Source organism: Equus przewalskii, chromosome 16 (genome assembly GCF_037783145.1).
Source record: "Equus przewalskii isolate Varuska chromosome 16, EquPr2, whole genome shotgun sequence".
In the NCBI taxonomy this organism is placed as follows: Eukaryota; Metazoa; Chordata; class Mammalia; order Perissodactyla; family Equidae; genus Equus; species Equus przewalskii.
This window is the reverse complement of record NC_091846.1, coordinates 1,922,099-1,987,761: the sequence shown is the minus strand read 5'-3', so window position 1 is coordinate 1,987,761 and position 65,663 is coordinate 1,922,099. Positions and strand designations below refer to the sequence as shown.

The 65,663-nt window shown below is 38.1% G+C and overlaps 3 protein-coding genes across 4 annotated transcripts; 1 reads left to right on the top strand and 2 right to left on the bottom strand.

Moving 5' to 3' along the window:
* Window positions 1–17,981: 17,981 nt before the first annotated feature.
* MRPL57 (mitochondrial ribosomal protein L57) lies at window positions 17,982–20,113 on the bottom strand. The gene has a single exon (XM_008536642.2). The coding sequence runs from the start codon at window positions 20,111–20,113 to the stop codon at window positions 19,805–19,807; it is 309 nt and encodes a 102-aa protein (XP_008534864.1). The 3' UTR covers window positions 17,982–19,804.
* A 338-nt stretch (window positions 20,114–20,451) lies between these two features.
* Window positions 20,452–39,212, top strand: SKA3 (spindle and kinetochore associated complex subunit 3). The gene is made up of 9 exons (XM_008536640.2): window positions 20,452–20,689; window positions 23,746–23,807; window positions 23,917–24,082; window positions 26,952–27,363; window positions 30,452–30,546; window positions 35,178–35,263; window positions 36,691–36,894; window positions 38,626–38,756; window positions 39,070–39,212. Exons 1-8 carry the CDS (start codon window positions 20,587–20,589, stop codon window positions 38,752–38,754), a joined length of 1,257 nt encoding a protein of 418 aa, XP_008534862.1. The 5' UTR covers window positions 20,452–20,586; the 3' UTR covers window positions 38,755–38,756; window positions 39,070–39,212.
* A 5,317-nt stretch (window positions 39,213–44,529) lies between these two features.
* SAP18 (Sin3A associated protein 18) lies at window positions 44,530–53,162 on the bottom strand. Of its 2 annotated transcripts, XM_070578583.1 has the most exons (5): window positions 52,639–53,162; window positions 52,167–52,528; window positions 51,886–51,995; window positions 46,812–46,934; window positions 44,530–46,550 (listed from the first exon to the last, which is right to left on the bottom strand). In XM_070578583.1, the coding sequence occupies exons 2-5, from the start codon at window positions 52,293–52,295 to the stop codon at window positions 46,394–46,396; spliced, it is 519 nt and encodes a 172-aa protein (XP_070434684.1). In that variant the 5' UTR covers window positions 52,296–52,528; window positions 52,639–53,162; the 3' UTR covers window positions 44,530–46,393. The 2 variants fall into 2 exon arrangements, with proteins under 2 accessions (XP_070434684.1, XP_008534861.1); XM_008536639.2 differs by having other exon boundaries at window positions 52,167–52,719.
* Between the last annotated feature and the right edge of the window lie 12,501 nt (window positions 53,163–65,663).

Here is a 65,663-nt window from a genome sequence, read left to right as displayed (position 1 = left end):
CACTGGGAACATCTTTTGTTCTATTGAGGCAACTCTGGGTGGGCTCCTGGATGGCTCCTGGATGGGGGCTGGTCACCAGAAAGACAGAGCCATGACTAGAAGCTTGGAATTTTCAGCCCCAACCTTCATCCTCCAGAGAAGGGAGAGGGGCTGGAAATGGAGTTAATAATTATCACGCCTAAGTGAGGAAGCCTCCATAAAATCCAATAGGCAGTTCGGAGAGCTTGCAGGCTGGCAAACACATCCACACCGAGAGAGCAACACAGCCAACTCCACGGGGACGGAAGCTCCTGCACTCAGCACCCTCCCGGACCTCACCCTGTGTGTCTCTTCGTCTGGCTGTTCATCGGTATCCGTTATCCTTTAATAAACCGGCAAACAAATGTTCCCTTGAGTTTTGTGAGCCGCTCTAGTAAATTAATCAAACCTGAGGAGCGGGTTGTGGGAACCTGCAATTTGTAGCCAAATCAGACAAAAGTTATAGGTAACCTGGGGACCTGCTCCTTGCAATTGGCATCTGAAGTGGAGGGCAGTCTCGTGGGACTGAGCCCTTAACCTGGGGATCTGCCGCTGGCTCCAGTAGACAGCGTCAGGATTGAGTTGACTTGTAGGACATCCAGCTGGTGTTGCAGAGAATTGCTTGGTATGGGGAAAGACCTCCACACGTTTGGTGACAAGAAGTGTTCTATGTGAGTAGTAAAGTGGACACACAGGAGAGAAGTATGGAAGGGAACAACTGGGTTTTTCCCTATATGGAAAGAAAGAAAGCTGAGTTTTTTCCTAAACATAAGGCTAGTTGTCTGAGACTTTTTTCAAAGCAGTAAATAAGGAAAACCAATGTCCATCAATAGGAAATTGGCTAAATTCTGTTACTCTCATCTAGAGACTACAATGAAACCATTTAAAAGAAGGTTTTGTATAGCTATATTCATAAAAACTTGAAGTATCTCCACGGGAATTATCTTGAGGACATTAAGTGAAAAAAATCAAATTGCAGCAATCCACATAGATAGTATGATCCCACTTAGGGGTTAACAGTACATGTTTTGTATGTGTGTGTTAAAACAGCCTACTTATTGAGCACCTGCTCCAGAGGATGGGCGAGTGCTGCCACAGCCAGCCCTGCCTTCCAGGGCTGAGCCAGGAGTGAGGCAGCAGCTGCCCCTGACACTTCCAAGCCCCTGGGGGCACATGGGCACCCCCCCACCCCCAAGCTGAAATGGTGAGATAAAGTCCTCAGGCCCAACTTTGCCAGGCCCAGGCCACCCTTGAGAGAGCCCAGGACATCAGCAGGCCAACAGGGGCCTCTGGGTGTTCTTGGTACAGAGAGCAAAATCTCGGGCTTATGATGCGCCTCATTTGGCCACACGGAATGACGACCACCTGTTTGGAAGATGTACCAGCTATAAACCTGTGCATATAATATGGACAAGCCACTGTAAGCTTTTTCCTCAGCCTTTTAAAATAAACTTCAAGCCCTTGTTTGCAACATTTAGCCTTTCTAGATGCAGAGAAGTCAATGAATGCTAAAAGTACAATTAGAAAAACTACTTGTTTTGTAATCATCTTTCTGTTAAAATTCACTGGAGAGAAACATGATCTGGAAATGACTTGGAAATGCAATCTCTGCATCACTTCTTGGGCTCATGTCCACGTTTGTTTCCAGAGTTGGAGGGGAGGGCAGAAGGCAGTGAGGGAGGGGGACCCTTCCCAGAATGTGCATGTTAGGACCATTTTTCCATATGTGCATTGTTACTCAGGACTCCTGTATATGTAGTGTATATACTGATTAAACTGAAGTCCTTAATTAAAATATCTAGCTTTTCTAGACATTTAGACGTGCTCACCATATGTTAAAAGTAGATGTAGTAAAATACGGTTAATATTTTCAGTATTCTTAAAGAGGCTGTATTTCTAATATAAATGTTCAGCCGCTCTGAAAATACGTTTATCTGTACTTTTCACTGAGTAGATGAAGGAGAGAAGGGAATTATACACATTCACTCTAATGTTGCTGTATATGTAGTGTATATAATAGAAAAGTGCATGTCCTAATTTCATGACAAATATAGTTAGTAGATACATTTTTGTACACACTTTTGGTTAAATTCATAAGAAATAATTTTTTTTTTTTAGATTGGCTCTGAGCTAACATCTGTTGCCAATCTTTCTTTTTCTTCTTCTTCTTCTTCTCCCCAAAGCCCCCCAGTACATGGTTGTATATACTAGTTGTAGGTCCTTCTGGTTGTGTTCTGTGGAACGCCATCTCAGCGTGGCCTGATGAGCCGTGCTAAGTCCTCGCCCAGGATCTGAACCCGGCAAAACCCCGGGCTGCCAAAGTGGAGCATGTGAACTTAACCATTCAGCCACGGGGTCCCATGAGAAATAATTATAAACATTACTTTTAAGAAGTGAAATTCTTACTCTATCTCTGTAGTACAACCTGCCTCTATTTGTCCCTTAGGTAGGTGGGGAAGATAAAAAAGTAAGAAGGAAAGAGTTTGCCAAAATATTCATATTTAGGAGACACTTGCAGATTATAACCATTATGTACTATGCATTTTATTCCAAACAGCTGTGTGTGGAGTGAACATTTTAGGTCCATATTTTAACATCTAGTCTTTCTAGAGGCTTTGAAGATATTTGTTACAAATAGTAAAATAACGTTTTTTTATACTTTTTGGGGGTTGTTAAATTCAAAACCTAGTGTCCTTTGGTGGGGTTTATAGAAAAGGACTGTCTTCTGGACCTGATGTTGTTAATCCGTCTCTTTGAGCTACATCACATTTATGAACTCTTTACTGGAAAAGTTACAACAGAAAGTATAAAAGGAAAGGTTCTATGCCAGTCTGTGCGTTTTTAGAAAATACTCCAAATTATACTTAGTTCCATATGTGTATTTTCCTTAACATGCTTTTGTTTGTAGTGGATGAAATTAATTTCCTTGTTTTGAAACATCTGGGGATTTTAGATGTTTTGAGGTGAAGACGTGTTATAGATAGTAGAATAACATTTTATAAATATTTTTGTTTAATTTTATATGAAATTGGAAAAACATTTTATAGGTGGAATAGTTAGACCACCTTTGAGAAGTGCACATTCAGTGCCTGTCCACTGGTCTGTGGGTGAGGGAAGAGACGGCATGGGGGCAGAGTTATGCAGTGCGATCAGGTTAGATTGTAGCTGCAGATCGAGCTATGCCCGCATTTTATACACTGTACTATGTAGAGACATCATGAAACAGTGAAATGGAAAACACGCTTTATTGCTAATACTCTAGTAGTATAGATTAAATAATGATGTCTTACAAGCATTCAGTTATATATTCTGTGCTTTATTGCTTAATGTCTTTTTTATACTGATTATTAAGAGAGAAGCTTATTTTTGAGGAAGACTGGTCCTGAGCTAACATCTGTGCCCATCTTCCTCTACTTTATATGTGGGACGCCTACCACAGCATGGCTTGCCAAGTGGTGCCATGTCCACACCCGGGATCCGAACTGGCAAACCCCAGGCCGCCAAAGCAGAACCTGCGCACTTAACCACTGTGCCACCGGGCCGGCCTCAAGAGAAGCTTTTTTAATTGAAATATTTCCATAGGCCTGATGCTGTTTTCTGTTTTTAAGATGAAATGTTTTGCCTCCAGAGACTGCTAGACTCCCTTTCTTTAGTGACTGGGGGTAATGCTAACTCAAACTAACAGAAATACCAGTGCTTTTGGACTTTGACGTAGGGAATTATGCATGATAAATGAAAAAGCAGGTGCAAACCCACATGTATGATCTCAGTCATATAAGGAGTATCCTGGATACTGTGCTCTGGTTTTGTGATTTTAAGTGGATTTGTTTTATCTTTTTTTTTTCTATGATAAGCACATATTATTCTAAAAATTGAGGATAAAAATAAACATTATAAAAGCATTGAAGGAGACTGCAAGGAAACACCAACATGGTGGGAGAAGGGGGAGTGGTAAGTGGACTGGTGGCGAAGGGATCTTTCATGTTTTGCCTGTATGTTATATATTACATGAATATTTCTATTCATATATTCATATGTGTATTCATATACATAAAAATAAAAACCAGACAAGAAGCAAAAAGACCAAGTTCTTTGTGGGAAAAGCTTGTAACACTCTCTCATTTACCATTATACCCCAGTGCCTATAATAGAGCCAGACCTGTAGTAGATGCTCAGTAAATAGTTTCGGAACGAATACTGTAATTCCCTACATGTGAAACAATAACTATGCAGACATAGAAATTTGGAGGGATGTATACCAAAATATTAACAGTAGTACTTTCTGGATGGTAGACCTTAGGGTAATTTACTTTCTCTTATTGTTTAAATTTTCTACTGCAACCACATATTATCAAAGATAATCTTTGTTTACAAGGAGAGTAAACAGGAAAAAAAAAGTTCAGTAGTACGTTCTGTCTAAGAGCGTGAGTGTGGTGGTGTAAATTGGTACAGTCTTACTGGAAAGTATTTTGGCAATACCAGTGCCTACCCATTGACCCCAGTTCCACTTGGAGGAATACAGATATAGATACAGAGAGAGAGATAGGGCTGTACACAGATACACATGGCAGCATTATTTGGGACTGGACAAAGAAACAAACTAAATGTCCACAATTAAAAGATGTTAAATAATTAATGGATAAATCCATTCTCTGCAATCTCATGCATCTTCTAAATAAAAAGAAGTAGATCTACATAAACTGACGAGGAAGATCCATGATAGATTGCTGAGTGAAGAAAAGCAAGTTCAGACTATTGACACATGCGACAACTCAAATGGATCTCAAGAGAATTATGCTGAGTGAAATAAGCCAATATAAATAATTCCATTTATATAACATTCTTGGAATAACAAAATTATAGACATGGAGAATAGATTAGTGGTTGCCAGGGGGTGGGAAGTGGGGAATATAGTTGTAAAGGGGAATATAGTTATGAGTGAGCCTTGTGGCGATAGCACGGTTCTGTACCTTAATTGTGGTGGTGGTTACACAATTCCATGCATGTGACAAAATTGCACAGAAAACTATATATACACACAAACAAGTGAGTGCATGTAAAACTGTAAAATTGAAATAAGCTCTGTAGATTGTACCAAGGTCAATTTCCTGCTTTTGATATTGTACTATAGTTAAGCAAGAAAGCAAGATGTTACCATTGGGGGAAACGGTGAAAGATACACTGGATCTCCCTGTACTTTTTTTGTTTGCAACTTCCTGTGGATCTATATTTGAAAATAAAAAGTTGGGGGGGAAAAGCAAATTGCAGAATAAAGTGTATAGTATGATTCCATTTTTTAAAAGTATATGTTATACACACGTGCATATGTGTAAATATATGTATGTATGTAATTTTTATATACATAGAAAACTATCTAGAAGGATACCAAATTGTTAGTGCTGCTTACCCTGGGTGCAAGGAGGGCGAGTGGAAGTGGGCAGACGGGGGGGAAACCTTAGTTCTTTCTCCACATGTTTGTACACTGTTTAGAATTTTTTTCTCAGTGAGCATGTGCTACTTTTATATTATTTTAGTGACCAATAAGTGCTTGTCAGTAGTGGTTTTTAAACAGCTGGAATAGAGGCTGTAAGAATTCATGTAAGATTCACTACCATGAATTTGTCACCTCCCTTTCTAAATAATGAAATCTCAGCATCACAGCAGTCAGCTCAATTAAATTCCTACGGCTTTAAAATAAATACAGAGTAACATCTGCTTCTCAGAAATTTTAACAAACTTTAGTTGTCAAAATAAATGAAGAGCACAGTCAATAAAAAACCTCCCTCAAGAGTGGAGATAAAGCTGCCTGGCAGGAATCAGCCCCACGTGTCCTGAGGCTGTCAAGATCGTACTAACACCACAGATGAGTCTTTGATTTCAGTCAGGGATAATTTATTGAACATAATTTAAAAGTAATTTAAGATTGTGATTAAAAATAAAGTTAACACGAAACATTTAATAATATGTGTGATCTTTATTGTGCTGCTCCTACAGATTACTTTCACATGGGCAAACTGTCCATTTTCAAGCTAAGGTATGAAGAAGGAAAAAGAATTGTTAACCCAAAAGAAGTTAAGAAAAGAACTGACACGCACACACAAAAAATGAGGCTAATAGAGAACAAATAGCAGACCTTACTCCTAACTTAAATGTAAATGTATAAACACTACAATTCAAAGGCAGTGGATGTCAGATCAAATTATTTAAAGAGAAGTAAGACCCCATTATATAACTATATGCTGTCTCTAAGAAATCCATTTTAAACGCAAAGACACAAACAAGTTAAAAGTAAAAGGATGAAAAAAATATAATGCAAATATTAGCCATCAGAAAAAAATACTTTCATAATGATAAAGGATCAGTACTTCAGGAAGGAATAACACTTGTATATTTGCCTAATTACAAAGCTTCAAAATACATGTAAAAAGAGAACTAAAAGGAGAAACAGACAAACCTTGAGTCAAAGTTGGAACATTTAAAATCCCCCTCTTTATAATTGATAAAACAGCTGTATCAAAAATCAGTAAGAATGTAAAAACATTTGAATGACATTATCAACCATCTTGACCTAACTGACACCCGGCAAACCCAACACCCATTAACTGCAGAATGCACAGTCTTTTCATTAACACGTGGGACACTTTTAGGACAGACCACATGGTGGACCATTAAACAAATTTCAGCAAATTTCAAAAGACTGAAATATTTTTAACTGTTTTTTGACCACAACAGAATAAAATTAGAAGTCAACAGCAATAAAATATCTAGAAAAGCCTAAATTATTGGAAATAAATAGACACGCTTGTTAAGTGAAGGGTCTAAGATGCTAATCTACTTGCACAGTTACATATTTATATAGAGGAATTAGCAGAAACAACAGTCACCTTGGCCAGAGATCAGACTAATTCACATCAAGAAGAGCCAGAGTAACATTACAGTGTCAGTCCTCCATGCCTACACCTTGCAGACAATGCAGTAAAAGCCAGACTCCATAAACTTACACATGTATGGTGGGATTGTACTGTTGGAAAGGAATCCCAGAATATGAATTTGTCCACTTATATAGAAGTAGGAATATCCACCCCTCCGCCTAAGAAAGGAGAAAGGATCCTGTGTCCTTACTCTTTGGAATGTAAATAAATCTCTCTGGAGAGGAAGACTAGTGCCTGAGTTTATAATTCAGGATTTTCTCTCTGAAATATAAACACATAGGAAGATAATGCTCAAAATCACTCCTGAGGTCTCTGGGTTACTCAGTCACCCTTGTCATTAGCCTAGGTCCCTCCTTTGGAATGTAACCATTTGGCTCCCAGGGATATAACAGAAGATGTATTATTCTTCGGATGGCAGTAATTAGCTCTACCTTTAGAGGACAAATGGCTGCAAAGTGATATTGAAAATCTAGTGTTTTTAGGGGAATTAAAAGCAAGCATCTTAACAGATCATTTTCACAGCTCAGGAAGCCAAGACTTTGCAAGAACACTGAGAAATTCAGGAAGGATTTGTCTTTTCATAGCACTTCTAAGTATTAATGGGTCAAAAAAGAAATCACAAAGGAAATCAGAAAATATTTTGAACTGAACAATAATGAAAACACAAAATACCAAAATTCGTCTTGTGCAGCAAATGCAGAACTAAACATGTAGAACTCTGACCACCATCCAAGGATAATGAAACTGCCTTCACCCCGTCCACAGTTACATGAGAGACTATGGGGGAGCAATAATGAGGCAACAACCAGAGGTGTTGTCAGCGAAGACATACTGGTGATTTCAAAATACCACCTCTGCCCAACAGTAATGAGGTACCTTCTCTCCCCACTGGAGTCTCAGAGGAGGCCAAATGCAAAACCTGGACTTTCACACCCATTTGGCAGAAATGAGATAGCCACCCCCCCGACCCCCGTGGGGACAGTCTCAGAGGAGGGCTGCTAAAACAGAAGATTTAAATAAGACCCAAGTTTTCATAATACCTAAACTGTCCAGGATACAATAAAAAATCAATCATCATACCAAGAACCAGGAAAAGCCCAAATTGAATGAGAAAATACAATAGGCACCAACACTGAGATGTTGGAATTATCTGACAAGAATTTTAAAGCAGCCATCATAAAAATGTTTCAATGAGAAACTACAAACATGCTTGAAACAAATGAAAAACAGAAAGTCTCAGCAAAGAAACAGAAGATATAATTAAGAGCCAAATGGAAGTTATGGAACTGAAAAATACAATAACCAAAATTAAAAACTTACAGATGGGCTCAACAGTAAAATGGAAGGAACAGAAGAAACATTCAGTGAGGTTGACGATAGAGCAATAGAAATTAGCCAATCTGAACAACAGAAAGAAAACAAACCAGAGGCAGTGGGGGAGAACAGAGCCTCGAGGACCTGTGGGACTACAACAAAAGGTCTAACATTCTTGTCATTGGACTTCAAGAAGGTGAAGAGAAAAAGTGTGAGGCTGAAAAAGTATTTGAAGAAACATGGCTGAAAATTTCCCATATTTGGCAAAAGACATAAACCTACAGATTCAAGAAGCTATGTCAACCCCAAACAGAATAAATACAAAGAAATCAAAGCCAAGACCCAGTTAGTTCTGAAAATTAAAGACAAAGGAAAAAATTCCTGAAAGCAGTGAAAGAAATGACACCCTACCTACAGGAGAAAACCATTTGAATGACAGTGGATTTCTCATCTGAAAACACCAGGTCAAAAGGAAGTGGCAAAACACTTTTCAAGCACTGAAAGAAAAGAACTGTCAATGGAAAATCCTATATCTGGTGAAAATATTGTCCAGGAAAGAAAGGGAAATCAAAACTTTCTCAGACAAAGGAAAATTAAGTAAATTCATTATCACAGACCTACCCCAAAAGAATGGCTAGACAGAAAAGAAATGATACAATAAGAATTCCTGCAACATCAGAAAGAAAGAATAGGGGCTGGCCCCATGGCTGAGTGTTTAAGTTTACGCACTCCACCTCGGCGGCCCGGAGTTCGCCAGTTTGGATCCTGGGCTCAGACCTACACACCACTCATCAAGCCATGCTCTGGTGGCATCCTGCACAGAAGAACTAGAATGACCTACTACTAGGATATACAGCTATGTAGTGGGGGTTTGGGGAGAAAAAAAAAAAGAGGAAGATTGGCAACAGATGTTAGCTCAGGGCCAATCTTCCTCACCAGAAAAAAAAGGCAAGGAGAGTAAGTGAAATGCGTAAAGAATAGAAAAAGTAAAACTGCCCCTATTTCCAGATGATGATTCATTAGAAAATTCCAAGGAATCAGTAACAATGAAAACTACTATAACTAATAAGCAAAGATTAGCCAGGGCTCAGAGGACAAGGTCAATATAAAAATGAATTGTTAGGGGGCTGGCCCCGTAGCCGGGTGGTTAAGTTTGTGTGCTCTGCTTTGGTGGCCCAGGGTTTCACCTGTTCTGATCCTGGGCACAGACATGGCACCGCTCATCAAGCCATGCTGGCATGGCATCCCACATGCCACAACTAGAAGGACCCACAACTAAAAATACACAACTATGTCCCAGGGGGCTTTGGGAGAAAAAGGAAAAATAAAATCTTTAAATAAATAAATAATAAAATAAAAATGAATTGTATGTCTATATTCTAGTAACAAACAAAAAAATTTTATATAGATATTTACAATAGTATCAAATGCATATAATAGCTATACTAAGTTGAACAAAAGAAATGAAAGTTTTCTACACAGAAAACTACAAAACATTGCTGAGACAAAGATTAAACAAATGAACAGATATATTAGTGGAGTGGAAGACTCCGTATTTTCAAGATGTCAATTCTCCCCCATATTTATTTATAGGTTCAGTACAACACCAATTGTAATCAGCAGGCTTTTTTATTTTTAAGAAACTAAGAAGCTGATTCTAAAATTTATATGGAAACACAAAGGACCTAGAAGAGCCAAAACAACTTTGAAAAAGAACAAAGCTGTAGCAGTTACACTATCTGACTTCAAAATTTACTCTAAAGCTAAAATAATTGAGACAGTGTGATATAAGCTTAAGGATAAACAAACGAATGGAACAGAATAGAGTCCAGAAATATACCCACACTCACATAGTCTATTTTCAACAAAGATGCAAAATCAATTCAATGGGGATATTTTCAACAAACCGTACTGAACCAACAGAGTATCCAAACGCAAAACAAAAATGAACTTTGATCCCTATCTCATACTAACCCCAAAGGACTAGGAGACAAACCCTGGAGCTAAATATACAAGCTAAAGCTAAAAAGCTTTTAGAGGAAAACATAGAAGAATGGCTTCATTATTTGGTTCAGGTAAAGATTTTTTAGGATATAAAGCAATACCTCCCACCCAAAACAAATGATAGACTGTCAAAATTGACAAATTCTAACCAAAAAACTGAAGAAAATGAATTGACAAGCCTCAGTCTATGAGAAAATAGTCACAAAATCATTCTAAGAAAGGATTTGTATCCAGAATATATACTTTAAAAACTATAACTTATCAACATTTAAACAGGCAAAAGACTTGAATAGATACTTCAGAAAAGAAGCTACACAAATAGCCAAGATGTGTGTTGACATGCTGAACATCATTAGTCATCGGAGAAGCACAAAGTAAAACCACAAATAGATACTAGCACCCAACCCGCCAAATTGCTAAATGAAAGAGACTGATAACTCCAAGTGTTGTCAAAAAAGCATAAGCAACAGTAACTCTGATACATTGCTGGTAGGAATGTAAATTGCTTTAAAACACTTTAGGAAATATCTGGCAATTTTTAAAATTTTATTAGGGAAAAATTGACATACCATAGAATGAGCATACATAAAAATGTGCATTCTGATACGTTTTGACATATATATACAGCCATGAAATCACCACATCAATATAACAAAAATATCCATCACCTGTAAAAGTTCCTCATGCCAGTGTGTGCGCCCTCCCTCCTGCATCTCCCTGCCCATGCCTCCCTAAACCCAGGCAACCACTCATCTGCCACTATAGCTTATTTTGCATTTTCTAGAATTTTATGTAAATAGAATGTACTTTAGTGGGTCATCTGACTTTCACTCAGCATAATTATTTTGAGATTCTCTCGTTACTGTGTTTATCAGATCATTCATTTTTATTCATTTGCATAGATATACCACAAATTGTTTATCCACTCATCAGTTGAAAGTTACTTGACTTGTTTCCAGTTTTTTACTATTACAATTGACCTGATATGAACATTTAGGTATAGGTCTTTTTGATGGACACAGGCTTTCATTTGTCTTAGGTAAATACCCAGGAGTAGAATGGCTGAGTCATATGATAATTGTGTGTTTAACTTTTTAGGGAACTTCCAAACTGTTTCCAAAGTGGTTGCACCATTTTACATTCCCATCAGTGGTATATAAGAGTTCCAGGTGCTCCATATCCTTCATAACACTTGGTATTGTCAGTCATTTAAATTTTTAGACATTCCAATGGATATGTAGTGGTATTTCATGGTTGTTTTAATTGGCATTTCCCTGATGACTAATGGTGTTGAGCACTTTTTCATATGCTTTTTTGCAATCCATTTATTTTCTTTGATGAAGTATTTGTTCAAATATTTTACTCATTTAAAAAAAATTAGGTTATCTTATTATTGCATTTTAAGAATGATTTATATATTCTGGATATGAGTCCTTTATTAGATATTTTTCTTCCAGTCTTTGGCTTTTCTTTTCATTCTCTTAACAGAGTGTCTTTCAAAGAACAGAAGTTCTGAATTTTGATGAAGTCTAACTTATCATATTTTAGTTTTATAAATCATGATCTTGGTACATATTTAAGAAATCTTTGCCTAACCCAAAGTCACAAAGATTCCCCCCCCCATCTTTTCTATGAGAATTTTTATATATGTTTTAGGTTTTACAATTAGTCCATGATCCATTTTGAGCTAATTTTGTATATGGCATGAGATACAGATCAAAGTTCATTTTTTTTTTTTTGCATGTGAATACCCATCTGTTCCAGCACCATGTTTTGGAAAAGATTATCCCTTCTCCACTGAATTACCTGTGTGTTTCTGTTGAAAATTGATGAACTGTTCATGTGTGGGTCTGTTTATGGACTCTCCATTTTATTCAACTGATCTATTTGTCTATCTTTGTGTCAACACCACACTCTGTTGATTACCGTAGCTTTACAATGTCTTCAAATCAGGTAGTGTAAATCCCCCAATTTGGTTTCCTATTTCAAAGTTGTTTTGTCAATTCTAGTCCTTTGAATTTCCACATGAATTTTAAAATTGGCTAGTCAATTTCTGGGGAAAAAAATGCCTGTTGGGATTTTAATTGGGATTGCATTGAAACTACATTGAAATTAGCTTTGGTAGAATTGGCATAGTTATCATATTGAGTCTTCTGACCGATGTACACAGAATCTCTCTCCATTTTTTTAAGATTTCTTTCTCTCAGAAACATTTTGTAGTTTTCACTGTCCTAGTATTGCACATCTGTTTTCAGAATTATCTCTAAGTATTTCATATTTTTAATGCTACTGGAAATGGCATTTTAAATTTCAATTTGATTGTTCATTGATAGTATATAAAAATACAATTGCAACCTTACTATTTTTGTCATTTTCTACATAGACAAATTTTCATCTGTTAATGGACTATTTTCTTTCTCACTTTCCAATCTGGATGAATTTTATTTCTTTTTAGTGCTTTATTACACTGACTATAACATCCAGTACAATACTGAATAGAACTGGTGACAGCAGATGTCCTAACCTTGTTCCTGATCTTAATGAGAAATAATTAGGGCTTTCAGAATTAAGTAAGATGTTAGCAGTAGGTTTTCCACAGATGTACATTGTTAAGTCAAGGGTTTCCTTCTAACCATACTTTTTGGAGAATTTTTGTCAGAGTTGGATGTTAGATGTTGTCAAGTGCTTTTATCTATGTCTAATGAGATGATCACAATGTTGATGTGGTAAATTAGAGTGATTTGTAAATGCTAAACCCAGCTTGCATTCAAGGGATAACCCTTTGGTCTTGAGGTATTAATGTTTTTATACACTGCAGGGTTTATTAAAATTTTCTTCAGAATTTTTTCATCTATGTTCATGAGGGATATTATTCTGTAGATTTACTTTCTTGTAAAGTCTTCATGGTGTTGTTCTCAGGGGAATACTGGCTTCATACAATGAGCTGGGAAGTAGTCCCTCCTCTTCAATTTCTTTGAGTTTGTGAAGAACTGGTGTTATCTCTTCCAAAAATGCTTGGTAAAATTCACCAATGAAAACTGTTCGGGTCTGGATTTTTCTTTGTGGAAAGGTTTTTAACTACAAATTCTATTACTCAACAGATAGAAGGCCACTCAGGTTATCTATTTCTTTTTTTAAGCGAGCTTGGTAGTTTGTGTCTTTCAAGGAATTTGTCTATTTCAGGTGAGTTATCCAATTTATTGGCGTAAAGTTGTTCATAATATTTATTATCTTTTTTAAATTTGTAGAAACTCTCTGGTGTCATCTTGCTAATTCTTGATGATGGTAACTTGTGTCTTCTCTTTTTTCCTGGTCTGGCCAGAGGATTATCAATTTTAATGATTTTTAAAAAGATCCATTTTCTCCATTGTTTTTCTGTTTCCTATCATTGATTTTTGCTTACTTTAGGGATGACAGCTCTTTTTTTTAACTTTCAGTACTTTAAAAGTGACATTGCACTGTCTTCTAGCTTGCATTGTTTCCAACAAGAAGTCTACTGTATTCTTATCTTTAATTCTCTGTACATTTACCCTTTTTTCTGACTTCTTTTAAAATTTTCTCGTGATTGGTTTTAACCAGTTTGATTATGATGTGCTTAGTCTAGTTTTCTTAATATTTTTTGTTTGTTGGGAGTGTAGGTTTATAGAATTCATTACATTTTTGTTTTTATTTTTTGCCACTATTTTATAAATATTTCTTGTGTACCTGCTTCTCTCTCTCTTCCTTTGAGGTCTCCAATTAAATGTATAATAGGCCACTTGAAGTTGTTCCACAGATGACTTATTCCTTTTTAATTTATTTTCATCTTTTTTTTTTCATTGTTTCATTTTACATTTTGGGTAGTCTCTGATTCTGCGTCAAGTTCACTAATTTTTTCTTCTGCTATTTCTAATGAAGCTATTGATTCCACGCAGTGTATTTTTCATCTCACACATTGTCATTTTCATTTCTAAACATTCAACATATATTTGACAAAGGACTTGTATCCAAAGTAAAGAACTTTTATCACTCATTAATAAAAAGACAAACAACCAAATATAGAATAGGTAAAAAAAACTTCAACAGACACTTCAGAAAAGAAGATACAGAATAGGTGATAAACATGTGAAAACATCAACAGTCATCAGGGAAATGCAAATTAAAACCACAATCAAGTACTGTTACATAATCATTCAAATGGCTAAAATTTAAGAGACTGACAATATCAAGTATTGGAGAGGATTCAAAACAACTGGAAAGGCGGTATAGCTCAGGGGCAGAGCATTTGACTGCAAAACAACTGGAACTTTCATACATTGCTAGTGGAACTAAGAAAGGATAAAACCTCTTTGCAAAACAGTTTGTCAATTTCTTCAAAAGTTAAATATACACTTTCTATCCAACACAGAAATTGAACTCCTGGGTTTTTACCAGGAAAAACGAACACATATGCCCATACAATGACTTGTACAGGAACGTTCATTAACAGCCTTATTCATAAAAACAAAAAACTGAAAGCAATCCAAATATCCATCAATGGGACATTGTTAGATAAACAAATTGTGACATATTCATATATTGAACTACTTCTTGGAAAAAAAGAAAAAAGAATAACTACTATTACACAGGAACAGGGATGAATCTCAAAGTCATTATGCGGAGAGAAGCTACCTATAAAAATATACATATCTTATTATTCAATTTATATAAAAATCCAAAAAAGACATCTAAGGTATAATATCAAAAAGCAATGAATAGTTGGGACCAAGGTTTTTTAAATATATATATTTTTTGCAGGAGTGGGGCAATGAGGTTGAGGAGGGATATAATTGACTAAGAAAAGGCAAAAGAAACCTTCTTAAGTGATGGGCGTTTCCTATACCAGGATTATGATGGTTACATATTTGAGGTCTCACTGAATTGTACAAGATAATAAGTGAATTTGATAGTATATAAATTATACCTCAATAAGGTAAGGTTGATTTAAAAATCTATTCCAGCATTTTTAGTTGTTTTCAGTGAGTAGGCCTTGTCTGTCATAATTCCAGAAACAGAACATCCAACATAATTTTTTCATTTCTTTTATTATGTATGATACTACTTCCTGATTTATCTGTTTTAGACCTTATTCATGCGTTTTCCACCATGGTAGTTACCCCCATACAGCTACCTTTTCACTTCCCGTCCCCCATCTCAACATAACTATCGCAATTTAAAAAATCAAATAGTGTTTACACCATTTATGACTATGCAAATGTTGTTCAATGCTACAAAATAGTGTACTATTATCACAGCTTCTTTCTTATGCAATGTAATTGTTTTTCCTCCTGTTAATACTTGCCTTTCATTTTCATTAGCCTGGTTTTCCATGTATCTAAGAATTATTTTTCTCCAAAGCTTGGACATTTCTGCCATATGTATATCATTGATATTCTCCATAAACTCAAACACATAATTTCTACTATTTTCCTGGAGACCTCTCTTCCTGAATCCTTCATCTTTCTGCTCCAGTCTGGACCCATTGACTTGGAGACTTCAAAGCAGTCGTGTTGGTACTTCCCTTCTCTGCTCTCCTATCTTTAGTTCCATGCCTTTCTCATTCTTGTTTTACTCTTCAGCTTTGGGGGAGTTCATCATCCAGGTGCCTCCCATTGGAGCTTTTTGGGGGGCTCTTTGTCTCTCTTCTATATTTAGACTACAACTTTCTTCCCTTTATTACGTCAGACATCTCTCTTTTTTTCTTCCAAAATATTCATTGAAATCTCGTCTATTGTTTTCTCTCCCTTTCTTGTCAAGGGTTAGTAATTTAAAAAATCTTTTTACTGTCATCTGACCAAGGTTTCAGGAGAGGGAAGAGAAACCTATGTTCTCAATTCATCATTGTAAACTGGAACCCAGGCATGACATTTGAAATGAAGGACACATTCTTGATTTTAACAAAGGAGAGAAAATGAGTACATATACAGTAGATTTGGTGCTATGAAGATGAAGGGATTCATATCAATGGGCTTCAGTTTTATCAGTGAAAGATGAGGCTAGGTCACTAGCTCAGGGTGATGATGAAGGAGGGCCTGTAGGCAGAAAGCTTCTGGAGAGAAGAAAATGTAAGAGTCATCTTACTGAACAGAAAATTACACCCATCAGAGAAACATATTATGAGCTAAATTGTGTTCTCCCCAAATTCATATGTTGAAGTCCTAACCCCCAGTACCTCAAAATGTAACCATATTTGGAGATAAGGTCTTTAAAGAGGTAATTAAAACGAGGCTGTGGGAGTGGGCCCTAATACAATATAACTGGTGTCCCTATAAGAAAAATTGATACCACGTATGTGCAAGCACAGCAGGACAACCAGGTGAAGACACAGTGAGAAGGCAGCCATCTGAAGCAGGAAAAAGAGGCCCGGAACAGATCCTTCCTATGACCCTCAGAGAAAACTCACCTGCCAACACATTGATCTTAGACTTCTAGCCTCCAGAGCGGTGAGAAAATAAATATCTCTTGTTGAAGCCACCCAGCCTGTGGCATTTTGTTACGGCAGCCCTAGCAAACCAATACACACAGTAATGTTGCTGTGCAGTGTTGAGTTCTGAATTGGGGTTGTGGCCAGAACTTTAAACAGAAACTAACAACCCTAACAATGTGCTTTTCTACAGCAATATTCAGCAGTTAAGTGGGTTTCAAACAAGAAAAGGCAAATGGTAGAGTTCATCCAGAGGATTTTCCAGTGAATACATGGGAGACAAAGACACTGAAGGTGAATGCATTATCCTAAATAAATCATAAAGCACCCTCCACCCAGACATCCAAGGCTGAAAATTAGGAGTCATACAAACGGTCACAAACCTCTGTTGATTCTACCCGTTAAACTCTCTCCACCCCCACCATCCAAATTCAATACCTAGCTGGATTACTATAATAGCCACCAGGTCTCTCCATTCCCAGTCTCTTCCTCTACCAAGCCATTCTCCACAATGTTTGTTTTGTTTGTGAGGAAGATGGTCCCTGAGCTAACATCTGTTCCCAATCTTCCTCTACTTTGTCTATCAGACACCACCACAGCATGGCTTGATAAGTGGCATGTAGGTCCACGCCTGGGATCTGAACCTCTGAACCCAGGGCTGCTGAAGCAGAGTGCACCAACTTAACCACTATGCCACTTGGCCAGCCCAACACAGTGTTTTCCATTATTCAACTAATTAAAAGTTTTCAATGGCTCCCCGTTACTTATGTGACAAAAGCCAAACTTAGTGTCACACAAGATCTTTCATGTTCTGGTCCCTGCCTACCTCTTGAGCCTCATCATCTATCACTTCTCTTCCCCACTCCCAAGTACCCTACACTGCAACTAAACAACTGGCAATTCCATGAATTATCACTAGACTGTTACTTCCGCCTGCAATTCCTGCCACCCATTTGCTTGACAAACAAAGAATCTGCTCAAGGATCACTTCTTCTGAAGCTTCTCTTGCCTCCTCAGGCAAGGGTGATAAACGGCCCTTTCCCTGGATTCTTTTTACAACCTGTACTTATATCCATGAAGTCAATCATCACACTGTATTACTTATGCTGCATGTTTTATTCAGTGAAACAGTGAACTCCTTGAGGTTAACACCAATAGCATCAGGTCTCACTGAAGATAGACCCTCTATAAATATTTGAGAAGTGGACAACTGGTTGAAACAGAGCCCCAGGAGCTGTATTACAGATATAAGTCAAGGACCGTTCATAATGCAAGGTTGGCACAGATATATTTTATTACACATGTGATTATTAACAGTTCTGTGGCAATGAGCTTTGCTTGTTGGTGAAAAAAAGATTAACTGTATGATGGCTGTGGTGGTAACAGTTGCAGAGTTTTAAGGAGAAAAGTCAAATGTTTCAACAGTGTTGCCTTGGCCAAGAAGTGACTGAAACAAAGCTACAATCTTTTATTTATAGTAGTTAGTGTGCTATATTGAAATGAATATGGTCTTCAAATAAACCTAGTCCTGAATTCTGTCTTTACAGAGTTTATTAGCTGTGTGAACGTGGAAACGTTGCTGACATTTCTGAGCTTGCTTCTAGTTTGTACAGTGGGGATATCTATTTCGCAAGATTGTTTTAAAAATTAAATATGATTAACTGTGCATTAAAACACCTGTCTCCTCATGAATTGCCTTCCATTTCTTCAGATTCAAGGTTTTAATATCCTTCTGCTTCTCTGAGATTCAAGTTACCATTATTTTATCAAACTCCAAAGTCAGACAGCTTCTGAGTTATACAGAGATCAGAGCAATAGAAGTAGTTGTGGTATTAAGCACGTCCCCTGTGCCTTCTTTCCTCATCTTTCTCCTAAACAGTGTTGGCGCTCACCATTTCCAGGTATGAAAATAAAAGTTCAGAGATACTAAGTTGCCCATATGCACCAGAGACATTTCTGTGAGCTATAAAAAGCATTCACCAGGTACTTAAACAAGAATATGACCTACCAACAACATAGTTCAGCTTGGTTAGTCAACTGTCATGTGTCAGGAACTGTTAGGTGCAACAAATAAAAAAAATCAATGTCTGCACCAAAGCCTACACATACCAGTGGGAGATATTCAAAATGTGAACCCTGTAACTAACAAAACATGGTATTTTTTGTCAATGAAAAGAACATTCAATGAAAACATTCAGTGTAGGCAAATGAGATTGGCATACATCAGTCTTGCTGTTTTACTACCTTCGTGGAAAGCCATTTGGCAACGTGCACCACGAGCTTTAAATGGGGAGCTTTGGGCACTAAATTCTACTTATCCATGTGACCTCAATGTATTTTCAAAAAGTATATGACTAAAAGAAAAAATATACGTGAATGAGGATTATCTCTGGGTAAGGGATTGAATTTTTTCTTCTACATAGTTTGAAAATTTTCTCTTAAAAGCGTTTAAGTTACGATTTCTGGACTATACAGTAATTCAAACCCAAGTCGCTCTCATTACTGGGAGTGGGGTTTTAGACAAGTTCCTGAAATGTTTCCTCACATGTAAAATAGTCCCAAGCGATAAGATTACTGTATTTGGTAACAAATGTAAAGCGCTTGACTATTTTTACTATCTTCAGAAAAAGGTTATTTGAAAAATCAAACAATTTTCAACTGATGAATTGTATGGTCTGTTTATTATATCTGAATAAAGATTTCTTAGAAAACACCTTCATGTAGCAATTCTGTCCACTTTAAGTAGCAAATCCCAGAAAACCCCGCTATTTTTAGGAGTAAGTTTAACTGGAAAAGCTCAGTTTTTCATTTACATGAGGCCATCATTGTCGACAGATGGAAAGCAAACTAACATTGCAAGACGAAGCTCCCAGCAGCAGGCCCGCTCTGAGGCTCGGGGCTCGGGGCTCGGGGCCCGGGGCTCGGGGCCCGCAGCCCGCAGCCCGCAGCCCTCCGCGCGGCCGCCGCCAGGACGCCCAACTCCCGCCGAGCGGCGCCGCGCACGCGCACGCGCTTCCGGAGGCTCCGCGCTCGGCTCCAAGCCGGGGACAGAGGGGCAGCCCCGACGGGCAGAGCCGAAGGGGGCTGACCGGGCTTAGGACCATTTCTTGGTGACGTTGAGGTGGCTGAGCTGGTCGACGACAAGTCTGTGCGGGGGGAACCTGGACACGCCGGCCGCCTTGATGGCCTCGAAGGCCGCCGCCCTGCGGCCCGCGGCGTGGCCGAACTCCTGCTCCGCCGTGAGGTAGGGCGCGCTCAGCCAGTAATGGTTCTCCGCCTCCGTCTCCAGGCGACGGCGCATGTTCTGTTTCGCGTGGAAAGACACAGCCCGCGGCCGCCGGTGCTTCCCGATCCACTGCCGCCCAGGAATGCGATTGCGGCGGAGCAGGGCGGTCAGGAACATGGCGCCTGTCGAAGGGGACAGAAGCCGGGAACGGCTGGCGACGAGCCGGCCGCGGCACCTGGCAGCAGGCGCGCGAACTCCGCTCGCTGCCACGCGCCATCCCGAGAACGCGCACCGCCCCCGACCCCCGACTCCCGACCCCCAACCCAGAAGGCCGCGGTCAGCCCACCCAGGGTGGACTGCCGAAGGAGCAGACGCCAGCAGCGCCGAAATACACCCACTCACTCACCACGCGCGGTCCTCAGGAGCCCCGCGGCGCCCCGCACGCCGGCCCACACGACGCCGGAAGTGCGGCCGGTGCGCGGAGCCTCTTGGCTCCTTCGCGCGAGACTTCAGCTATCGCGAGAGAGGATTTGTGCGATTCTGCGGGACCAATGACGCTTCCAGCGCCAAGAGTTCAAACGACTGGCGGGCCCTGAATCCGAGTGGCGGTGTTTCCTCACGCCCGGGGTCCTGCTGAACAGTCCTCATCCATGGAGCTGATCCGAAGCTTCCATGGGAAGCTGCGGTCTCTGGCCATCACCCTAGACCGCGAGACGGCCTGGCTGCAGCGAGCGCTGCACGGAGAGGAAAGCGGTGAGTGAGGCAGGCGGGCGTTGGGTGGGCTTGCGGGCGTTGGGTGCACTTGCGCGCGAGGGGCCCTCACGCTGTCCGCAGCCGTCCGGGGTGCGCGTGTCAGAGGGCACTAACAAGGGACAGTGCACGCACAGGAAACGTGACTTGCCTGCAGTGGGAGGAGCGCTTCGGAAGAGCTGTGGGGTGAGGTGGTACACCTATCAAGATGCTCGACCTCTCGTTAGCGCAGCTGCCAGGGGCCGCAAGTGCCGCCTTTTCGTTGCTTACTCGTATGACCCCGCAAGTATGACTGTTTTAGTTCTGTGTGCAACCACAGTACTCTCCTTGAATAGTGAAAGTAGCACGTTATTATGTTGCGAAGAGGAACAGCGGCATTTAGGAAGAAAAATCTAAATTAACAGACTGAGCTCATAATGCATACACTAATTTAGACATGATATGCTTTCAAGTCACATATAATGTGTGTTTATCAATAAAAATACAGTATAAGCAAAATTACACTTTCTTTTTAAAATGCAGCTATTTAGCAATGTTCTTTACATGTGTAGTGACTTTTGTTTCACCCAAATGGTCCATAGTTGCAATAAAAGTCTATATTTTTCCCAACAAACCATATTTTCAACACAAACACTAGTACTTACTACTGAGGGGAGGGGGTTTGTTGTTTTTTGTTTTTTAAATAAATGAAGCAAAATTCTCTACTACAGACCTTTGTATTTTGTGGTCTAGCGGTTAAAATCTGGTGCCCTCACCGCCGCGGGTTGGTTCCTGGTCAGGGAACCACACACCCGTCTGTCTGTCTGTTGTCACATTGTGGTGGCTGCTGTTGCCATGATGCTGAAAGCTGTGCACCAGTATTTCAAATACCAGGAGGGTCACCCATGGTGGACAGGTTTCGGCGGAGCTTCCAAACTAAGACAGACTAGAAAGAAGGACCTGGACACCCACTTTCGAAAAAATAGGCCATGAAAACCCTGTGAATAGCAGCGGAGCATCGTCTGATAGATCGTGGGAAGGGGAGAGGACGGCGCAGAAAGACCAGGTTCTGCTCTCCTGTCCCACAGGGTCGCTAGGAGTTGGAATATCCACTCTACGGCACTAACAACAAAACTTTCGTTTTATAGGTTTTTAAAAATTATTGCAAGAGTAGTTCAGATTTTGAGATTATTTTATAAATGTCATAATTGTAATGTGCCTTAAAATAGTTTACCCTATAGACACAGACTCCTTACTATAATTATATTGTGATTAGTGTTCCAGCCATTTAAAAATGTTTACTCTTGTGACTGTAAAAACAATGTATGTACATGGCAAAAAATTTGAAATATGGAAAAGTAGAAAGAAGAAAATAAATATGTCCTGTAACTCTGCCTTCAGAAGATACCTCTATTAATATTTTAGTAGCTTTTCTACCATTCTTCTTTTTAGAGTTGCTTTGTTTTTGTTTGATTTTGTTTATATAGTTAAGATAATGCAATAAGACACAAAATTGTGTTAACATTTTTGGATTCTTGCTATATAGGTGAATTGCTTTCCGCAAAGCTTGTGCTAACTTACCTTCTTACCAACGTATTACCTGTGTACACAAATTCTGCATTTTCTTTTAGCTTTACAAGAAAAAGTTGGAATAATTTTCAATTCTTGGCCCATATATATTACAGAAAATATGGAATTGTGACAATTAGAGAAAATTATCACAAAAAATTTCACCTTTTATGATTATAGTGATGAATCATTAAATTGGTTGACTTTTTAAAAACATCTTTATTGAGGTATAATTCACAAAACATAAAATTCACTGTTCAAAGGATACAATTCAATGGTTTTTAGTATATTCACAGAATTGCACAACTGTCATCACAATAAGTTTGAATTTTCATCACCCCTAAAGGAAACTTTTCCTGTGTGACTGTTAACAACCATTCCCCATAATCCCACCCTCACCTATCGCACTAGCCTTATGCAACTACTAATCTACTTTCTGTCAATAGATTTGCCTATTCGAGACATTTCATATAAATGAAATCATACAGTATGTCGTCTTTTGTGACCGACATTTCACTTAGCATAATGTTACAGAGTTCATCCATGTCTTAGCATATATCGGTACTTCATTCCATTTTATTGCTGAATAATGTTCCCTCGTATGGATATATCACATTTTGTTTGTTCATCAGTTGATGAACATTTGGATTGTTTCCACTTTTTGGCTATTATGAACAGTGTTGCTGTAAACATTTGTGTGCAAGTTTTTGTGTGAACATAATGTTTTCAGTTCTCTTGGCTACACAATTAGAAGTGGAATTGCTGGGTCATATGGTAACCCTATGTTTAACTGTTTGAGTAACTGCCAAAGTGGTTGCACCATTATACATTTCCACCAGCAATGAATGAGGGTTGAAATTTCTCCACATCCTTATCAACATTTGTTGTTGTCTGTCTTTTTGATTATAGCTATTCTAGTGTGTATAAAATAGGATATCATTGGGTTAGGTTTGCATTTTCCTAGTGAAAATTGGTCAACTTTTAACAGGTAGAAAGAGAAGATCTTCAAAACAAGCATGTTTTAGAAAAGAGAAATATAATCCTTTTTTAAAAACTGCTTTTACATTATATATATGACCAACTGATAAATAAGAAAGGTGACAGTGCAGTGGGTAAAGAATGTCTTTTCAGTAAATGGTGCCAGGTTAATTGGACACTAATAGGGAAAAAAAGAAGGGATCTTGATCCTTACCACATGCCATATACAAAAATCAATTGATTGTAGTTCTAAATGCAAAAAGCAAAACAATAAAGCCTTTAGAAGAAAACATAAGTGTTGCCATTGGCAAAGATTTTAAAAATAGGACCAAAAGGTTCTCACCAGAAAGGAAAAAGTTGCTGAGTAGGACTAAAGTTTTAAAGAAAGGCCTAACACTTTTCTTTGTGATTGACAGGATATAAATTATAAGTAAATACCTATAAGGATTTTATAATTCTAAGAAACTATACTAAATCATATTTTCTATTCTTTTTCCTTATTGTACTTTTTCCTTTCAATAATCATATTGAAGACTTTGAAGATTATCCACTGAGAATTTTACATGACCTTCATTCAGAAGTCCGGACTCTAAAGGTATCACTCCTATAATAATAATTTATCATTTATATGTGGCACTTTTTAAAATCTAAACAGATTGTCAAAAGTTAGAGAAATTATAATGTACTTTCTTCTCTCATAAAAGGGTGATGTCAGTATTCTTCTTGATAAAGCAAGTTTGGAAACTCAAGAAAGCATTGGTTTCATAAAGGCAACAAAAGTACTGATGAAAAAAAATTCAATGGATATCATGAAAATAAGAGAGTTTTTCCAGAAGTATGGATATAATCCGCGTGCCGAGAAAAATTCAGGTGTGAATAACTTGAGTTTTATAGCATTTGTTTTAGTATTAAAGAAAGAAGGCAGCATGATTAAGTGAAACTACTGTAAGCTTGGCCATGGTTTCTAGTTCTGGCTCTGCCATTATATGACCATCATTTGATCATCTTTTATTCAACACTCACTGTGTGCTGGATGCAGTGCTGATCAGTGGGCAATATAAAGACAGTCCTTGCTGTCCTTTCCAAAATGATAGATGAGCGCTAACACAGTGCCAGGTGAAAGAAGAGTATAAGATAAATCTATGTGACTTCAGGATAGTTGGTTTCTAATCAGCTCTGCCAATAAATAGCTGAGAGACCAACCTTCAGGCATGCTATTTCATTTTTCTTGTTCTCAGTTTCCTCTTCTGTAGAACAAGAGATTTTTGGCTGTATAAATTGATAGCCCTTTTTAGTTTTAAAATTCTAATGAAGGGTAGTGTAGGACGGTGATTTAGAATTTAGAACCAAACTGCCTGAGTTCACGTCTGATTCCACCACTTACTAGCTGTGTTATTTTTGACCAGTTACTTAACCCTGTGCCTCAGTTTCTCATTTGTAAAGTGGAGATATTTAATAGTATCTACCTCTGAGGTTGTATAAGGCTTAAATGAGATAAAATTTGCTTAGAATAGTACTTGGCATCTTAATTACCCAGTGTTAAATATTGTTATTGTTATGTCCATACTAACAGTATGCTTCCGTGTCTTCATTTCTATTATGAGAATGATCTTTGTACATAAATAAAATATTAATTGAATTCAACAAATATGTATTGAGGATATGTATGGAAGATATATTAAACAGTCCACATGGTATAAGGGACAGAACTCATTTGACTTTGGTGTGAATAAGCCATGGATTCAATTATTGGCCCCACCAGTTACTACATGTGCGACCATTGGTATTTTCTCTAAATTGCTTTTTCCTCACGTGTGAAATGGGGATGATAATACCTTCCTATGGGGTAGTGATAATGGTGATGATTTTATTTATATCCTTTTCCTTTGGACCCAAAAGATTCTGACAGGGATCTATAGCAATGTCTGATAGACTCCATTTCAACTCCAGACTTTCCTTTAAAAGATGGAGTAAACAGAAACAAAAAAGGTCATTGTCAGACATATAAAAATGCATTTCAATTCATAACAAGAAAAGTACAAATATTTTCTTCTTAGAGTGCAACAAACAGGAAATTTTAGAAAAAATTTTTCCCATTTCTTTCAATAAATATGTATGATTGTTACAATTAATATTTCTAATTTAGCAACCAAATGACATTTTTTCAATATCATTTAAAACAAATCTTTTTGTTAACTCCCTCCCTCCTAAAGCCTAAACATGGCAGCATTTGGAAGCAAAAGACATGGGCTCAAGCCTTGGCTCTTTAAATTTTATCAACTGAGTGTTCTCCAAAATGTTGTTTAGTACCCTCATATAAAAATGAGGAAAAAATATCCTAAGATAATTTGTGCTTGGAGCAGTTAATATGAAAACTAAATGGAGTGAAACATATAAAAATGCCTATCCCATGGGAGATTCCAAATACATTTTGTGTCTCTTCCTTCATTTCACCCTCTCCTTTCTCTTTTCCTTCTTTCGATCACCCCTTTCCAACTACTGATTCATACATTTCTTTTCTTTTTTCTTTAAAGATTTTATTTTTCCTTTTTCTCCCAAAGCCCCCCGGTACATAGTTGTATATTTTTAGTTGTGGGTCCTTCTAGTTGTGGCATGTGGGACGCCACCTCAGCATGGCTTGATTAGCGGTGCCATGTCTGCACCCAGGATCCAAACAGTGAAACCCTGGGCCACCAAAGAGGAGCATAGAAACTTAACAAGTCGGCCCATGGGGCTGGCCCCCATACAGCATTTCTTTAACATACATGTTACATTTGTCCTTCTGCATTTTCCTACACCCGTTGCATTCTCTACTTTATTACCTTGCTGTCTCACTGAAGCCCTATCATTTGTTAAGTTAATCTCTGCCCAGATCCTGACCAAATCCACTTATCTTCTTTCTAGTTATCTTTTTGATTTTCTGTTGTCTCTTATACCAAAAGCTAGTATTTCTTCCTCTTGAACTCTTTCTTGGTGCTGTAGGTGCTATCCTGGATGTTTTAACTCCAACTTAAGTTTCACACCAAATTCATTAACCAATGGTGTACCCAGGAAATGGCAAAGGACTGTGGGAAAAAGTATAGTTGTTAGTAAATTATTTAGTCTTAAATGTCCAGTGTAGTGTTTAAGGGTATGGGGTCTGGAGCCATATGTAACCTATAGAAGGTGAGAAGCTACAGGTCTGTCTAATGCTCTCCTATTAGTTCTCTCAACTAGGCTTTTGATACAGGTATTCCAGACTGACTGAGGATAAAAATTTATCTCTGTGTAACAGTCTTTCCTTTTTAACTTAGGCATCTGTAAGTTAAAAATCTAAAGTTATAATGTTATACTTTGTGTTAAATCCAGATCATAGTTAATTCCACACACTGTAATTAATGTCATTAAATAATAAAATAGTTTCATAATATATTAAGAAAGACTGATAAGTCACATTAACTGGGGAAGAAGTAAGGAAAATGGACTTTTATTTGTGGGTATTGATTTTTCAGTTTTTAACTCTTTAGTGTATTTCCCTTCTCTACTGTGTCATCAAAATGGTATATGGGTAGACAAGAGGTACATGTCAGAAATTTACTAAACGGACAATTGAAATAAAACTTTTAGAGACTAAGGAGAGAATCAGGACTTTTGCTGATATAGAACATTTCAAATGAAGCTATTTTATGTGGTTTTAGTACATGAGATTTCCTGGTTTGATGTTTGACCAGAATATGACCTCCTTGGTTTTTCCTCCCAGTGGATGAGCAGGAAGTCATTGAGTCTAAACCAGAGTCTGCTAAGCATGAAAATCTTCAAAAGCCTGATGTGAAGGATGATTTGTCTGACCCTGCTGTTCCAAGCGGTTCTGTTTCTGAGAAGTCTCCACGTAGTCCACAACTTTCAGATTTTGGACTTGAGCGGTACATGATATCCCAAGTTCTACCAAACCCTCCACAGGCAGTAAACAGCCATAAGGAAGAGCCAAAGATCATAACTCCATCTTCCAAACAGTCACCAGTTAAGGTAATAAAGACTCCAAAATGCGCACTCAAGATGGATGATTTTGAGTGTGTGACTCCTAAATTAGAACACTTCGGTATCTCTGAATATACTATGTGTTTAAATGAAGACTACACAATGGGACTTAAAAATGTGAAGAAGAATAAAAGGTAAGCAGCTTCCTTACAAGGCACACTTTATGTAACTTTCTAAATCTTTTGCATTTATTGATTTTTCCTAGAAGAAATATGATGTTTCAGACAATATCTTTCCTTCAAAAGGTTTTCAGATACTTCTTATTTCAAATTTTGCTGAATCGCCAATTCTGTCGGTAAAGTGAGCTATTGGTTTCCTCAGGTTACATGAGGGCCTGAAAAAAGATGGCATTTGGTGGGATAGAGAATAAAATTTAAGGGGTAAAATTAGTAAGAATTTGTGACTTATTTTGTATGGAGACCTGGGAAGAGAAGCAGATCCAGGATGAATCACAGATTTCTGCTTTCTTGCCCGGGGTGATGCTCAGGGAAACAGCTAAGATAAGAGTGCCTTCCGCCTGGAGGTAAGGTGATGGATTTACATGTCGATTTTGGATTTTTGGGTGCCTGTAGAGGTGCTCTTAAGCCTAGGTTTTGTAACGTGAATTTGAAGCTCAGTGATGAATTTCATGCTACACTAAAGAGATTGGGGGTGATTTGTATGGAAATGGTAATTAAAGACTTACATTGAAAATGAAAATACCACGTTATCAGAGTAGCCAAGCAATGTCTAAAGATAAATCCATATCTTTCTGAACTGTAATTATTAAAGAAGGAAAATAACCATTCAACTCAAAGAGTCAGGAAAAAACCACACAATTCTGGGGAAAAGAGAAGAGAATAAACACTAAAGATAAAATGTGATTATAAAAGATTTTTAGAAGAGTAGAATTGATAAATCTAAGACTGGTTCTTAGTTAAACATAAATATAAATGACAAAATTAGGAACTAAGGCCTATATTTTTTATTTTTTTAAGCTATTAGAAATACTGCAGGATATAGTATTGGGAAATTTGGAAGGTTTAGATAAATGAAAGTTTTTTGAAAACAATACAAAATTATCAAAGCCGACTTGAAGTAGAAAACCAGGATAGAACAAAAGTCAGAGAAAAACTGAAAAAAGTTGTCAGAGAACTACCTCCAAAAAATTCTGGGCACAGATGGTTTTCTGGATTAATCCTTGCACAATTTCAGAGAACATATATGTTCTGTCTTACATAAGAAGTTCTTTTTCTAAGAAGGAGTTTTATGTTCTAGTGCAGGTGCTAACACCTCACCTGGGGGGCTGCAGACCCACAAAACCTCTCCATGTTCCATTTCCTCACTAGTAAAATGGATGTACCATACCCATCCTGCTTACCACAAAGTCAGTGGGGGTATAATGTATACAAAATTATAAAACTGCCTTAAGAATGAGATACTATGAAAATAGTGATCTTTAAAAAGAACTGTCTGTCTCAGGGGTCTACAAACTGTGGCCACAGGCCAAATCCAACCTGCTGCCTATTTTTATAAATAAATTGTATTGGAACATAGACTCAAAAAAATGTTATTTTTCTAAAATAGAATAAGACAGAAAACTCTGCAGTGTAGTTTATGAGATTGGTATACCCTGATACAAACACTGAGAAAGCACACAAAAGGCAACTGGCCCAATCTAATTTGTGAATACAGATGTAAAAATCCTAATTAAAATACTCACAAATTGAATTCAACAGAATGTTAAAAGTATAATGGGCAACTTCCAAATTAAGCTTATCCCAGGAATGCAAAGATAGTTAATATTTGGGAACTCATAAAATACATTATTTCTATGACTCAATAATGAAAAAAAGGTACAATAATCTCAATAGATGCCAATAAGGAATAGGAGAAAATTTGACACCTGTTCTTCATTTAAAATGCTTGGTCAAACTCTAAATGAAAGGATGCTTTATTAACATCATAAACCATATAGAGATCTAACTCAGTAGTGAAGCTGTCTGTCACCATCATTCAACATCGTTCTTGATGCTCTTGCCAATGTAATGAGATAGGAAATAGAACTAAGAAAGATTTCTAGGCCATTATTTTGTATCTGGGTAACTCAAGAAAGTCACATCTAAAACATCTAGAAATAATAAAAGTTCAAGAAAGAGGCTGACATAAGATATGTTTTATATGAAATAACTATTTAAAATAATATGCTTTCCTATATTTTATTAATAACTAGTTGGTAACTATAGTGGAAAAAGGCCATTCAAATTTAGAGCAAAAAAGTAAAATACCCATGCCTGTTGTAGGTGAAAGGCCTATATGATTAAAACCTTAAGACATTTCTGAGTTATATAAAGGGGAAGTTAGGACGAAGAAAGATATATTCCCGAAGAGAATGACTTGATATTATTAAGATGTTTAATCATATCAAATTAATCTATAGATGTCATACAATTACAACAAAGCCTCCGTAGGATCAATAGAATTTTTTTTTAAGTTGGAGAAAGAGGGATATTTGACAAAATGATTCTAAAGTTTATTTGGAAGAATAAAAAGTAAGGATAGCTAAGAAAATAATGAAAAATAATAGTAATGAGGGGACTTGACCTACTAGATACTAAAATATATAAAGCTATAGTATGTAAAATTGTATAAAACTGTCACAGAATGGACCTATAACTGGAACAGAATAGCCCAGAAGCACACTCTAATTTACATAAGAATTTAGTATTTCCTGAAGGTGTTTTTGAAGTAAAGATTATTCAGTGAGTTAGGCGAAGACAGTTGGTTGACTGAACCATCTTGAACTAGTCAGTGATACTCCTCAACTATATTTTAGACATCTGGGTAACTGCCTAAAACACCCTAAATAAGATGAGTCCAGAAAAATGCCAAGGGTTTAATCTGTATTTGTGTACTCGTAAAATTCCACTTTATGATTTTGAAGCCATGGGCTATACAATTCCCATATTGGAACTGAGTTGAACTTACAACTTTCCTTTAAGTCAGAGATTCTCAACCAACTTCTAAGTCAAAACTATCAATACAAAATGATTCTTAACCTTTTTTGGGCCATGGATGTACATTAAAAAATAAATAAATATATATATATTTGTTCCATGGGATTTCTGTTCAATAAACAGAACTGAATGTTCATCCAGATTTGATGAAATATAATAAGATTAAATTTTTTCCCAGAGATTTAATACTAACTTTTTTTTTTTTACCTCATAATTTTCCTGTGAGTCATGCCAATGAGGAGGCCATAGACACAGAACCAGTGACCAATGATAATTTCTTTGCCACTCCTGGCCTCGTAATCCAGCAGGTGGGAAAAAATGGTAAGTGTAAAAATCAAGTTACTTCTCAGCTATACTCCTTCTAGACTATCTTTGTACAAAAATGGTTTTGTCGCCTTGCAGATGCAGCCTTCTGCATCTTCTCAGTTCATAATGTTGGATTATATTAAGTACCATTCCCTTCAGGTTCAGCATGATTTCATACACAAGGAAGATATAATTTTCTGGTATGTTTTTCATACTCTTGCTGATTATTTTAGTATTTGTCAGCTTGTTTTTAACATTTTAACTTAAAACATATAAATATATATAAATTCACCAATCTTTTGATATAGGGCCAGTAGTACCTTTGTTTAAGTTTAGCTTCAGCCTGTTGATTAGAGTTCTACATTATCTTTCTTATGTAAACCACGTTCAGATTACCTCAGCTACCATTTCAAATTTTGTGTTTTTTTAAGTAATACAAGAACTTAAAGAAAATTTTCATTTGTGTTTTCATATTTGTCCCAGCAAACATGAAAACATTGGTTTCCATGAAAATAAAAAATAAAAAAATCCTGGAGTTTTATGATTTCTTTGAATAATTATTTATAATTGTTTGAGCTATACCAAATTCATTTGCAAGTTTTTTAAAGTAACTTGTCTTTATCAGGTCTTTACAAAGTTTTGGACATATTTTCAGAAAACTTCTCTTTTTCTTCAAATTTCAGTGACATTAAATTAACAAGTATTGCTAGCATAAACAGGAAAAAATACAACTGACTCATAGTAAGGTTACAGCTCGACTTATAAGTTAAAACATGATCATATTAAAGAGTAACCTATTTAAAAAAAGAGAGAGAGATTGGACCACTGCCTCACACTATACTCAGAAATTAATTCCCAGTGAACTGTAAACTTTTTAGAAAATGATAAAGGAGAATATCTTTATGACTTCTGAAGTGGAATGGATTTTTTAAAGAATAGTTGCTAGCTGAAATCCTTCAGGATACCGTTGGTAATATATTTTATGGAAGGAATGGAAAGCTTAGGTTTATCCATTAGTAATTTGGTAAGTGGAAGCTTATTATGAGAGTTTTTATTGTATTTTAGTTTGACCCTATTTTTATGCCACAAAGTACCATTATTAAATTTTTATAGCCTATACTTATTAAAATTTAGTTATTTGTTTACCATTTTCTATGTTTACCATTGCTTCCTATATCCCACTCATTCCATCTGGGTTTTATTTTCTTCTTGTTAAAGTACATCCTTTAGTAGTCCTTTCTGAAATGTTATTTATAGTCTGTGTGAAGTAATCTCTAGTTTTGTATTGTGAAAACATTTTTTTCTTTTGTCTTCCTCACTCATTTTAAAGATAATTTAGCTGGGTATAGACCACTAGATTGACAACTGTTTTTGATCAGTATTTTATAGAAATTATTCTGTTGTGATCTGGTATCTGTTGCTGCTGATGAACAGAGGGTTATTGGTCTGATCAGCTTTCCTTTGTAGAAAATCTGTCTTTTCTTTCTGGTAGTGTATAAGATTTTTGTCTTTGATAGTCTACATTTCTCTATAATACATATATGTGTATATTTGTTTTTATTTACTGTGTTTAGAATTTGGTATCATTTTTCAAACTAAGGACTCATGTCATCAATTCTGGAAAATACTCTTGACATTATCTCCTTAATAATATTACCTCTCCCCTCATTCCTCAATTTTTTTTTCCTGAAATTCCTGTAAGGTATGTTTTAGAATGTTATGCTTCAGCCTCCTCAGTTTGTTAACTTCCCTTTGATGTTTTCCTTCCCTCTCTCTATGCTACTTTGTGCTTTTGTTAGTTTTCTTCCACTTTCCTATTTCTCTTTTACAGAGTCTAAATTATTGTTTTAATCCATTGATTGAATTTTTACTCCAATGAATACATTTTCTGTTTTCTAAGTTTTTTCTTTCAAATGTAACTGTTTCTTTTTTTTCCTTCCATTATATCATTCTCTTGCTTAGGATTTCTGTGCCATCATTTATCTCTGAATGTTTTAAACACATGTATCTGAAAGACTCTTGAAGGTGTTCATTCTCGTTTACTGCTCTGATTCTCTTTCTTGGGTGGTGCTTTCCTCACATGCTTTTAGTTTTTAACTGTGAACGCATCTTCAAATCAGGTTGTTTTCATTGGAAGTTCTGTGTGCCATTGTCAGGTCCCAGGTCGCCCCTGTGGAGCTGTTTCATGCTTACCCTAGCCCAGGCCCCTTGGGTTTACCAATTGCAGACAAGCTTTGAGGTTAACTGCTTGGCTCAGAATACGAGCTCTGGACACAGGGTGAACTCGGATCCCACAACTGTACACTGTATGGACTTGATATTCTGATTTTTCAATATTTTTCCAAAGAATTTTTACCTTTAGCTTAGCTTGCTTTCATCTTGTTCCCCTGGAGCCAGTATCCGTGGGCAGATATTTTCTAGTCCCTGGTTCACAGCCTTTACTGCTCTTCTGGGCTTTCAGCTTTATGCATCATGCTGTGTTTCACTTCCTCACACATCAGAGCCTGTGCTCTTAACTCCTGTCTGTGCTTGTCTTAGAATCCCAGGTGTTTAGATATATGCGGTTATCAACTACATGGCAACATTTTGGCCAACAATGGACTGCATATATGACAGTGGTCCCATACTGTTAGTACCACATAGCCTAGGTCTGTACTAGGCTATACCATCTGGGTTTGTGTCAGTGTACTCTGTGATGTTCGCACACTGATGAAACCACCTGAGGATGCGTTTCTTAGAACGTATCCCCATTGTTAAGCAATGTATGACTGTACTTGGAAATATCAGATTAAATAGATGTTAACATCTTGGTATATTTGCTTCAAATCTTTTTTTTAATTAAAGTTATACATAAGGCTAAATCCCCAGCCCCACTCCATTATTCTCCTTACCTTCCTCCCCAAAAGTAATGATTATTCTATAGTTACATTGTTTTAAAATTTCATAAGTGGCAAGATCCAATTCATACTTTCATATCTTGCTTTTTTCACTCAACGTTATGTTATTTATATTAATCCATGTAAATCCAGTTCATCTATTTTAATTGTTAAGCAGTATTCTATTGTATGAATTTTTAAATTTTATTGATTCACTTTATTCATTTGCTTATTAAGGGATAGTTAAGTTGTTTCTATTTTTTACTATTACAGGCAGTGCTCTAATGAATTGTCCCCTGTGCACGTGTTTCTCATATCTAGGAGTAGATTTCTAGATCAAAGGGGATGCACATCTTCACTTATTCTAGAAAATGCTAACTTGCTGCCTAAGAGTGGCTGTTTTGATTTATTCTCACCGGCAGCAGTATTTGAGTTCCTGTTTCTCCACCTTTTCTAACACTTGATTTTTAGACTTAATAAAATTTTGTCAATCTGATCATTTTTCTAATATGTTTACTTTTTCTATTTGATTTTTTTTAAAGATTGCTTTCATGATACTATAGATATCAAATGTCTGTACAGTAGTCCCCCTTATCCGTGGTTGCAGTTACCTGCAGTCAATCGTGGTTCAAAAGTATTAAATGGAAAATTCCAGAAATAATTTATAAGTTTTAAATTGCTCACCATTCTGAGTAGTGTGATGAAATCTCAACTGTTTTGCTCGCCCAGGATGTGAATCATCCCTTTGTCCAGCGTATCCACGCTGTATGTACTACCCACCTGTTAGTCAATTAGTAGCCATCTCTCTTATCAGATGGCGGTCACGGTATTGCAGTGCTTGTGTTTAAGTAGACCCTTACTTTACTTAATAATGGTCCCAAAGCACAAGAGTAGTGATGCTGGCAATTCAGATTTGCCAAAGAGAAGCCGTGAGGTGCTTCCTTTAAGTGAAAAGGTGAAAGTTCTTGACTAAGAAAAAAAATCCTATGCTGAGATTGCTAAGATCTACAGTAACTTTTATTATAGTGAACTACTATAATTGTTCTATTTTGTTATTGTTGTTGTTAATCTCTTACTGTGCCTGATTTATAAATTAAACTTTATCATGGGTGTGTATGTATAGGGAAAAACATAGCATGTATATGTATGGTTTGGTGCTATCCCAGTTTTCAGGCATCCTCAGGGATCTTAGAACATACCCCCTGTGGACCAGGGTGGGCTATTGTGTGTGTGTGGTGCTGTTTCTAGGATCTCTTTTTTTGTTCCAATAGTCAGTTTTTCCATCCCTGTCTAATGTTACTCTATTTATAATTACTGTAGCTTTAGAGTAAGTCCACTATCTTGGAAGGCAAGTGACCTCCTCACCCTCTTCCTCCTCCTTTTTCTTCTTCAGAAATTTGATTTTCTCCATAAGGTCTTACACAGTTTTTAATAGATTTATATGTAAGTATTCTTTTTTGTTGCTATTGTGAAAATATCTTTTTTCAAATTATTTTTGTTTGTTTCTCTTACACTAGAACTATTCATTGTTGTATATTGTACTTATACCTTGCAACCTTGCTGAACTGTTACTAGTGCTAATGATAATTAGATATATGAATATGACAGTTTTGTTTTTTCCTGTCCAATCAAGCACACACTATAATTTCTTAAATTAGTAAAAATAAAGTACACAGATTATATTGACACAGATTATGACTTAAAAGTTGAAATCTTTATTTCAACTTTATTTTAAAATATTTATTTTCAACCATTGTATGTGTCTTCTAGATGCTGAGTATACAGATTCTCCTTTGGCACCCACATTCTGCACTCCTGGTTTGAAAATTCCTTCTACAGGGAACAGTACAGCTTTGGTAATATCTCCATAAAAATGAAAGGTCTACTCTTTTTCCTAATAACTCAGATATACTACTTTTTCAGACTCAAACAATCTGTTTAAAAAACTTAGACTAATGCAGCCTTGTAATATATTTCTGGAGAATAATTCAGCAGCATATATCAACAGCTTTAAGAATTTTTCATACCCTTTAACAATGTCTCAGAATTTATTCTAAGGCACATTGGGACAAAGAAGTTAGAGGAAGAAACAGCATTATTTTTAAGAGCAAAACATGGGAAATAATCTAAATGTCAAATAAGTGAGGAGAGGCAAAATACATTAAGCTATACCCATAAGATCTGGCATTATGTAACTATCATATGTTTTGAAAAACATGTGAACATAGAATGTTTTCAAGAAATATTTAATGATATGGAAAATGACATTTGTGTATGTATACACACACACTTATATACACATACACATGTATTTTATTTTAAGGAAAAAGAATGGATGGAGACAAACCAAAATGTGGTTATCCATGGGTGATACATTTATGGGTAATTTTTATGCTATTTTTTTCCCAGTGAACAAATTTACTATAATCAAAACTTCATCCGTTTTTAAAGTTGGTGTGAACACTTAAGACAACCAATACAGTAGATTGGGCTGTCTGATAGAACTTTCTACAATGAGGAATGTTCCATAATCTATGCTGTCCAGTATGGTAGCTACTAGTCCCGTGTAGCTAGCTACTGAGCACATAAAACATGACGAGTGCATCTGAGGAACGACTTTTTAATTTTTTAAAATTTTATTAATTTAAAATTAAAATTTAAATAGTCCCATGTAGCCTTGTAGCTACTACAGTGGACAGTGTAGCTATAGATAAACAAAATGCCGAAGCTATCAACTGAAGTATCAGGTTATCTGCCTGCCGCCTGCCATTTACAGTTAACCCACTTCTGATGTTCCTGTTGATGTGGAAGGCGCTCTACTGATGTGACTCCCTCTTTATTAGCTTTATTAACTCTGACCCTACGGAGATGGAGTGACTTACCTGACTGCTCAAATCTAGCATGAGTGACTGCATGCTAAGCTTCCCTCAGGGCTGCTTTCTTCCTCTAGGGAGTAAGAGCGTGTGGTAACACTTCTGCTCTTCCATGCTGTCTGACCCAGTTTAGTGTTGCCTGAACCTGGATGGGTGAATCTGTTTAAATCTGGGGTTCAGTCAGCAAGTCCATTTAGTTTTCATATTAAGCTCTAGCTCAGCCTTTGTTAGTAATGAAGATGGTACTTTGTCATCTATGTGCCATTGCTTTGTTTTCTTGATTTTATTACTCATTCAGGGAAGAAGGGGTCATTTTTGGGCCTACTTAGAGACCCCAAAAGAACTAATAATTTTTATTTACTATATTACTTTATACCATCATAATTTAATGGTTTATTTTTATTCAACAGGTGTCCACAGATTATCCATTATCAAAAACAAATAGTTTAACAGATGATTTGGAAATGAAAGACTGTGCATCATTAGTTTTAAATTCAGACGAGTGCTTTGAGAATTTTGCAAATCCCTCTTCTCCTACGATTTCTTCTTATGAGAATCTGCTCAGAACACCTACACCTCCAGAAGTAACTACAATTCCAGAAGATATTCTCCAGGTTATTTTCCCAGGCTGTTTTTTTTTTTTTCTGATATTTTCTTTTCAAACTTGGATATTTATATTAAAGACCTGAAACTTATATAAACTGTATTATTTATCATTGGGCTAATATGCTGGTTTGGGTATCAAGAACATCTAAATTCTGAGCTTTTAGGCCCAAGCTAGTGACATCATCATACTTTTATGCCCTCTTGGGGCATTTTCTCTTTACCTTTAACTTCATGTTCGGAAATGTATCCTTACAATATTTTCTAATAGTTGTTCAACAATGGCCATGTTGACCGTAGTCTCCATTGGAGATGTTGCTGGCAAAGTCAGAAATGTCATTTACCCTTAGTATTTCAGAGTGGGTTACGATGAATAACTAGATCAGTATTTCTTTTTTTTTTTTTTTTTAAGATTTTATTTTTTTCCTTTTTCTCCCCAAGCTCCCCGGTTCATAGTTGTGTATTTTTGGTTGTAGGTCCCTCTGGTTGTGGCATGTGGGATGCTGCCTCAGCATGGCCTGATGAGCGGTGCTGTGTGTCCACGCCCAGGATTTTAACTGGCGAAACCCTGGGCCGCCAAAGCAGAGTGTGCAAACTCAACCACTCAGCCACAGAGCCGGCCCCCATATCAGTGTTTCTTGAACTTGAGACATCCTGGACCTTAGTTTGAGAAATACTGATTTAAATATATTGGGATATTTGATTCTTTAGGACAACATCATTTACCACTTGTCTACTACTGATTTATAATAACTGCCAACCCTAGAACCAGTCTGATTCTTTGAGCATCCCCTCCCTTAACAGAAGTTACAGTGTCTGGCAGTTATTGCTTGGGCAAATGAATTCTTTTTTTTTTTTTTAAGATTTTTATTTTTCCTTTTTCTCCCCAAAGGCCCCTGCTACATAGTTGTATATTTTTAGTTGTGGGTCTTTCTAGTTGTGGCACCTGGGACACCACCTCAGCATGGCCTGATGAGTGGTGCCATGTCCACGCCCAGGATCCGAACCGGCAAAGCCCTGGGCCGCCGAAGCACAGCGCATGAACTCAACCACTTGGCGACGGGGCTAGCCCTAAATGGAATTCTTAATAACCATTCTAGAAACCTTCCTAGCTTATGGAGAGCTATGAGAAAGATAAAACTACTTGGGAAAATACCCAAATGCCATTAGAATGGACTCATCCTAGGAGATCAGTAAAGTATTTGTTATCCTCCTTCCTCTGTCTTCTCTGCTTTCCTGGGCATTATAATAAACTAAATGAGGAAGGAGTATCTTCTGTCTGCTTCACTGTGGGTGATCCTGCTTTTTATTTCTACATTAAAGCAGAGAAACCTCGTATTTAATGTATCACATTATGTATGAAAAAAATCATAGCTGACATTTCAGATTCTTCTTTTTTCTAATCCTTATTGCTGATGATCTTTGTTTTCAGTATTTATTTCACCTCTTTCCTACATATATTTTCTTTGTAAAGGCTTAATTTGCTCTCAGGGATGCACTGCTACCTGTTTCCATTAACCTTAGAGTACATTTTATTAGAAGGCTTTAGAAATCAAGACTCCACATCCCAGTTACATTTCTAATATCTTCATCTTTTTCTGTGCTATTGAACTGTCTGTGCAGCTAAAAAATTCTGTACGTAACCCATATCCTCAAATTTTCTATGGCTTTTATTGAATGTTTTATAACAAGTTATATGTATGTTGTTCATATGACCTGATAAGGAATTTGCTTTGTTTTAGATTTTATCGAAATACAACTCAAACCTAGCTACTCCAGTAGCAGTTAAAGCTGTGCCACCCAGCAGAGTATTTCTTACTAAATATGAAGGACAGAACATCCAAGATGTTGGCAACAAAGAAAACTGGTGAAAGTGAGTATATTACCATTCTAAAGAAAGTACATATGTTATTTAAGGAGAACATTTAAAAATTAACAGTTGATTGGTAGTAAAAACTTTTTAGTTGACATTTGCCAGCTTAGGTTAACAGCCTCTCTCTTTTTCTTGATGTGTAACTTATGATCCCTGTAACTGAAACTCCCACACTAGCAACTTTGATGATATCATTGGGAATCTATTCCCAACTATTTTATAAGTGTAAAAATACATGGTCACAACATTGTCTCATTTGTTTTGTTGATGGCTACTAATTATACTTGATATTTTTTATTTGTACTTTTTGCAGAAATTCTAGTGGATCCATCCATCCAGTATAGAAATGGAACAGAATGAGATGAAAGCAAAGCTGGACTTATTTTGTAATCACATTCCTACATCTTTCTCCCTTTTTAAAAACCAACCCATATTAAAGATGAACATGGACACTGATGTCATATATGCTTTTTCTTAAGTTTTGATTTAGTTTAACCTCAGTCTAATTGACATGTTGCTCATTCATTCAGTTTTTAAAGATCATTACTATTTCATTGATTTCAAGTTTATGCTGCCTAATTTAATGAATGGTTTAAGTAATATTAAGAAGCAGGATAAATAATTTTTAAAATTCAAATGTTACTGTTTGCTACTCAAATAAGGCCACTTCCAGTATTCTCAGAGCTTAATGGTTATTATTGTCTGCTAGAGCCAGGCTTCTTCCCCGATTCTAGCTCTGCCCTTCTCCTGTCTCCTCTCCTGACTGTCCCACAGTCTTTTACACCTTTTATTTCAACAAGGTTCTTTTAAGACACTGTTGTTACAAATGACAGCTTAAATTAATTTAGGAAAAGAGGAATTCACAGGCCTAGGTAACTGCACTATAGTAGGTCTCAAGTGGAATCAGGGACTTACCTGCTGTCAGGATGTGTTTTTCCTCTTTCTCCTCTCAGCTTTTTATTTCATGTCAGCTCTTTCCAGCACATGGCTGCTGACCTCTCCAGGTTCCCCTTTCCAGCTTGGCTACCCAACAAAGCCTGAGCCTCACTTTCTCTGGAAGGTCCTGATTCATTCTGGGCCAGGTGCCCTTCTCTGAACTGTCAGCTGTCGCCACAGGAGACAGGAACCGGATGCTTCTAGAGCTGATAGCTCCAGACTGCCCTGGGAGACCGGATGCCTCTAGAGCTGATAGCTCCAGACTGCCCTGGGGGACCGAATGCCTCTAGAGCTATCTGATAGCTCTGGACTGCCTTGTTCATCAAGCCTAAGATCCTTCCTTCCAATTTAAGTACAACTGGAAAGTAATTTTATCTAATTAAATTCATGAAAGTACTGTTGGCAAACTTCAGATTACAGCCAATGGAAAAATACAGGCCTGGCATATTGTGGAGACGAGTTAAAAATCCGAGAAGAAATAATTGACAAGTAAAATGACAAGATGCTTCAGAGGCTTAGCTTTCAGGACAGTAAAGATTACCCTCTTTTATGATTGTGCCTTGCAAGTCAAATATGAAGACTTCACATTGTGCTCTCATTTTAAAATTGTCACTAAAACAAAACTTTGTTTATTCTTTGTTCTAGGAATTACTGTGTAGTTATAATTTCTGCTAAATATGGTGTAAAATAAGTTATTTTTAAGATCTTTAGTTTTATTTTTCAAGGTAAAGCTATAGTCACCCTTATATATGATGATGACTCTCAAATGTCTGTCAACTTTGTTTCCCTATTTAAAATACCACAGTTATATGTATGTAAATCCACAGAATGGATGTGACTGCTTGAGGAGGGAGGGGGTGTATTCAAAGAGTACTAAGGGCTGAATCCAGAAGTTCCGCTAACTTTAGAAGATGGAAAGAGGCAGAGCAGTCTAGCAAAGGAGACTGAGAAGAGGCCAATGAAGTAGGAAAAAAAATATTTCAAGAAGAGTGATCAATTCTGTCAGTATTGCTGAGAATCCAAGTAAAAGGACAGAACTGACCACTGGGCTTGGCAAAAATGATGTTATTGACAGCACTGATTTTGATGGACTGCTAGGGATAGAAGTCTGAAGTGGACTGAAGAGAATAAAGCTGAGGAAGCAAAGAATGGATTGAGACAGCTCTTGTGATGAATTTTGCTGAAGGGAGGAAATGGTGTTGCAGCTAGAGAAGGATATGGAGCAAAAATGGCTTTTTTTAAAAAAAAAAGATGGGAAATGTTACATTAAGCATTTCTGATTGCCTGTTAGCGCTCTCCACTTGTTTTGTGATGGCCTCTCAAATTCAGTTTATCCAAAATTTCTCTTTCCCTGACCCTTACCACTTTCCTATGATCTTAAGTTTCTGTTACTTAGAACTGTTTCTAGCTTATCAAGTTCAAATGTTAGGATCTTTCAAGCATGTCTCTCCTTGCTTAAAATCCTTCAGTGTCTTCCCATTGCTCCTCAAATGAAATCCGAGATCCATAAGAGGACCTACATAACTCTGTATAATTTGTCCCTGGGTTACTTCCCCCTCTTTTCTTCTAACTTGTGCTGTAGCACACTAGTCATCTTTTTCTTCCTTTCTTTCCTGCCTCAGGGCTTCACGCGTACTGCTCTCTGCCTAGAGTACTTTTTCCCACCCACTCTGCTTAAGTAACTCTCCCTCTCATCTTTATGCTGTAGATAGACATTTTTGTCTGCCCACCACTATTGCCCCTTTAAAGGAAAACAATATTCTGATTTGCCTTGAAGAAGTCATAGTCCAGCTCCCAGCTTAACCAAGCAGCATCAGTCCCTGACGACACCAGTCAGTCAAGTCAATGAAAGCCAATGCTGGGACTCTGGGAGCAGCACTTCCCTGGATATACAGAGACGTACACCTGGAGCTGCTGGCTACCCTCTTGCCACCTCCAAGGGAGAACCTGCTTGAGAATGGAGCCAGCACACAGAAGCCCTATCGAGAGCAAGTGAGTTGAGCTGTGAGAACTTTCAGCCCAGTGATCCAGACGGGCCTGAAGCCAGCTGGCTCTAACTCGAGACCTTTCAATTAAATGATTCATGATTTTTGAAATCATTCAAAGAATGATTCATTAATGTGCTTAAGCTAGCTGGAGCTTTCTTGTTATTTGAAACTCTTAAGAGTCTTGGTTTATCCCCTTCAGGTCTGAGATTCATCATTTTATCAGACTTTACCTGTTTTCCCAGGCTAAAAGAAGTCCTCTCTCTCAGTTCTTTCTCAGCACCCTATTCTCATCCTTCATATAACATGGTAGAATTTGTAATAAAATATTCGAATGTACATTAGTGTTTGTCTCCCCCACCGGACCATAAGTTCATTGAGGGCAGGGATCTTCTTGGTTCTTTACGCTGGTACCTAGCAATTTAAAATATTTATTGAATGATTTAGTGATAACATCACACACTTACTGAGGTCTTACTATGCTAGGCACAGTTATAAAAACATTTACTGACTTATTTCTTAGTACCTACTTTGTAAGAGTTAAGCTATCATCCCAGTTTTTCAGATTAGGAGATTGTGGCTTTAATGATTGATTTTCCTCTCCCACGTCCCATTTCCCACCCCAAATCTTACTGATGGCCTCTAACATCTCTGGGATGTGTCCCCTCCCCTCTACCACCATCTCAATTCTCACCTAGATTATTCCAACAGCATCTGACATTCCTCTTTCTCCTGAACTCCAGGCAAAATTAGTACATAATAAGTGCTCCCTTGATTGTATGAGTTCCCATTTCCACTTCCATGCCTTTGTTCATGCTGTACCCTTTATCAGGAGTATAAACCCAACCCCTCTTTTAGGAGTTGAAGCAGGCCAAACGCCATCTTCAGTAGCAACCGTTTCTCGCAACACTTTCCTAACTACCTTTTATCATCAGTATTTACACCTTCTTTCATTACTAGACATTGTAGGACTGAGGAAGGATCTATATTTGTGTCAGATTTCTCTGTGTATCACCAGGCCCATAGTACCTGCTGAGAGGCAGTCATTAAATCTATTTTATTCTCTGGCAAAGTACTGGAAAGTGTGAGAAGAGTTCGAGTAATTGGGCGCACTACAAATTCTGACAATTTCCAATAATTACTCTGGAATTTACACACATTTTGGAAATGTTTCAGGAGGTTCACCTTATTCATAATTTAAACTGCTTAAACTTCATCAAATACCATCTGAAGTTTTGTTAGGAGTTGGTTGTAACTGGGCTGGCCTGCCAGCCTGGGTAGGGTAGGAAATTCTGAACAACTAAAGGCACAAAGTGAGGGGCTACAAATGCCTTTTTTCTTCTTTTAAAATAGCTATTTATTGAACATTCACTATCCACCAGGCATTCCTCTAAGCACCATTTCATTGGCTTCTCCCAACAGTCTGATGAGGTAGGTATGTAGTAACACCTTTATACAATAAATTCTGCCTAACATTCCCAGGCTGAAGGGAATTTTTAGCATTAGAATTATTAGTATTTAGGTAGTATTAACTAGTACTAAGTATTAAAATTGCTTTTTAGGTTTTAGCTTATGGGGGGAAAAACCCATGACTTTGTCTTTATAGACTAGTTACCCAGTCATGATGAATCCCTTCTAACAGAATAAACATACTTCCTTCAACTTTACTCCATTTCAGACTCCAAGAAATTACAGCTATTGGCAAAACCTGTATCTAAGCAATAAAGTACAAATCAGAACATGAAGACATCATTTGGCTGCTCTAATACTCAGTCTGGAAACCATGACCATATCATTTCTTTAAAAGGAGGTGTTTTGGTTTGTACAAAAACAAACAGGTCCACGTACTGTACCTTGACTGTACCTTGTCAGAAATTTACAATGCACAGGATAACTTCACTGCAAGAGCTGTAACAGTGTAGTGTGGGTTGAGGTCAAAAGAAACTATGAAAGAATTATTTTTGGAAACGTATGTTCCCACTAATCTACTGTCGGCTATCTAGGTTCATATGCCTCACTTGTGAGCTGCTGTTTAAAGCAGGTCTCAATTTCAACTGTAAGTGGAAACTATAGTCATAGTATCTCAGTTGTAAAGGTCAAATGAGAGAATGCCTGGTAAAGATCCTTAGCATGGTATTTGGCACAACTAAGCACTCAAATTATAATTATTATGATAACCTTAGTTTTAGGGTGTTGACTTCTCAGTTTCACAAAAACCAAGTTTGGAATTTGTGTTTGAATAGAAAGAGGTAGGCTGAGTTCAGCTTTTTATTTAACAGTTTAAATTTTAGAGAATTTTAGACCTAGCCTAACAGTTTAATAGCTTTCCCTTCCCTTCTCACCCGCCCCTCACATGCACAAAATTGATATATGAGACATTACCTGAAGAGCTGGGCCTGTGGCCGAGTGGTTAAGTTCGTGCGCTCTGCTTCAGCAGCCCAGGGTTTCACTGGTTTCAATCCTGGGCGCTGACATGGCACCGCTCATCAGGCCATGCTGAGGTGGCGTCCCACATGCCACAACTAGAAGGACCCACAACTAAAAATACACAACTATGTACCAGGGGGCTTTTGGAGAAAAAAGAAAAAAAAAAGAAACATCACCTGGGCCAATGATTACTATGGGTATGAGAGTTCCAGTCATGTTTTGTAAAATTTAAGTATAAACTTAACGTTGAGACTCCCTATTAAGGATGTGGTAAAAAAACGAAAATACCAAGTTCACGTATGCTGTGAGAAAAATGAAAAGATACTACAGGCAATGCATATGCTATTAACTCACATACTCCAAAGGGAAAATTTCAACTCCAAAATACCTTACAAGCAAGTGAGGCAGTCAGGATACTAAAGCACTGAGCGTGGTAACCATTTATTTCTATTTTATATTTGAGGAGACAGCTCAGTTACTCCAAAGCCATACTTCCCAAAGTCAGAGGTAAATAAGGACCAAGTATAAGTCTTTTGATTCTTAACATTATATTCAGTAATAAATTCACTAGGTATTCTTTAACTGTACTTTTGGTGGAAGACTGAAATCTTTAAAAGGAAAAGTTCCAGGTTGGAACCAAGCAAATAAACCACTTTATTTCAACTAGGAGAATAACCTGGAATTACAGGAGAGCCCTCACTGTATGAGTTCACACCATTATGAAAAATTGGCCTACGAAGGTCCTGTATTTAGTTCCTGCCTTCTTGATCTGCATAGTAAATCAATTACTTTCCCACAAATAGGAAGGTAATCATGGCTCCTCTTCTCTAAAATATTAGGTATAAATTAATTTTAAGACTTAAAGAACTCAAGTTTATCTAGTCTGAATGAATAAAGAATCTAAGGGTTTGGAGTAAACCACAGGGTACGAGGCACTAGGCGAGATTCCAGGCTTGTCTCTGCCACCTGCTGACTGACTTTGCAACAGGGACCCAATTCCACAGAATCATTTTAGATTTTAAAAGGCTACTTTTGTAAGATAAAACTGCAATTTTGCTTTGAAAATCACTGCTAGAACATACATATTATTACATTTTGGAATACACATTTTTAATTTTCTACTGTAATAGACTAAAGGTAATTAGGTCTATCACATACTGTCATACTCTACAAACTTCAAAATGAGAATGTAATAGTGCCACGCAAGATATGGTCCCAGTTTTGACTGAACTCCACTTTACGGCTAATAGCTAACATTTGTTTCTTACACGTCAGGCACTATTCTAAGCCCTTTGCAAATATTTAATCCTCACAATCCTAAGGACTGCTATCTCCATTTTACAAATTAAAAAAACAAACAGATTCAAGTAACTTGTCCATGGTTGAAGAGATACAGGTGCAACCGGATTTCAACGTTTGGCCTAACTGGTTTTAACCGCTACGCATACTGCCTCTCAAATCAGATGTCAGATACAAACCAGACCCTGCACTTAACGGGAGGGGTGCATATCCCCTACTGACTCACCTTGACCTCATCCCAGGCTCTTCTCCCTTGGTCTTAAGTTCCTCTTTCGTCCCTCCCTCCATTTTCAGATCTTCTTCAAGGTCAACTTTCCACCCTCACCCTAAGTTCTAACCCTTGTTTCCTCTATACTGCTTCCTGTCCTCAAGATGCCATGTTCTCTCCATTTTTGAAACCTAAAAAGCCCTCCCTGTGGCAGCAGTTCTCCTCTTCTCTTTTTATGTCACTGCACTTTGATTCAGGCAGGCCAATCTCTTCAAACAGACAGCTTCTTCAACCTGCCTTGGCTCACAGTATTCTAAAATGCCTCTGCTGCCACGCTACCTCACTCATACAGGTCCTTTTTCTAACTGCATACAATCGTTGGGGTCACGAACTCTATTTAATATAATCCCCATGGCTTTCTTGTTCTGCCCCATTTGGGCTTAAACATACCATCCTCCACTACTCAGCTACCCCAAATACTAAATGAAACCCTGTTCCCATGCATCCATTAATTTTCACACTCAGGTGAATTGCACACATATATTTAACAATACAGTTTTACATAGAAGGCTAAGAGCACTTTTCTTCATATTTTACAGAAGGACTTGAAACATATGGACTTTCTATTAATTTTCATACCATAGCACAGCCAAATCTAACTCCTAAATAGATGCATTACAATTTGTTTAAAGGCTTAATGGCAACAATGAGGGGAAGAAAAAAGCATAAGTTTATTTTACATAACTGAATGAAAAATAAATTCAAGAAATAGTAAATAAAATTTAATATGGTCTCATGCGCCCTGAAGGAGGTGGTGCCCGATTTGGAGGGGTAATTGCTATGTCCAAATAATCTCCTATTTGGAACTTCTGCGACTGCAGGGTCATGGAATCGTCAGTCCCCTTTCTCCCAGACATGGTGCTGCCAATCTCCTTTACTCTGCAGAAAAGGAGATCAACTATTAATGGATCACAAATCAATGCAACTTAATATGTACTACAAAGTGAATATGGGACTGGATTTGCTCCATTATCTTATGAGACAGTTAAAAATTTAAGTACTATATAAAGCCAAACCAGATATTAATACAAATCTATATTCCCCCCACTAAAGAGATTCATTAAAGGGGTTATCCCTATCAGTTAAAACATATCAAAACCAAAAAGAGATTATAGGAATTAAAAACAAAAAGTTACCTACCGATAGCCAGGTCTTTTAAGATCCGTAAAAACAATTGCAAAATTGAAGTGTGTGCCCTTCTTTCTAGCTTCTGGGTAGACTTCTTTTACTAAACTAGTCAGTTCTTTCAAGGTTGCATCCATCCTGAATTTTTTTTAAAAAAGATAGTACATTTGATTAATCAGCAATAATATAACAAGGATATTGACATACAACAAGTTATTTATATGTGTCTGAACTGCAACTTATGTTAGAAACTGTCAAGGTCTTATACTTGAGTTAATTTTAAAGCACCTAATATTACTATTTGCCCTCAAATACTCCCCCCCTTACCAGCCTCAATGTCTGAAATTGTGATGAATTTAAAGTTTAGCATGTCAGTATGTTAAAAGGGACTTCAGAATTACATATGCTATCTTTTGTTGCTATGTAACATCTTATCGGCCTAGTCATTTACCCCTTCAAAGTTAACTAGTCCAAACACTTAAAAGAACTGTATTTCATTATTTCTAAGACACGTACTTTTCCACATTTTAGCTTCTCTGAAATTAGAATGCATCTTAGAATCAATGTGATAGGAAAGCATTTTCATAAAGATGTGCCGTATCTTTCCTTTCTAAGATGGAATCTTATGATGAGTTTCACAATAGATGGGTGTCCTAAAGCTAACGAAACATTAAATTTTCTCAAGACCAAACACAGTCTCCTTTCAAAATATATATTCCTGCCCTGCAAATACTTATTTGAACTCAGAACTTAAGATAGTCCTTTGAGCTAATATGGCACAATCTGGAAAAATCTTTTAAAAGATAAGCATCTTGGAAACAGTAACAAACCAGTATAAATTTTTACATTGATTTCTTTTATGACAACAGGGAAAAAGAAATAGATGACTTGGAACTTGAAGGAGCACTGCCTATAAGGTGCTACAATATGACACAAGGATACCAGGCACTCATGAAGAATGAGAACTCCACTGTATACCATCGAGCAGGGAATCAAATGCCCAAGAGGCCATTTAGTTTTAACTCTGCACCCCATATACAAATCTCCACCAAATCATACTCAAGTAAAACTAGGGCTTCAACTGCTACCACCATTTTACTGAGAGTAAAAATATCCAGGACGACCACATCATCATCCGTTCCCTACTGCTGCTGAATCTTTCTAAATATGCTGGTAACAGATTCAACAGTATTCCCCCCAAAACATGCCCTTCCTCTCCTATTACCATCAAAACTACCATCACCCACTTAGTTGCCCACGTCATAAACCTAAGCATTGTTAACTTCCTTCCACCTCCATCCCGTCGTTTCTACCTCCCATACAGATCAAATCTTTTTTTCTCCATCCCCTCCATCACTGCTTTATTTTAGCCTCTTATTTAACTGTATATGTTGCCTTCAACTCATCTCCATCTCAGTTTTTTAAAGTTCCTGTTTTTGCACAAAACAAATATGCCAAGTAATACCTGTTACCACCTCCCAGGGAGGAGTCCAACTGTGTAGAGGATAGCAAAGAACAATGCCTCCTACCAGGAGCAGCAGTCCCAGGATGCCAGCCTACTGCATGGTTGCAGGTGCTGGGGTTGCCAAGAAAGACATGACTCACTCGGGCACTGGATGGAACAATGCTTTACTTGCACAGAGCAGGGTCAGCTTCAACAGTGAGTGTGGGTCCCCCACTGCCAGCAAGCCTCACCCTGCAGCTGATGCACAGACACGTCTGCACTCATTCCCGTTGTGCTGCAGGCGAAAGACCCCCCTTCCCTCCCCACTAGGAATGGATATAGCAGTGGGGTTGGTGAGGTGCCACATGACGCACATGTTTAAGGAAAACAAGAACATATCAAGCCCAGAACAGGGAAAGATACTCCCAAAGAGCAATGCCCAGCAGAGGCAGTCAGGATTCTCTCTCTCTGTTTTCAAGGAAAAGTTCCAGGCCCAAGGCCACTCAGGTGGGCATGAAAAGGGCAAGAAACTGCACATGACTGTCTTTCTCAACTTGATACGTATTCATTACTTAAACAAGGGAAAAGCCATATCCAAGAATTCAACAAATTATTTCACCAACCAGAAATAACCAGTGATGCTAACATCCCTCTAGGCATCTTTTAATGCATACACAGTGCTACAGAAGAAAATAGTCTTAATATTATCAAGCATGTTATACATGCTGAGACTATAATACAAAAATGTAACTCACGCTTCAAACATTATACATATTTTTAACAAAAATTAATTTTACTTGAAATTTAACAGAAGAAAAACTAAAGTGAAATTGAAGGAATTGTTAAAATTTCAGATATTCACGTTGTTTCTCTTCCTCTCACCTAGTTTTGCAGCTTATTTTTACTTTGTCAGAGTTCATATTCTGTTCTGTAACAATTACCCTGGTTATTTTAACTTTGTCCCCACTCATCTCCAGTGTTGGCATGAGGTCTGAGGCCAGAATGATTTTTTAAATCTGTTTGGAGGTGTTTTTTTTCACCTGATATTCTGAGATGTTTATTCTGTATCAATTATTCCTTCGTACACAGTATAGACTTATGAGGTGTACCAGAAAGGATTTTTTCTTCCTCTCTAAACAAATTGCCAAGTGTTGCTTTCTGACAACTAGTCTAAAGCTTGAGTACACAGGTGAACAACACAAGAGCTCCCTTCAGGCTGAACTCTTTTCTGGGTGACTGTTAGGGTCAGTTTTGTGTCAATTTGGCAAAGCTACAGCCCCTGGTTATTCAATCAAATGCTAAGGCAGGTATTGTGTATGGTATTTTGTGGGTGGGATTAAACTCTATAATCAGTTGACTTTAAATTAAGGAGATTATCCTAGATAACAAGTAAACCTCATCCAATCAATTTGAGTCAGTCTGATTCAATCAGTTGAAAAGGCTTCAAGAGCACAGCTGAGCCTTTCCTGAAGAAATTCTGGCTATAGCCAGCAGCTTTAGCTCATGCTTGAGAGTTCCAGCCTGCCCTTCCTGATAGCCTGCCCTACAGATTAGGGACTTAGGTGCCTAGGCAGCCCCACAATTGTGTAAACCAATTCTCTGCAATAAATCTCTTATAATATATATCTCCTACTGGTTCTTTTTTTCTAGTTGAACCTTGCTACATACAGTGACCTATGTCATTATCTTCCAGGAACCTGTTTAATGACCACCCAAGTGCAGGAGATATACCATTCCTGTGGTATTTGGCTTGTTCCCCCAACTGCACACAGTGCCACTGACTTTGCTTCTGCTGGGCTGGACTTCCACTCCTTTTCCCTGACTTGTCTTGGGGCTGCCTACTTTAGCCCCTCAGGCTACTTCTACAAATTGAGAATTCACAAGATTTGTTCACTAATCTTCCCTCATCACTGCTTCTGGGAGTGGGAGCAGGGCTCTGTGCTACCCCCACACCAACCAATCAAGTCTTTCAGAGTCTTTGTCTTCTTTAGCCACCATTCCGAGGTACAACATAAGGCTGTCTTTCCTTGTTTGCTTGCAGTTTATGGACAGCACAGTTTAGGAGAGGATTTTTTTGTAATTTTTTTTTTCTTGATTGGGAGTAAAGGGTCTGTGGAACAATCTCACCCTGCCATCTTCACCCTAAAGTCTTAGTATTTATTCATCTGCTTCCTCCATTCAACTGAGCTTACTACAGTATAGGAAGGGGCAGTGCCCTCTCTACTTTGTACTTTCAGGGTCTTAAGCACAGCACCTGGCAAATAGGAACTCTCATTTGTTGGAGGAAATATACACCTTAATCTCTGAACAGAGGTGTTCCCATCAATCCATTAACAACATTCTTCCCTATAAGTTAAATCAACCTTCCTGGAACTTTTATCCCGGAATGATACTGAATTAGAATCTTACTATTACATACATTTAACAAGCACCTCCAGAAAGACAAATAAGGTCCCAATCTTTAAAGAACTGAGTTCGAGTATACTGGGCTTCCAGTTTAAAATCACACACCTTTTTGGGAATGTAAAATGCTGTGTGAAAATAGCGGTTCCTTGAAAAGTTAAACAGAATGACGGTAGAATTCAGCAATCCCACTTCTGGGAATATACCCAAAAGAAGTGAAAGCAGGGACTCAGACACATGTACACCCACGTTCATAGCAGCATTCTTCACAATAGCCCAAAGGTGGCAACAACCCCCCAGTGCCCATCAACAGATTCGTGGACGAACAAAATGTGCTATGTCCATACAATGAACTATTATTCAGCCATAAAAAAGAACGAAGTTCTGACACATGCTACAACATGGATGAAGCTTGGAAACATCATACTCAATGAAACAGGCCAGACACAAAAGGACAGAAAATTCATAGGAATGGGGAGTTACTGTGCAACAGAATTTCTGTTGTGGAGGGGAATGAAAAAGTTTTGGAAATAGATAATGGCAATGGTTGCACAATGTGAATATATTTAATACCACCAAATCGTACAGTTAAAAAGGCAAATGTTATATATATTTTACCACGACAGACATATTTTAAAAAATTATACACCTTTTCCTGCTACTAAAACGACATTATGATGTCAAACCAAGGCATTACATGCAGCTTGCTGCACCTAACGGTCCTGCTCAGACTTGAGGGTAGGGAAGGTACACATAAGACAGACATTCGGGGGCAGGTCTTCACTAAACACACATCAAAAGCTTATCCATTAAGCACCAGATCAGAAATCACTCGGTTTTTGCTTCTGATGCTATAGCACCGAAGGCGTCATATTACGTGGAAATGCTCTTCAAGGATAACTACTACCACTCAACAGCATCACTCCCCCCACCATGTTATTCTAGTACCATTTATCCAACCAGGAGCCCCTTAAGGGCGGCTACCGCATTTTAATTACCTACCTATCACTTTTGTACCCAGCAGCCGTAACAGTGATAGCAATCTTGGGTCTGTCAGTTCTTTACAACCCCAAAGTTTAAATACTAAACGTTAAAAGAATTACAAAGTAGGCAAATCCCCGTCTACCTAACAGCTAAAACCTCTAACTTTCTGAGAGCTGCCGCAAAGGCCCCGAGCGGGAGAGACAGTGAAGACGAGGACAAGCGTCCCCGGCAAGGGCAGCGGCCCGCCCGCGGCCTCACCAAGTGTAGATCTGCAGCTCGCTGGACGGCACGTTTCCGCGGGAGAACTCGTCCATTCGGTGGTGGCGGCCGTTATTGGTGGTGAACACACGCAGCAGCAGCGGGCATGTCTGGCGGAGAGAAGAGGAAGGGAAAGGGCAGGAGTTAAAGAAAGCGAGTCCGGAGCTCGCTTCCCTTCCGGAGGCGTCGCGGCCTCCGAGCCGCCCTGGGAGCAAAAAGCCCTCCGCCTTCCGCGCACCGGCCCCATCGGGCCCACCACCATCTCCTTCCGGACCCCACACCTTCTCCCGATCGATCGGCTTTTCCGGCTCCTTCTTAATTTCCTCCTGAGTAACGCGCGACTCCACCGCCATCTTCCTCCTACGGCCCGCGAGACGCTCGCTCTGACCTCCGACCCCCGCAGCTAACATGAGAACGAAGCCTCTCGCGAGGAGAAACTCGAGGCTTTATAGAGGACCAAGGGTGGGGGCGGGGCGTTCCCTAGCGCAGGCGCAATTCATTGTCTGGCGCGTGGGCCCTGGCCCGGCCGCGCCTGCGTGTTGCGTCCTCAGGGAAAAGGCGGGCACTGGCGCCCACGGGGCGGAGCCTCAGAGGGAGGTGCCTGCTGTCGTTCGGTGGTCCCTGTTGCCGCGGTGTTTATTCCCTGAAACATTCACAGGCCAGATTAGGTTACAGTGGCGTGTTCACACGAAATGATGAAAACTTAATGAACACAAAACAGTACGGAAGGTGAGTGACCAAGCAAAACCATGCCTTTTCAGCAAGATAGCCGCCTCTTCTCTGGTGAAGGAGTGAGAAGCGGTGGCGGACGCGTGCGGACCGCCGCGTTCTGGCGGAAGCGGCCCTGCAGAGCCGACGGCGGGAGGACGCTTTTCCGCGCGCGGCCGCGGCCACCGGCCGTCTGGTCGGGAGAAGGGGGAGGGGACTCTGCACACCACACACGATTGCAGGCGCCTCAGGGACGGAAGGGCCACCGGCAAAGCTAGGACTGCCCGGCACTAACTCACGGAACTGTCTTCGCGACGGCTGGGTCGGAATGCCTGAAACGAAAAGCGCTAACTAGAAAAGAGTGATAAAGTTGATATGTTAAAATTGAAGAGAAAAGCTGACCTTCAAAATACCATCATAAAGAGAGAAAAAAGTAAACCACAGACTGGGAGAAGAGATCTGTGATGCGTGTCATGGGCAAAAGCTAGTGTCCAGGATATACCAGAACTTCCAAAGAAAAAGGCGGACAGCCCAACAGAAAAATGGGGAAGAGAGGTGAACAGGTGCTTGTGAAACGAAGAAATCCAAATAGCCAATAAACGCGTATGTGCCCAGGCTCGGTACTAGCCAGGGAACACGTTTAAATCACAGTGATTGGCTTTAACCAAACCACACCCGCTAGCTTGGCAAAAATTAGAAACTCTGACATCAACAATTGTTGGTAGACGAATGGGAATTCTCTAATACTCGTGGGGAGAGCACAAATTGGTATACCCACTTCGGAAAGTAGTTTTGGATTATTTAGCAAAGTTAAAGATATGTATAATTTGGACTTAACACTTCTACTCCTCTAGAGAAAATCTTGCTCAGGTATATCCAGAGAGGTTACAAGAATGTTCTCAACAGTATTGTTCATAAGAACAGAAATCTGGAAACAACGCGAGTGTCCATCAAGGGTACAATCGTTCAGTGAATTGTGGTATACTATACAGCAACAAGTCTACCAAACAGCTGTGGAATACTATACAGTGACAGAAATGAACAAACTACAGATATGTGAAACCACAACCAGGTGAAACAACATGAAGTTCACAAACATGATGTGTGTAAGAAACCAAAGACAAAAGAATATATAGCATGTGAATCCATTTTTATAACATTCAAAAGCAGGCAATGCTAAACTATATTGTTCAGGATACATTTCCAGGTGATAAAACTATAAAAAGCAAAATGATGAAGTAATTACCAAAAAAGTCAGAATGGTAATTTCCTCTGAGAACAGAATGGGATGGAGAACAGGGGGGGGCAAAGGAGGTGCTTCTGGAGTGTTGGCAGCATTGTGTTTTTTGACCTAGTTGGTGGTTACACAGTCTTTGACTTTAAATTATTTTGACAATAAATTTATGTTTTACACACTCTTCTGTGTGAATACTGTATCTTCCTATTTTAAAAACTAGCACCTGAAAGAAAAAAAGAATGCCTATGAATCAATACCAGCCCTCATGGTCTAGTGGTTAAGATCTGGTGCTCTCATCACTGTGGCCCAGCTTTGTTTTCCCAGACAGGGAACCACACCACCGGTCTGTCATGGTGCAGAGGCCGCGTGTTGCTGTGATGTTGAAAGTTAGGCCACTGGTATTTCAAATACCAGAAGGGTCACCCATGGTGGACACCTTTCAGTTTCCACCCACTTATGAAAAATCTGGCCATGAAAACCCTATAAATAGCAGTGGAATATTGCTGATAGAGCAATGGAGGGTGAGAGGATAGCACAAAAAGACCAGGCAGGGTTCTGCTCTGCTGTCCACAGGGTCGCTGGGGTTGAAGTGGACATGATGGCACTACCAACAACAAATGAATCAATAAGAAAAAGGCAAACAACCCAATAGAAAAATGAAAAGGCACAATAGGCATTTCACAGAGGAAAAACTACAAGTTACGTGTAAACAGGAAGGATACCAAACCTCACGAATAATCCTAGAAATGCACTTTTAAACCATGTTAGATAACATTTCACTCTACAGTACTAGATTGGCCAAAACACAAAAGTCTGACAACCAAGTGCTGGCAAGGATATGGAGAACAGAGACTTCTTACAGATTACTCTCATCCACTTTGGAAAAATTGGCATTACGCAGAAAAACTGGATATATGTGCACACCTTAAGACCTAGCTATTCCACTCCTATTTGTATTCCTCTGAGAAACTGTTACACATGAGCACCAGGCAACAGGTTGAGTAATGTTCTAACATCTTTATTCATAATACCTAGAAACAACCTGAATGTCTACCAAGAGTATATTCATAAAAAGAAACACCCTGAAGACATGGACGCAAAGACTAAAATATGTTTTTTTTTTTTTTAAAGATTTTATGTTTTTCCTTTTTCTCCCCAAAGCACCCTGGTACATAGTTGTATACTCTTAGTTGTGGGTCCTTCTAGAAGGTTTGATGAGCAGTGCCATGTCCGCACCCAGGATTCAAACTGATGAAACACTGGGTCGCCTGCAGCGGAGCACGGGCACTTAACCACTGGGCCACGGGGCCAGCCCCTAAAATATGGGTTTTTTTAAAGCTAGAATTAAAAAAACAAGTCATAGAAGAATGCATACAAGAGGATTCAACTTATGGAAAGTTCAAAAATAGGAACCTGCAAACCCTCCTGCCTCAAATACTGTTTAGGGAAACAAACACAAGCAGCAAAACTATAAAGAGAAGCAAGGGAATGATTAACATAAATTCATGGTAGTGTTACCTTTAAAAGTAATCTTGGGTGATGAAATTCAGGGAGAGCATTTAGAGAGCTTCTAAGGTACTAGTACTGTACTCGTTCTCACTAAGAGGGGTGTGGGTTTTCATTGTTTACAGGCATACCTCAGAGACGTTACAAGTTCTGTTCCAGACCACCACAATAAAGCAAATATTGCAATAAAGTGAGTCACACGAATTTTTTGGTTTCCCAGTGTATGTAAAAGTTATGTTTCCACTATACTATAGTCTAAGTGTGCAATAGCATTATGTCTAAAAAACCAATGTAGTATCTTAATTAAAAAATACGTTATTGCTAAAAAATGCTAGCCATCATCTGAGCCTACAGTGAGTTGTAATCTTTTTGCTCGTGAAGGGTCTTGTAAAAAATGCAATATCTGCAAAGCGCAATAAAATGAGGTATGCCTGTACACTGTAGATACATTTTAGATACTCTCTCATGTGTGTGATTTAGATCACTGTTAAAAAAAAGTTTTTAACTGCTTGGGGATGGGAGCTTGCATGTCGTCAATATTCAATTTTTTAAAAAGATGATATTTAAATTTTCCGCACAGTTCTATGATCCTAATAAGTCTTTTCCAAAACCTCCATAGTGTAAAAATGCAGACACATGAGGGCACTCTAATCAACCAATTCAAGGGAAAACATTGAAACTGAAAATGAAGAACCTCACAACCTTTTATTGGTTATATTGGGGAGGTTTAGTTTCTTATATGTAAGCTGTCGTTTCAGACGTTTCCAAATGACAAGCTCTCATCAAAACTGAATTTTCCAATACCTTGAGGCAGTGGAACTGCAGTATGTTTTAGAATAATGGTTAAGGTAGCTTTTTTACCTCCTTCAATCCACCTACTTAGCCTTCTAGGTCCAGGTCTGAACACAAGTTATAATATTTAAGCATATGCATCCTTTCTCTTTCTCTTTAAAATTTACACAAACAAGTATTACACTTCTAGGTATATACCCAAAAGAATTGAAAACAAGAACTGAAATAGATATTTGAACACCAATATTCATAGCATCATTATTCACAATAGCCAAAAAGTGGAAACAACCCAAGTGTCTGTCAACGTATGAATAGATATAAATACAGTGGAATATTATTCAGCCTTAAAAAGGAATGAAGAACTGAAACATGCCAACACAGGGAGGAACCTTGAAAACATTATTCCAAGTGAAATAAGCCAGACACAAAAGAGCAAATATTATATGATTCCACTCATGAGGCACCTATGATAGGCAGATTTATAGAGGCAGAAAGTAGAATAGAGGTTACCTGGTCTGGGGGCGGGGGGGGGGGGGTTGTGATAGGAGTGGGGAGTTATTGTTTAATGGTACGGAGTTTCTGTTTGGGACAATGAAGAAATTCTGGAGATGGATGGTGGTGATGGTTGCACAACACTCTGAATATACCTACTGCCACTGAATTGTGCACCTAAAAATAGTTAAAATCATAAATTTTGTTATGCATATTTCACCATAATGCAATTTTTTTAAAAGAGTGAACATTTGAGGTATGTTAAAATAAATCATCAAACTTTCTCCACCTTTCTTTTTCTCTTTTTTATATGTTCTGGCATTTTGAATTGAGGGAAAGGTAGATTATCCCAATTAAAATCAGAAATATGTAACGGGAAATTTTACAGAATATGCCTCAGTCAGTCACTACAGTTCCGTAGCTTTTTCTGCTGCTGAGAGTAAGGACAGCTTTCTGATGGCAGGAAAATAGATATTCCTGAACATGTACAAAATGTGTTTCTGGAAGAGATTAAATAAAATATGTTTTTCGTAGGATTTTCTGACTCTTTTTATAAAAGTTGTGGATTGTAAATTTGAACCTCTCTGGGGGTTTATTAAAGCTTTTCAAATTCCTAAAATGAGCTTCTTTCCTTTAGGTGCATCTGTGGGAGACCGGGCATATGGCATTTATAAGCACAATATTTATTTCTGTGGTTCTATTTCTGAAAGAAGTGTATGTAAATACTCAGTAAAGCATCTACTTGTTACCAAGAATAGAAAAAATATATAACTTTCCATAACCATTCCTAGAAGAATTAAGCCTGGAGACAGTATAATTATTACTTAGAAGATAGGTTGTTTTATATTACCCTAAAAACTGTATTTTTACAAATAAGCATATATGTGTGTTTGGTATTAGCAGTACAAGCATTAGTGAACCAGTGCTGCCATGAACCAGTCTTGATACTCCTAACTGGTCTTGCTGTGTCACCCTACAGTCGGTCTTCACATTACAGCTGGAGGGGTCGTGTTTTTAAAGGCTGCTCCCGCTGAAATTCGCTGTGAGGTAAGGGGTCTGGGAGGCCATTTTTTAACTAGCTTCTCCAGTTGTTCTGAGAACCATCTCATTTAGAGTACATATTAAGCCAATGGGACAGAATGAGGGATCACATTGGCTTTTCAGAGAGTTGAAATATCTCTCATTTTACCCCCTATTTTAAGCATTTGAATGATTAAATTGAAAGTGGTCTTTTTCTGTGTGTATGTGAGGAAGATAGGCCCTGAGCTAACATCTGTGCCAATCCTCTTCTATTTTGTGTGTGGGATGCCTTCACAGCATGGCTTGATGAGCAGTGTGTAGGTCCGTGCCCAGGATCCAAACCTCCTTAAGAGGAGCGTGGGAACTTAACCACGATGCCACCAGGCCAGCCCCTGAAAATGTTTTTTAAACAGACATCTTCTTCCTCAAGAGTCTGCAGAATGTCAACACATATTTACCAGAAGCAAGTTGTAGAAGGCTACTAAAAAGCTTAACTGACGGTTAAAAGCTTAGGCTTTGAAGTTAGATAGATCTTAAATTTAAACTTTAGCTCCATCACTTGCTAACTGGTTAATCTTGAAGCTTTTAACAGCTCTAAGTCACAGATTCCTGATCCATAAGTTAGGTAACGAAATAGTGAATAGCCTGTTATGAGGAGTAAATGCATCTAAAATAGCTGGCACAGTGTCTGCTATATACTAAGCACTCAACAAATGTGAGCCATTATAATCATCATCATCACCAGAATCGTGTAGATTTGATCTCCTTTTGCAATGAGGCAAGGGGTGAGAATTAAGAGGCTAATTTCCTGTCAATTTTCTCTATTGCCCAAGGATAGCTGATTCCATGAAAACTTCATGAAAAAAATAGCATTGCTGTATAATTATTTAATTATAAATCTTCATCAATTTATTATCATGCACATTCAAATAAAGATGCACTAATCTTCAACCACTGCAGAATACTAAGAGCATGTTTATTCAATTGGGAAAAGAAAAAAGCAGCTGTGGGAATTATTTGGTTTAGGTATTGAACCATAAAATCTGTAAGGAGTGCTTTTTTAGGAGACTTGGGGTGGCTCTTCTGGCCCTGATTCTAAGGTTGCACATGAAGAAAGATCGCCAACAATTTATTAGTTCTTTGGCATTAGACAATGTATGTGGATAGATGTCTTTGTGGTATTGATGTCCACCATGGCATAAATAAAATTTAAGGCCCTGCTTTATATATACCTAACACTAAAATATGTATTAAATGATTAAACACATTTTAAAGTGCTTAGGTAACTATCTCAGTATCATATTCTCACCTTTTAGATTTATGGGTAATAATAATATTAGTTAATATTCATTGATCACTGTATTGATTATCTTTTTATTGCTGTGTAACAATCACCTGAAAACATAGAAGCTTAAGACAACAGACATCTTATTTGGGCCAGGCTCAGCTAGCAGTTCTACCCGTCTCACCTCACTTCCCTCATACAACTGTTGCTACCTGATAGCTCGACCTGAGGGCAGGGGGATTCGATGATCCAAGATGACTTCACTTCCCTGTCTGGATGTTGGTGCTGGCTGTTGGCTGGGCCAGGTGTCTTTAACAGGCTACTCCAGGCTTCTTTACCTCCTAGTATCAGGGTTCCAATAGAGTGAGAGCAGAAGCTGCAAGGCATCTTGAGGACTGGGCTCATTAGCAACACAACTTCATTTTTGCCGCATTCTTTTGGTCAAAGCAAGTCACAAGGCCATGCCAAGGATCAAGAAAGTGGAGAAATAGACTTCACTTCTTGGTCAGAGTTGCAGCTAAGACACACTGCAAAGGGACATGTGCACAGGGATGGGAGGAATTTGTGGCCATTTTTTTACTATGTACATGCTAGGCACTTTGCTACACATTTTGTATACATTATATCATTTAGTTTTCACAACTATCCTATGAGATGTGTATATTATGAAACCTATTTTACAGATGAGAAAACTGAAACACAGAGACATTATGTAACTTAAAATTTCTAATGAGGGAAATGTTTATTAAGAGTTCTTAATGAAGGGCTGGCCCCGTGGTGGAGTGGTTAAGTTCTCACACTCCACTTCCGCAGCCCAGGGTTTCGCTGGTTCGGATGGTGGGCGCATAAATGGCACCGCTTATGAAGCCATGTTGAGGCAGCGTCCCACATGCCACAACTAGAAGGACCACAACTAAAAATATACAACTATGTACTCGGCTTTGGTGAGAGAAAGGAAAAATAAAATCTTTAAAAAAAAAGTTCTTAATGAGTAAAACTATGCTAACGTCAAGTTTAAAAGGATAAAAATATAAATATATATATAAATATAATAAATATAAAAATATATAAAGTAATTCAATTATGTTTTTAAAATATGTACACCCATATACACAAACATCCTAGAAGAAATATTCAAAAATATTAACAAATTCCTCTGAGTTGGAACATAATGGATATTTGTGATTTCCCTCTTTTTCGTATTTTCCACATTCTTCATAATGAGTATATATTTACTTCTAGAAATTAAAAAGTAATGTTTTAAAACGTAAATCTCTACCAAAGCTCACATCAGAAGAAATAGATTATCTGAGTAGACCAATATCAAAGGAATTGAATTCAATAATTAATAACTTTCCAAAACAGAAAGCACCAGGCCCATATGGGTTCACTGGTAAATTCTACCAAACATTTAAGGAAGAAATTATACCAATTCTTTACAATCTCTTCCAGAAAATAGAAGCAGAAAGAATACTGCTTAACTCATTCCATGAGGCCAGCATTACTCTAATACCCAAACCAGAAAAAGACATTACAAGTAAGTAAAACTATAAACCAATATTTCTCATGAACATAGATGTAAAAATCATCAAAAAATATTAGCAAATCAAACCAAATAATGTATAAAAAGAATTACACACTATGACCAAATGGGATTTAATCCCTGGTAGGCAAGGCTGGTTCAGCTTTCATAAATTAATTAATGTAATCCATCACATCAACAGGCTAAAGAAGGAAGATCATATGATCATATCAATAGATGCAGGAAGAGTATTTGCCAAAATCCAATACCCATTTACGATAAAAACCCTTAGCAAACTAGGAATAGAGGGAAATTTATCAGTTTGATAAATAACATCTACAAAAAACCTACAGCTAATATCATATTTAATGGTGAGAAACTTGAAGCTTTCCCACTAAGATCAGGACAAGGGAAGAATGTCCCCTCTCATCACCTCTATACAATTTTGTACTGGAATTCCTTGCTGATGAAATAAGGAAATTATAGGAATATAGTTTGGGAAGGAAGAAATAAAACTGTCTTAGTTTGTAGATGACGTGATTGTGTATGTAGATAAATCCAAAATACTGACACTACCAAATGCTGGCAAGGATTCTTGTGGAGCAATAAGAGCTCTCATTCATTGCACATGGGAATGCAAATAGTACAGCCACTTTGGAAGACAGTTTGGCAATTTCTTACAAAACTAAACATACTCTTTCCATAGGATCCAGCAATCATACTCCTTGATATTTACTCAAAGGAGTTGAAAACTTATGTCCACACAAAAACCTGCAGACACAGATGTTTATAGCAGTTTTATTCATAACTGCCAAAATTTGGAAGCAGCCAAGGCATCCTTCTGTAGATGAATAGATAAATAAACTATGGTTCATTCAGGCAATGGAATATTATTCAGCACTATAAAGAAATGAGCTATCAATCCATGGAGGACCCTTAAATGCATATTACTAAGTGAAAGAAGCCAATCCAAAAAAAGCTACATGTTGTATGATTTCAACTATATGACGTTCTAGAAAAGGCAAAACTATGGAGACAGAAAACGTTCAATGGTTGCCAGGGGTTGGGAGGAGGAAGTGATGAACAGGGAGATCACAAGGACATTTAGGGCAGTGAAACTATTCTGTATGATACTGTAATGGTGGATACATCCTATTATACATTTGTCCAAACCCATAGAATGTACAACACCAAGAGTGAACCCTAATGTAAACTACGGACTTTAAGTGACGGTGACTTGTCAATGTAGGTTCACCGATTCTAACAAATGTATCACTCTGGTGGGGGATGTTGATAGTGGAGGAGGCTGTGCACGTAGGGAGACAAGGGTTATATGGAAACTCTCTATACTTTCTGCTCAATTTTGCAGTGAACCTAAAACTACTCTAAAAAATAAAGTCTATTAAAAAATGTTTAGAGAGTTTCAAAATCATGAATCTCATCCAGTGAAAAGTCGCTATTTACATTATTCCCTTGAAGTCTTATTCTCATTTATATTTTCATCATTGTGTATATCTAATAATTTTCATATCTCAACATTTTTTGCCATTTTTCACCATTCTAATGTTGAAGGTCTCAGAACTTACCCTGGTAATTTCATTAATAGTAAGTTTAATAAAAATGGCCTGCAAATTGGTGAGGGCCGCTTGTATGAAATTGTATATTTGGTCACTAATTGTTTCTTAAATTGATGTCTATTGCATTCAGAAAAAGAGTTCTTAATCCTGAAAAAACTAAAATATGTTAATTTTTAAAATGTAATTATGTTTTTACAAAAGTGAATCTCAAATAATTTTTACAGTTTTATTTTGTTCTGCTTTCAAACACCCTCAGTTAACTAAGTTCTACTTAGTATCCGATCCGGTTGAGATCTCTAGGCAAACATCTCAATGTTTCAGCTTTAGACGGTTTACTGAATGGTTCCTAAATAATCTCCAACGGCCTGAAGAAGTTCAATGCACTAACTGCCTCATTTACTAAGGGAGAACCTCCGGCCTGGCAACTTTAAAGTCCATTGAAGGCAGATTCAGTATCATACCTTAAAATCACGTGGTCAAGCATGCCAAACTTTTGAGCAATTTTTCCCAGCAGCCTGAAAAACCAAGAACTACAAAATTATAAAATTAAGAATTGCTGCCAGAATTTGAAACTGGAATTCATTAATATGGATTGTCATTTCTCTATAAAAATATACCTGCTTGAGTGTTGCAGATATTTTTAGGTATTCCATAGACTAACAAAATTTTTTTATAACAGGGAAAATTCTGCTAACTAAATATTGTTTTTCTCATTTTTAGCATTAAATCACATAGGTTTGATCATTATATTACTTCCCCTTAGTAAATAAAATTTTCTTCTACCAAGTGAAATATTATGTTAGAATGATTCCATAAAATTATTTAATTATTGGGCAAAAAAATTCATAAGAAAGGTCAAATTTTTCATAAAGTGTATAAAAAATACTGAAAAGAAACTGCTCATTTTACATCTTTACAAGCAGTTTCAATGTTATAAAAGTAAGAAACCATAAAAATAATTTAGATTATTCACCAGTATCCACGTGCTGGATCAAATTTCTTTACTAAATATTATGTGAAGTATAATTTACATTGCAAATTTCATTAAATAATTGGGAAATCAACTCCTAGTACTTATCATGATTTCACTTTTGGTTTTCAGACAAGAGTTGTACAAATAGGAAAATTAGGCATGTTTACTATGATTCATATGTATTTTTAAAATTTTAAAAATATCTCAAAATTTATTTTTTCTCCTATCTAAGCATAATACTAGTATCTGCATTTTTTTCTTTTTTTTGAGGAAGATTAGCCCTGAGCTAACTACTGCCAGTCCTCCTCTTTTTAGCTGAGGAAGCCTGGCCCTGAGCTCACATTGTGCCTGTCTTCCTCTACTTTATATGTAGGACGCCTACCACAGCATGGCGTGCCAAGCGGTGCCGTGTCCACACCCGGGATCCTAACCAGAGAACCCCGGGCCACCGAGAAGCCGAACGTGCAAACTTAACCGCTGCGCCACCGGGCCAGCCCCATAGTATCTGCATTTTATTAAGTGACACTCAATTTAAAATATGGTCAACACTACCACCACCATTAAAACCTGAGGTCATCAGGCAAAAATATTTCTTTCCTTAAAATGAAGCCTCCGCTTATCTGTTTTTGCAACTAAGCATTTAATATACGATCTCTCCTACTCTGCAAATATTAGGATCACAAAGGCAGAGCTGAGAGTTTTGATAGTCTTTATAATTTACCTGCTTTCATGAAAAACCAAAAACAAACACCAGGAGTAGGCCAAGGCTGACTCAGAACAAAGCCCCAAATTACTGTCAAGGAACAAGCTGACCTAGGGAGTGTAGCCTGCATGTCTCTCTTCCATCTTCGTATCTGACCCATCAGCAAGCATGTTGATCCTGCCCTTCACTTTCAAATCCCTTCACTTCTTTCTGTATCCACTGTCATTATTTTAATCTAATGAATGGGCTGGTCCCGAAAGATATGGCTTGTACAGTGGACACTGTTTTTATAGACATTTTGATGAGTAGATTTGGTCCTTAGGTATTTTGCTAAGAAGTTTTCGTTTTGAAGGAAAAAGTAAGATCTTTTTGCTTTGGGGTTTTTTTTTTAATACCTATAAAGTATGGTATGACATAAAGAGTATTTGATTTTTTTCCATAAGAGCATTAGGAAATAATGACATAGAAACTAGTCTGAGCCTGGCTCTTCCTGTTTTAGTTGCTGTCTAGAGGGAAGACGCATGTCCTCCCTGAAAAATGGAGATGATAAGAAAAGACACATTTACCTCACAGGATTATTGTGAAGATCAAATAAAGGTAGTGTGACACTGTAAACCAATTCACCTAATAAACAACCATTTACTGAACACCTACTCCATAGCATGCCCGGCACTATGTAGGTGCTGAGCGCAAGGTGGTGAAAAAGGACCAATTCCCTCTCTCTTGGACGGGGACATTAGGGTAGATGAGACAGTAAATAAAAAAGAACAACAAAGACACGTGTGTGTGTGTATGTGTGTGCGTGTGTGTGTGTGTAGTTTCAGATTGACAAATAGAAATGGCGAGCAATAGGATATATTGGAGTATATGAGGAAGACATTTAGTGTAAATCTAATTTGGCCTGACTTTGTTTTTCCAAAAAGGCCTGACATGGCCATTGACCGCTCATTGTATATCTGCCTTAAACATTTCCTAGGCAAGAACAAAGGCCCTTGAGATAAAGGTACAACTTCCCCCCACATTGGCATTTCCTTACGGATAAGCATCTTTCCTTAGACTAGGAACTGATTGCTGGGCTCACCTGTGACCACCTAGCTCGAGACAACAGACGTGCTTCCTGCTATGCCCACAGAGACAGCAGACCCGCTACCTGCTGTGTCCATCAATCGCTGTGCCCACAGGGCAAGTTTGTGACTATTGTAAGAGGGACTTTTTAATCATATGTGAAACATCCTCTTTGATGGTCTATAGCCACCCCGTGCACCCCCACTTCTTTGGAGTGCTCCGTTCCTTTGTGGAAGGACTCTCCTGAGCTATATGGTCCTCATATTTCAGCTCAGAATAAACTCACCCCAATTTTGATTTATAGATTGGTTATGGATTACTTGTGTCGACCACATCAAGGTACCTCGATAGAGGAACAAACAGGGCAATGTGATCTCAAGCAATACTCCTGAGGCAAAGCAGGCAGGCAGATGAAGGTCTGGAAAGTGGGGGTTCCAGGCCGGAGGGGAGCTCTGGGGTGAGGCTGACATGCCTCAGGCAGAGTGTGCTGGAGACTGAAAAGCAGCCAAGATGACTGAGGCAGCGAGAACAAAGGAAAGAAAGGAATCAGACGAGGCTGGGGAGGCCTCACCTATCGGAGGCCATGGCAGGAGTTTGAATTTTAATTGGAATAGGAAACTAGTGGCTGGGATGCTTATTGCAAGGAAAAAAAGACTGGCCAATTTAAGAAAAGGAATTGACTGAAAAGAAGTTGGAAAGTTCACAGGACCACCAAGAAGCCTGATGAATCAGGCTTGGAAACCGGGCAACTGCTCAGTGAAGTGGGCAGTGGGCAGAACAGGCAGAATCATGTTCCAGAACGAGTGTGGAGGAGATGGCTGCTGCCACCGAGTGCATTCCAGCAGGCCTGCCTCCACACCACCTGCTGCCCCCAGATAGCTGGAGTTCAGGAAAGTGC

What these genes read in the sequence shown, in the direction of transcription:
- MRPL57 (XM_008536642.2), bottom strand. Translation starts at nt 20,113, where the DNA reads ATGTTCCTGACCGCCCTGCTCCGCCGCAATCGCATTCCTGGGCGGCAG.
- SKA3 (XM_008536640.2), top strand. Translation starts at nt 20,587, where the DNA reads ATGGAGCTGATCCGAAGCTTCCATGGGAAGCTGCGGTCTCTGGCCATC. An exon ending in CAGAAGTCCGGACTCTAAAG is followed by an intron (nt 23,808 to 23,916) that starts GTATCACTCCTA and finishes CTCTCATAAAAG; the next exon opens with GGTGATGTCAGTATTCTTCT. An exon ending in CCAGCAGGTGGGAAAAAATG is followed by an intron (nt 30,547 to 35,177) that starts GTAAGTGTAAAA and finishes TGTGTCTTCTAG; the next exon opens with ATGCTGAGTATACAGATTCT.
- SAP18 (XM_070578583.1), bottom strand. Translation starts at nt 52,295, where the DNA reads ATGTTAGCTGCGGGGGTCGGAGGTCAGAGCGAGCGTCTCGCGGGCCGT. An exon ending in AGCCGATCGATCGGGAGAAG is followed by an intron (nt 51,996 to 52,166) that starts GTGTGGGGTCCG and finishes TCTCTCCGCCAG; the next exon opens with ACATGCCCGCTGCTGCTGCG. An exon ending in GAGCTGCAGATCTACACTTG is followed by an intron (nt 46,935 to 51,885) that starts GTGAGGCCGCGG and finishes AAAAAAATTCAG; the next exon opens with GATGGATGCAACCTTGAAAG.